Here is a 59288-nt window from a genome sequence, read left to right on the forward strand (position 1 = left end):
AGCACAATGTTGTTACAAGTTTTTATTTCTCTCTGTCCTTAAAAATGAGACGACGAGGCTGAACATCATCATCTGTACCTGACAGCTGCAGCTGGTGTCCACCCCCATCCCCCGCGCTCCTCTGCAGCACTGACCACAAAAATTCAAATCTAAACCAGTTCTTCCAAAAGGATCACTTACAAGCCCGAATGCACTCGAGTTGTGTTTCGTTAGCGAACACAAAGAACATATCATGGATGAAAATTAATGTGCCATGTGTCTGAGTTGAGATGCGACCTCGTCTCTGCTAGTAATGCACTGATAGGAAATTTTTGGGCCGATACGATATTAAGATCGCTGTTATGGCCGATAACCAATATTTGCCGATACCGATATACTGACATTAATGCTTCTAAAATCTGAAGATTTTGTATAGAATGAATCTTATTAAAGCTGAATTTACGTTATTTATGTACACACAACACACACATTTACGGTTCTGAGATGATTTCATTCACTGTTCACATGACTAAACAATCCCCCCCCCCCCGAAACAGGCAAACAAATGGAGATGAAATGGATAAAATATCGGTTGTTAATATCAAACTGGTTTTATTTATCGAACCAATACCGATATGTTAAAAAATGACATTGGCCGATACCGATATTGATGCAGATTGTCCATCTCTAGTCTCTTCTGTTGCTCAACTGGCCGGCCAGCTGACCGATGCACACACTCTCAAAGTCTTGTCGGCTCACTTGGATCGCAGCTGTAAGGTGACCAAATATGAACTTTGAGAGTATCCCGGTCTTGATGAGATTGTAATCTCTGCATTTTCATTTTGGTAAGTTACAGGTGGTGTATGGTTTTTTTATTGTTTCTTTCCTTTAACCATGACATGCATAACAACACATAAATAGGCTACACCCATACCAGTAGGCTTATGTGGACACACTGAAGCACAACATAACTTTATCTGCTGCAGTTCTTTGGGACAATTTTGATTGTCTTACTAGAAAAACCAGCCAATGACATCTATACCTCTAATCCAGGTGTTTACATCCGCTCACACCACAAACAAGGTAGCCAAAAATGTCCAATCATGCAGAACTGCAGCAGCAACAAGTTGTTGTCGGTGTATCAATCTTGGGTCTTTCATATGGATCCAAATCGTTTACAGTACAATGCAGATTTTGTCCACACGCTGGTCCTATTTAACATATTCCTGTATATTTTGTAATCCTTTCCGTGTTTTAACATGTTGTTTATTACATCCTTTTCTCCCAAATCTGCTTCTTCTACGCAATGTACTGTTTCCACGATTTGTTTACAGTCATGAGGCTGTCAACATGGCCACCATGTTGAGTATGCATTGTTTTGTTACATTGTTGTTTTGTTACATTATTTTTGTTGTTTCAACTGAAAGCTGTAAAAAAATTGCATTTTTGTCACAATTTTTCAAACAGAAAGTGTGGGTGGAGTCAGACAGAGGTAGACTTGGGGTGACCTGCTTTAAAAATATATATTTAAAAATTATCTTAATTTATTTCAAGTTTTAAAACCTTTACAAGTGGAAAAGCCTGGGAACCACAAGCGAAAAAGGGCCCGAGCCCCCACCGATTGAATATTAAAGCACGGGATGCATCAAAATAGCCTTTGTAAACTAGTTTGGGTACACTTGGTGTTATTTACACACAGAGTATTGCTAAAAACAGCCACGTTTGGTTTAAACTGGCTGCTTTTAATGATATCGGGTTACAATTGATGCCTTTATTTACAAGTGTGAACCATATTTACATGTCGATGGTGTGAACATTTAAATTAGCAGCCTGCGCCCCCGCCCCCGCCCCAAGGACCTCCAACGGCCGCTCTGATGGAGGTAGGAAGGGGAGGAGGGAAAACTTTTTTCTCCTTTGTTGTTCCAGGCGGAGAAAGAGATGGTAGCTTGCTGTGTTGAGGTTTTCCTGAGAGGTCTGTGAAACTTTAGCTGAATTTGACTCCCAAAGAGTGGGTTAAAACTAGCTAGCCTTCCGCCAGAGCTAGTTTGTAAAGATTTTCATAAAATAGGAAGAGAAACAAAACGATGCGGCTTTTGTCGGTTTAGAGGAGCTGGTGAGTTCATAAAGAGCCTTGGGATAAAGTTGAGGGGAAAACCGGGTTTTTTTTGGTACCCTACCTTCCGTTTCTTCCTCTCCTGACATTGTCAAGAAGTTCCCGCTGCTCATCGGTAAGTTTCTACACTCGGTAAACAGATTTGTTTCTTTATTTTGTTACTTCAGATGTCCACAAAAACGGGCCATCGTGTCTTAAAGCGAGGATTATTTATATTATTTACGCATGGAGACTTTATTATCTAGCCATTGCTTACTTGGTTAAATGATCCCATCCCACATATTGGCTGTTCGGAGCCAAACAGCTGGAGATGCTTGTAGGAACCAGGGACACGTCCAGGCTGCATATTACACCAGAGCGTCACCGTCCTTCAGCCCTAATGGCCCATGAAGACTTGACCCATTAGCAGCTAATGGCTAACTCTTGATAGTGTTGTTAAAACACTTGATTGAGGGAATTGACAAACTGCTCTACAAGTTTATTTCATTTTAAGTAACTCAGTTTTATTTAGCTTCCAAGTGATCAGGCGTTCCTGTAATTTTAAAGTTTTCTTGAGTTCTTTGGACTTTTTCCATTCTTTCTCACACTTTGACAGAAAATGAAGAAATTAAGCCAAAATAATCCCATCTACACTAGGACATCATCTGGGATATAACCTGATCACATATTAGGTAGGACAGGTTTTCTGCTGTCTGAGAATTCTCTTTTAATTAGTTTAAAGCAAAAATACAGTTTTCTGTGGTTAAAGTGTCATCATTAGGATCTCTTTAGGCTTCACTCAGGAAACAGGAAAAAAATGTCTTTTGTGACAAGCTGCTGGGTATGAGAGTGCTGTTTTTGCCCCTTGTTGACACAAACCCATGAGTTTAGGGGATTTAGTTATACCTGGACAATACATGGGTCTGTGTTAAACGTCTAAGCAAACAAAAGGAGGCTCCTAAATGAGTGGAACAGCAGCCTGAGTCCAAAGAAGAAAGTCTGACTCATTGGAGAAAAGTTGACTTGACGCTATGAACAACACTCTACATGGATGCATTTTCCTCGTGGATCGTGGCAGCTCCTGAGAAGGCCCTGTCTTGCGTTTGTGAGTGATAAAGAGGAGTGTCTCTTGTTTTGTGGTTTTAGCCTGCAGGCCTTGTCTTTACTGGGGTGCTTGCCCATGTAGAGCACTCCCTCCATGTATGACCTACTCTTGTCAGCCTGCACCAGATGGTTTAATCCTTTTGAAAAAGGCTAAGAGGAAACCCGTCCTTGCTGTAGGGAAATGAACAGAGAAGACAGGAAAACTGGCATGAAGAGCAGAGCTGTGTTGATTATCATTCTGCTTCGTTGAGGTAATTGTTACCGTAGATGTATGATAAACTACGCACCTCCCAGGGAATTTTGTGCATTTTCAAGTCACAGATGGTTTATTTGAACCCTAAAAAGAATCTGTGTGCAAAAAAAAAAAAAGTTCTGATTGCCACGTATAACAACGGTGAAAGTGAATCATTAGAGATTTCCATCTACCAGCTACTTCCATAGCAGGCACTTTAAACACTGGTCTGATGAGAGGGTTGTGAGCTGGCTGGGAGAAAAAGGAAAAACATGCATGATCTTTTCAGTTTGTGAGATCTCTGTAGGAGGTGCAATTACCACAGAGAATGGAATTCAACAAAGAGGGTTTGAAAATGGCTGCTAGAAATGACAGTTTGCATATTTGTGTCTGCATTGAGTAACTTGTGTTTAATCCCCGATTCTTCTTTGGCTATAATGTTTCCTCCATGTAAATAATCTGGTAAAATGCTGCTTGATTTAACTCTGCTCTTGTTACCATAAAAGTTTATTAAACTAAACATCTGGCTGTTTAGTTTCATGAAATTGCTTTAGCATGCTTACACATGAAGGAGGTGGTGTGTTGCCCGGGCAGCAGTTTGCATAAGTGGTGGTTAGATGTAGGTTCTCTGGTTCGACCTGCTCTTCATATAGCATCTCCTCAGAGCTTTACCAACATGCTCCAAGCGAACACACAGCCATCGTCTACCACGCGCTCCTCTGCAGTCACAGACCTTAATGGAGTGTTGTGGAGCTGCCCTGCCTTACCGATGTGCCTTACACACAACCCCCACACCACCCACACACACACACTGTGCACTCCACCCTCTACTTTTGAGTTACAACTTCTACTTCTTGCATATAATCTGTGGATGGAAATCTCTGCACTAATGAGCATGTGCAGTATGGCACACATGCATGCACCATTGGTGTGTGAATCTTTTCAAACGTTTTTCCTGTTGCTTTTTTTTTATTTTTTTTTCACATCCTTCTGAAGTCTGCAGTTGAAAGAACTCTATTGAAAACAATGAGATGTTGAGAAGACAAAAATAGTGATTGCCTTTCAAATATAGCCATGAATCGACATGGTTAGTGTGCAGTTAAATTGGAGAATAAGGAAGAGTTTTTTTATTCTTACTATTTAGCAAAAGATATATATTATACAATGTGATGTGTATGGTATGGAAGACTTCCTGTATCTTTCCCTTCAACAGCAGAGCTGTAGCAGTCTGTGCGAGAAGGTGGTCCTCTGTCTTTCTACTGTGTGATGGAGGGGTTGTTCGTCATTATCCATGATGGATAAAAATGTATTCAGCATCCTTATCTCCACCACGGTCTCCAAGGTGTCCAGTCTGAGAAAGAGTACTGAGCCAGCCTTCTTAATGATCTTATTAAGTCTTCGTGTCGCTGGTTATGATGCTACTTCCCCAACACACGATAGCAAATAAGATGGTGCTGGCAACAACAGACTGGTAAAAGGCATGGACAAATGATCTGCTGCAGTTCAAACTTCAGAAGCTTCAGAATGAGGAAGAAAGGTGATTTAAGTGACTTTGAACGTGTTGATGCCAGATTAGTTGGTCTGAGTGTTTCAGAAACTGCTGATTTTCTGCAAGTGTCACACACAACCATCTCTAGGGTTTACAGAGAATGGTCCGACAACGGGAAAACATCCAGTGGTTCTGTGGGCGAAAATGCCTTGTTGATGCCAGAGGTCAGAGGAGAATGGCTCCATGGGGCTCCACGGCATGCATACAACACTGCACCATAGTAGAAGTAGAAGTCGCTGTTGTTTACAACATTTTTTCACTGTGTCCTTGTCTTTTCTGACTGTGACAGCAATTAATAATATTTTGATCAAGGTGACTTTTATGGACCGAATCATAAAGATATCTGTACTTACGAACCTCCGCCACTACCAGCGTTTGCCAGTCTGCCAGGTTTTTCTGTGTAGGACCGTCCGCATGGTTAGAAAATTTCCTAGGTATGCAGTGTGGAAATTTTGGGCCGTGCGGAGGCCACACGGAGGGGCATGGTTGCCAAAATGAAATAATTTGGCCTTGCGGACGTGTCAAACCAACCTTAACTCAAATAACCACTCATTACTACTAAGGTATGCAGAAGAGCATCTCTGAACGCACAACACATCCTTGAGAAAGATGGGCTGCAGCGGCCATAGACCACACCGGGTTTCACTCCTGTCGGCTAAAAACAGAAAACTGAGTCTACAATTTACACAGGCTCAACAAAACTGGCCAATAGACGATTGGAAAACAGTTTTGACTGGTCTAATGAGTCTTGATTTCTGCTGCAACATTCGGATGATGGGGTCAGAATTTGGCATCAATAGCATGAAAGCATGGATCCATCCTGCCTTGTATCAACGGTTCAGGCAGGTGGTGGTGGTATAATGGTGTGGGGGACATTTTCTTGGCACGCATGCATGCATCATTGTTGCAATGCCACAGCCTACCTGAGCATTGTTGCTGACCATGTCCATCCCTTTATGATCACAGTGTACCCATCTTCTGATGGCTATCCAGCAGGGTAATGCTCCATGTCAGAAAGCTCGAATCATGTCAGACTGGTTTCTTGAACGTGACAATGAGATCAAGGTGTGCCCAATAAAGTGGCCAGTGAGTGTATATATGTATATACGTGTGTGTGTGTGTGAATTCAAGTGGCGAATTGTTTTATTCTTTCGTTTCATTGACTCTAATGGCATTGAATCCATTTTTATTCATAATTATTTTTAGATTTTTATTTATTTGTTAATTTTAAGAACTGGCGTTTTCAACAATGTCTTCAGTAAATCACTTAAAAACAGCTGTGATTATTATGTTTCATTACTATTTGTCTGTTTAGTTTTACAGCGGGGAATTGGAAGTTTATTTTGTGTTTGGAACACTTTAGTTTATATAAATATTTGTGGAAGGCCAAACACACTTAGAGATTTAAATATACATTATAACAGTCATGAGTGGAGTTAACATATTTATTCTTGTGTTTTTAGTTTTTGCTGCTTTAAAATAAGTGCACAGAAGAGGCGCTAGTAAACTAAAAGTGACAGTCGTTTTTATTTTTATTTTATTTTTGCTGAGCTAAAGCTACACATAATATCCCTTCTCAGTCACATAACTCAAAGGAATTACGTCTAGATTAGCTGGTAGAATTAATAAAGATTTCACATTGTATTTTGCATCCTCGTGCTTCGATTTTGGGCCAAACTTCTAATTTTAATGTAGCTATTTTCTAAATCTCTTTCAGACTCAGCCATCTGTTGTTCCTGGTCAGTGGTTGTCTTTTGATATCTACATTTTACTCCTTTTGCTTCAGCGTTGATAACCAAACACTTTGGTTCTGTTTTTACCTCTCACAAACACACGAGTCAGTTCCTGCTGAAATGTGATGTTCCACTTCCTCATCTGGTCCCGGGTTTCCTGCCATGGAGAGACAGGAAGCTCGGTATTGATACTTGACGTCCAGCTGCACGTGCTTTTATGTTACAAGAAGATGCCAATGGAGTTATGTGCATTTACACTTAATGCATTCATGTCTGATTTTATATCCCCACTGGGACCATTAAACTTTCTTCCCATGTTGTCAAGTAATGATCAGTCTGTCAACTGGACGAGGTAGGATATAAAGCTACAACTGTTGGACCCTTTGTGCTCCTTACATTCTTGGAAGTTTTTTTAAACAAGGTTGTCAAACAAGTCGTAACATAGCTGGTTTCTAACCTCTCAGCTGGTCTTAGCTGTCAAGTTAGCGGAGCACTCGTAGAATCCTCAGCTGTGATTACATGCACCCCCACCCCTTGATTAAACACACCCAAATTAGCTATGAGGGGAACTTTTCTCTGTTTCTCAGCTGCTGTGAACTCAGATCTGCTCTGATCAGCAAGGCCAAAACAGATGGAACAAACAAAGGAAAAATAAAGAACTTAAAGCAGTGTTGGTATTGGCTGATTTTTTAGGACATCAAGTGATTTGTACCAGCTTGTTGTTCCCTTCCTACTCCACAGACTTCAACATGTTAAGTTTTTACTGTGAAATATAAGAAGCAGAAGCAATGATGCACAGAATGGTGAATGCATGGCTGGAATTGGAAGATTTTAAAAATTGTTTTTATTTTTTATTCGTTTATTTTTTGTCATGAATGCATCATAAGAATTTGGTGTGCTAGAATAATTCATTTGAGTACAAAAGTTTCAATTCAAGACACAAGTTAGCTTGTGTGGTGTTGAGAGATGTAGTTGGAGAAAATGAAGTTCAGACAAAGTCCAGCGGTCTACTTAGCAGGATCTGATGAACTGTTACAATTAGATGTGTTCAAAAAAAGTTAGTCACATCAGACAGCTTTTTTAAAAAAATTTACTTTAAGCTAGAGCTTAAACATTGATCTCTGTGATTGTTGGGTTACAAATTTGACCAGTTTCATTTTTGACACCACTCTGCAGCCCTCTACTGGCTAAAAACCACACTAGATAGTTTTGCAGAATGGATATCTGCTATCCACTTGTTAGCTCTAATGCTAGCAGTTAGCATTTTCAGTTTGCTGATTGTCAATTAAAAGTACAAGAAGAAAAAAAGGAAGAAGTTAGCATTTTCTGTTAGCATCGTGGTGCAGCCTGGAAGTAAAAGTAAGGCGAGGCCTACACAAGTTTGAGGAAGCTAAAGGAGGCTACAGAATCACAGACTGATAGTGACCTGACTTTGTTGCAACTGGACTTCTAAGTAATATTTTTTGTCCAACAGTGTGGATCTTTTTACTTCGTGATTTATTTTAGTATTAGTTGGCTCATGCTAGTATCAGCTTGTTTTTGGCGCTAGCTACAGCAGGCTGCTGCAGGGTTGTTTACGACAGTTGTAATTCCACTTTCATCCATTAGGACGAAGGAGCAGAAAACTGCTCACTGTTACTTTAAGGTATTTATTCTTGCCATATGCTCAGATCTGTTATCGTTAGAGCGGTGATGAAGTAGGAGCACTAACTTCATCCTGTTTTAGAGAAAATGTACTAAACAGAAGTTAGTTGCAGAAAATTCATCATTTTGAGGTTTTGAGGGCTTCCCCGTCACTGATTATAAATAGCTGGCTCACACAAACTGGGGATGCAGCAATTCCTTGCAGCTTTTTCCCGGGCATCTTTATGTGATCATCTTTTTCATCTGCATGGTTTCCTCTGAGGGCCACTAGAGGTCACAGCATGGGCCCCACAGTCTTTGTTTTGCTCCATAATGGCTCTATTCTCCCTCTGCAGCATTGACTCACAAGCCTGCCTGACACAGGACACCACTGTGATGAAGGGAGGTAACGCGAGTCATGGGAGTGTACTGCTGCACACCACTAATGCAGAATTTATAGATCATTAAAACTGTTCCTTATGAATTAGAATCAGCAGTCAAACATGTGACCATTCATGTCTATTAAAGCTGTTTTATTCTGTAGTTTGTGGTAAAGTGACCACATCCAGGTTCCACAAAGGCTTTTATTTTGAAAACAAATATGCTACCAAGTCCGCAATGCGTTTGTTGGTATTAATACATCTGACAGGTGAGTTTATTGCTGTGCAGGAAGCTGGTAGGTTGAAGTTTTTACATGCAAACCAACCAGGTGTTCCAACTAGGGTGAAATTTATCAAAGCCACTAATTGGCTCAAATTAGTCAAGTCTTCATTTAGACCACATTACAAATTCACTATTTATTTAGATTAATTGAATTCTTGTCTTTTTTCCTACGACTAAAATAGTGATAACGAAGAAAAACTGATCAGAGCCCCAACCAAACCACACCCTTCAGGGTCACATGGACTTTGATTACACCCCAACGGTCATATTTACATCTGCTAGACATTTACAGACACACCCAGCTGTCATCTGTGTTCTTGTTTGAGCTGTGTATGGATTTTTTTCCCCCTCCAGCTGTTCCCTGTTTTCATGTTGGGACAGTTTGTACTGTCATTTCTCGTGCAATTACTCATCGCAGTTACTGTGTTTTATTTGCATTTCTGAAGCGAGTTATGAGCGTTTTATGTTCTGTTTGTCCTCCAGAGCAGAACGGAGACATTTCAGCTGTCTCCAGTAGAAAGTTTAAAGAAGACACGTGATTGAAGAAGAGACTAGAACTTTCCACTGGTCGTCTCATTGTTTCCAAGTAAAGTTCTCCCTGGACAGGACGCACAAATTATACAGTCCTGGAAGAAAATGTGAAACAGTTGTCACAGATGGGATTTAAAATCAAACTTCAGATTTAGGTCAAGACAACTTGAGTTAAGGAACGGGGAGATAAGATGAAGAGGGAAGCAGAGAGGTATTGGTCCTGAAAGAGCGGACTGACTGTTCCTGGCTGTTTGTGAAAACGTTGTAATCTGATCTCGGCTGTGGTGAGCTCATACAGGAGGCTTCCAGCAGCCTCAGACAGGAGTCCACCCATGTTCCTGTGGCCCTGCTGCAGCTTAAATATCATATAATCAGTCAGAGAGAGTGGACCCTGTATGTGCACACCCACACTCTCAGTATTTAACTTTTTAGGAGCTGATTCTTTTAAATGGTGAGGAAGAATCTAGAATGAAACCTACCGATTGGCTCATAAACTGGACATTTTTGCAGATCTCACATTTGTCCATCAACACTTTCTCTTCTCCTCCAGCCACAGATGGACTTGAGATAAAATCAGCTGAAGCTCTACCTTCACCCTGACCTCCAGCTGGTCCCAGAGCCCCAAGCATTCACCCAGAATGACCGACCCCACCGAGCTGAGCTCTGAGGGAGAGGGGACTCGGGTGGACATCTGCAGTTTGGAAATAGAGAGACAGTATGACATCATCCCTACTGTCATCTGCTCCATGTGTTGCCTGTTTGGCATCATCTACTGCTTCTTTGGTGAGGACCCCTCTCAGCTTCACGTGCCTCTTGAGTTTAAAGTCGTATAACTCTGTTATCCTCCTCTGCCGCCCCCTTCAGGTTACCGCTGCTTCAAAGCTGTCATGTTCCTGTCCGGTCTCATGTTCGGATCGGTCATCATCTTCCTGCTGTGCCACAAGCAGCACGTCCTGGACACCCAGCTGAGTGTGGAGGCCAGCGCGGGGATCAGCCTCGGTATCGGCCTCATGTGCGGGCTGGTCACCATGCTGGTGAGGAGCGTGGGCCTCTTCATGACGGGCCTGTTGCTGGGACTCTTACTGGCTCTCGCCGGCCTGCTGATCACTCACCAGTTCTACACGCCGACCAGTCTCTGGGTTCCTTTAGGCTCTCTGCTGGGAACGGGCATGCTGTTTGCCGTGCTGACTCTGCAGTGGCAAAAGATGTTCACCATGCTGTCCACGGCTGTGTTTGGGGCGGCCATCATGACTGTGTGTGCTGATTACTTTGTGGAGATGCTGGCTCTGGCCTCGTACGTGTACGACTGCCTGCGCCTCTCACTCGGCCCGGTGCTCTGCTGGTACAGCTGGGTCATTCTGGGAATCTGGCCAGCTCTTAGCCTCATTGGAGTTGTGATCCAGTGGAAACTCACGGATGACAGCTTCTCACACACCGAGGGTAAGGATGTAACGGTTTTATTCTCAGGTATTTCAACAATGTCAGAATCACACTGGGCTGTGACTTAGTAGTTGGAGACGCATAAAAAGCAAGAACATATATGGAATTTCAGTTGGAATCACACTGGATTGGTACTTCTCACACTTTGATGACAGGTTTTATATGCGGCTTGGTCCTGTGCATATGATGTTATTACAAAGAGCGCTATAGTGGGGGGCTGTGGGGTGGCAGAACACGGCAGGATTTGAAGTAGTTTTCTTGACATTTAGACAGCTCTCCTCTGATTGGCTAACAGCAACACAACCGTACCACTGACTTCGTTTGCTCTGTAACGTTCATGTTTTATCTCCACAAATAACACAAGCCTGGGCGAGTTCTGCTGTGTGGTGGTGTTGCTAATGCTAATGGTTAGCTTCTACTAGTCAAGACGTTCTCTACCGTTTCCTGGACACTAAACCAATAACAGACTTCCCCGTTGTGAGTCAAGTTGGGTGAGTCCATGAAGTGACAGTGCGGTTACATGCACACTGATCGACATCCAAGTCAATCCAGGTCAATCTTGTTGTAATAAGCTGGGAGTCTTTATCCTAGTTTACATGCGCATTAGAAAACCGGCCTCTCAAATAAAGTTTGTTCCACTCCGGTACAGTAGGTGGCACCATGCCCCTTTTCATGTCGGCCTTCTTCCGGCTAGCTTATAGCGACACAAGCGGTAAACAGCGGCTGGCGGGAGTGAAGCAGACGGAATTGAAACAGGATATGCACAACAACGCTGCAGCACAGCTTATTTGGTACGTACTCTACTGCAGTGTTTGCCCTAGAAATTTTTCCAGCCGGGGACCGTTCTGCTGCCGTGCGTTGACGGGGTAGTGGGAGGTGTTGAGCGGAGCAGACCATTACGCTGCTGTGCATCTCCCGTTGGGGGTGGAACCACATAGCCGTGGCGCAACACCACGCCTGAGCTTACGTAGGGGAAGCACTGTCCTGTTTTATGATGTTAGGTGTGTTGCTTAGTGACGATGGTCTCGTCAGGCTTTTCAAATCCTAGAGCTATTTTCTATCAGAAGCTAATGCAGGAGATAGGTGTAGGAGACTATTTTCATGTTCAGTCTGCATGAAAAACTCAGAGTGACCAATTATAATAAGAAATAATTAAAGAATGGTTTTTCAATGTTCAATTCAATTCAATTCAAGTTTATTTATATAGCACCAAATCTCAACAAGAGTCATCTCAAGGTACTTCACATAATAAACATTCCAGTCCAGGTCAGTTCATTAAGCCAATCAGTAAAAAGTTTCCTATATAAGGAACCCAGCAAATTGCATTGAGTCACTGACTAGTGTCAGAGACTACAGCAATCCTCATACTAAGCAAGCATGCAGCGACAGTGGAGAGGAAAACTCCCTTTTAACCGGAAGAAACCTCTAAAGGATCCTGGATCAGTATAAGCAGCCATCCACCATGACTCACTGGGGATCAAGAAGACAGAGCAGACACATGCACACACACACACACACACAACATATATACCAAGTAGGGCTGCACAATATATCGAAAAATTATCGTCATCGCGATAATAGGACGTGCGATAGGCCCATCGCAAAGCACGTCAAAAACGGCGATAAATTTTTGGTTCAAACATTTCCATCCGTGTCATACATCAGCTTTTTGTAAACCAGCTCTATTTTTTACGCGGAAGTATTATTTGACCAATCAAATGTAGCCCTTCTGATATGCGGCCAATCAGATGGGTCCATTCACGTAATACGCCCGCCCCCTACGTAGACCCTTACCCCAAAATTCCACTATCTCCGCTCCTCCCCGCTTTCGGCTGCCGCTCACTTCCCTTGTTCGTCATGCTGGCTCAGATTAACGAACGCACTTTGTGCTGAGGTTTCTGGAATCAGCGCTGCTTTCAAACGTCAACTGAGTCCGCTCGGTGTCGTTAAGCAGCTGATAGTAACCGGGCTGACTCCGACACGTGCCGGTGAACCAACCCACCTACCTCCATGGAGCCCCAGGCTCCGGTTAGCTTCCAGCTAAAAGGCTACAGCACTCTCCTCCCAGTCCCACCCTGCTAAAGAGGGCCTGGAAAAGTTCCCCCACACACATCAAAGTGATTTTTCATTTATGAGCTTTTATAACCTTGTTAATCAGGATAGTTGATTTGCTGCTGCACATAAACTGTCAGTCAGAAGCTCTGCTAGCCGGTTATCTTAAGAGGAGCTAGTTCAATTTGTTAGCTTGTTATCACAATCATAGTTGCAGTTTCATCATCTGAGCTGCTTTTTAAGATCTAGGTACACTTGTTCAATTTGGGGTTAAAAACAAACGTTTTCACATATTTTCCATGTAGTTTTTTTGCCAGTTCCTCTTCTGAAAGCATGGTAGACAATTGTTTTTCTCTTTCCCTCAGAAAATCTTAATATTCTCCTAGTTTGGCCCAGCACAGTTCACTTCCCAATTACAGCAACAGCCTTATAAAAATGTTATGTTGTAATGGAATTCATGCACTAGTTTTTGTTTGCTTTTAACCCAGAGCAGACATCACACGCCAAACGACATCAACACTGCATACTTTAGTATTCGTTCATTTATCGTGAGTAATATTGATATCGCAATATTAAGCACTGTTATCGAATATCGCAGGTTTTCCTAATATCGTGCAGCCCTAATACCAAGTAGTGTTTCTATGGTTACATTGTGATTTCTTAATAAATATTCTATTTGGTGAGAGAGAAACTTTATTGTAATTATTCTAGTGAATCTATAATTAAACGGGTAAACTAGTAGTAGCACATTCAATGTCAAAGAAAGTAAAATGTTATTATCAGGAGAGGAAGAATGTTTAAATGGTTAGCAACAGTGTTCAAGCTGATGGCCCCCTCCATGAGGCTACCACAGCTCAGCAGAACATCATTGTAGCTTCTTCTGGGGAGAAAAACAGAGAAAAAATAAAATTAACAGCTGAAATAACAGGAAATAATACAGTTAAAGAGCAAATTGTAGAAGAAAGTAGTTGAGTGTGTAAAGTGTTCAGTATGTCCTCCAGCAGTCTAAGCCTATAGCAGCATAACTACAGAGATAACTCTGGATAACCTTAAGCCTAATCTTAAAAGTAGACAAGGTGTCTGCCTCACAGACTACAGCTGGGAGTTGGTTCCATAAGAGAGGAGCCTGATAGCTAAAAGATCTGCCTCCCATCCTATTTTTAGATATTCTGGGAAACACCAGTAGACCTGCAGTCTGAGAGCAAAGGGCTCGGTTAGGAACATATGGAACAATCAGATCACTGATGTATGATGGAGCTTGATTATTAAGAGATTTATACGTGAGAAGGAGGATCTTAAAAGTGTTCCACACTTTTAAAGTTTAAGTCACCAAGCCTGTGATTGAAGGTGTTATTCATCCACATTGTGCAATCAGAGGATCCATTTATTCCTCCCAAACAGGGAATATGTGGAATAATTCAAGCAGCTGATCTGATTTAACACAAACCTGTAAAATAAGCTGCGCACATCTGTGTATGTGTATGTATATATATATATGTGTGTGTGTGTATATACATACATACATATATGTGTGTGTGTGTGTGTGTGTGTGTATATACTGTAAACACATTTGGCAAATAATGACCCAAATGCAGCACAGCTGATTGGATAATTCATCACAGACCAGATGGACATCGCCCAAAACTTCAACTGTTACATTTGGGTAATCAAACCGAGCGTTTTGCTTTAGGACATAAACGTTCGAAAACTCAGACACGCCTTTATCACACTTTTATGGCCGATTAGAATGTTCTCACAGCTCCAGCAGCAGCAGAAGGTAACATCAGGACATTACCTGGAACAAGCTTGAGTAATGATCTGATTTAAAGGATCTGGAGGTGATTTAATTATTGGATGAAGTGCAAAGATTGCTGTGACATAATCAGTGACAGATCATTAATCAGACTATCATCTGCATCACTGGAAAAGGGATATAAATCATAACACCATAAAAGTTATTAGGAATAAAATCACCATTTTAAAGGTGTGACATGTGACACAAGACCAGTGGAGCTTTAGCTTTGTTGCTGGAAGTGAAACTAAAAAGAATAGCCCTTTGTACAAGACACACCATGCCGGCAAATCGGCGTAATATTACCGCAATGGTATGTCCAGTGTTTCCCTTACATAGACGTAGCCGTGGCGGCCCGCCGCGGCTGAAATCCCAGCGCCACGCCTACAAGATCCCAAGTTTTATTGATTTTTTTTTTTTTTTTTTGTTGCCGTTTCCCGAAGAAGCAGCGGGAACTACTCTGTTGCTTGTGATCACAGCCGGCAGGCAACAAGGAGGAGGAGGCAGGGCAGGGTGGTTACAGCTAAGGATGAGCATACGGATAAAGCATTTTTGACGAATACGAGCATGAAACGAGTAAAACTCGTAAATATCTGTAATCGTGCTGAAGGAAAATCCTCATTGGGCAACTGACTGCCTTCACGCTCTGTGATTGGCCAGTCACATAGAGCGCCCGCCCTTCCCTACACACAAAACTCTGCTCAGTCTGTCCGGCACACACACACACACACACACACACACACACACACACACACACGCACGCACGCACGCACAGTAACGGATTTCTCTGTGCTTGCTTCACTGTTGCTCATGTTTCTTCAGTACTCCCTAGGTTTTCTTCAGCTCGCCTCATTTTCGGTTGAATATTTAAAGTTACTTTTTTCGTAACGTACGTGGTGCATTTGACAAGACCAAGCTGAAAACGGCTCATGCGTGCGTCTGTCACTGCCTCCGCTCCGGTCGTTTTTTTTAAATTATTATTATTATTATTTCAACTCTCTCTCCCTCTCTCTCTCACACACACACCTCAGTCAACATTGTTTTGTTGAACTGTGTGTGGGGAAAAAGGCCAACAACGTTAGGAAAAAATCTGTTTAATCAAATTAAAACAAAATGGTTCTAAATGATATGCAGTAGTTCCTACTGCACGAGTCCAGATGCATTAATTCATGCACTTAAATATTAATGTTCTGATTTTACTGAAAAACTTGTTCTGTAGTAGTTCCTTTACTATTGTGATCAAAAATATTTAATCTCAATTCTGAGGCTGCTCTGTAGTTTTCAAATAAACAATACACATAGCAACTTCTGATCCATCCATATCACTTTCAGATTTAAAATAATGTATTGATGTAAACCACACCCACTAATTTCCAAATAATAAGGTGCATTCATCTGTGTTTCTCCTTTGATCCACATTAGTGATATTTTCAGCACCAGAACAATGAAGCAAAGAAACAGATTCCTGCGTTTATGTTAGTAATTTTATTTATTAGATGCATCTGACCTGTTCTATTTTTCTCTGAAATGAGATCAAATCAGTGCTTCTATGGGTTGTCTCCTCTCTGCACTAGAAAATTGTACTTTATTATAATGTTCACCGTAATGCATCTTGATGTTCTTAACAAATAAATAAAATCAAAGATATTGGTCAATAATGCCAAATATGTACATTTGTGTTTCGGTCATTTTTATACTGGCTTAAAAATACTTCATTAAGTCTACTAAGCAGGGGTGTATGTAGAACGTGTTTAATAGGGCCAGCCCAATGATGATCTTGGACCAAAATAAAGGGGCCAGAAAGTCAAATGGGGGCAGAAGGAGATGTTTATCCAGACGCCAAGAAAAATTAAATGCCAAACCCCCCCTGCAAAGTGTGTCACTGAGAGTTTAAAACAAAAATTATTTTTGTGCAAATATTGATGTATTCACCTTTAATACTAGTTATTAAATTCAGCAGTTGCTGGATTGGTGCAGTTCAAAGTGGAGTGCGTCTAATAAAACAATATTAACATTAAGGTGAGACGTGTCATAACCCCCACCACCACCACCACAGCTGGAAAAATTCCTAGGGGAAACACTGATGTCTACAAACGCGCCATGCTGGCATGGCGTTGCGCGAATTTTGCGGCATTTGTTCAGTCTTGCTTGGTAGTAATATTGCGGTAATGGTCTGTCGAATGCACCCTGACGCAACAGAGGCAGATGTCATGATGGCATGGGGAGTTATTGCTGAGCTCCGGCTGGCAAATTTATTGAAAATGAAAGTAAACACAGGCAATAAGGTTTGCTTTTTGAACAAAATCAGCTGAGATGGCAAACTGGAGCGCCGCAGCGCTCCACGAGCCTCTCTGTTAGAGCTGAAGCTCAGATCACCAGAGACTGCACAGGGACTGATGGGGACAGACACCTTTAGGAGCTGCTTGTTAAAAAAAACTTAACGATCACGGCTTCAATCGGAATAAAAAGCAAGTTATGTCCAAGATAAACGGAAGTCTGCGGCAGCGCAGAGACCGCCGCCATTACCTAATCTTTTATAAAATTGCCACGATTGCTGCACATTACCACCACGGTCTGATCTTATAAACGACCTTTATCCTCCCCAGGGTGCTGCGGCAAATCCCGTCTTGCAAACGCTAAGGTCCTGTAAAACAGCTCTCAAGATCTGATCACTGATGGATGCAACATTGTTCAAATAGCTGTAGTCCTTTAAATTTACTGTAGAGTATGTTTTGGATGTAATCTAAGGAGCGGATTGGAAGTGTGGGTCTAGAATGGTCTGATGTTTACATTTTTCTGTTGAGATGGTCTGCATAGGAGCTCCTTTCTCCGTTAGGAACACTTGGAGTGGACAAAGAGTTTTCTCACCAGGCTTAGAGGAGCTCTGTTGGGTACAGGAGGGACTTTGTACTGGAGAGCTCGAGGGCTTGTGGAAAACAGCACAGAGATCTTTAGTGAGTGAAGTCCGTGGCGGTCTCTCATACGACGGCCATCCTCACTAAAGCGGGTGTAGGACAGCATCTCTAAACCGACCTAATGATTAGGAGCAGAGGTTGTGTTATTTCTCTGATTTATTATACTGATGCACTGAATAAAGAGATTTTTTCCGTCTAAGACTTTTGATCTTCCCTCCTCTCACAGTGGTGGTCAATCGGAGACAGAAGAGAGTCCAGCTGATGCGGATTCGAGAGAAGGACGCCAAGAAGCGACAGCAGGCAGGTGGGCAGGAAGGCATATATCGCCGTAAACCCACCCCAGTCAAACGTTACGCTGGGGATCTACTGGCACCGGTCAGTGTCAGCCAACACAATGTGTGCTGTAGTGACTTTGCGTTTTAAACACCAGTTCTGTCACACAGATGGAAGCAGAAAGCAGTAGAGATGTGTCTCTAGATGTTTGTTTAGTGGGTGAACAACATAAACGCTTGCACCTGACTCATCTCTTGTGTTCGTTTCAGAGCTACCTACAAAGTTTGCGCGACAGACAGACGGGAACAGGCACTTCCCTTAGCAGCCTCGGCGCCACCAGCCAAACCGTGATCGACTTGGACTACGACACCGGCTCCACGGTTCCACTCACAGCCACGACTCCTGTCGTCAGGGTGTGAGCCACTTCCTCCCCAACGTACAGCACCTTCTATAGAAGGATGTTTAAAGCGTCTTCCCAACGTAGACCAGAGAACCGATTTAACTTAGTTTTGCTGGAAATCCCATGTGGAGCGATAGCGCCCTCTGTGAATGCTGTTCTCCGCAGGGCAACGATGGGCGTTAAACTCCCGTTTGATGTAAAACCACTGCAAGGAAAACAGACACTCGTTTCCACTCATCATGTGTTAGATACACAGCAGCAAGTCCGAGCCTGAGAAACAGAAGCATATCTGTTTAACGTTAAGTACTGTACTTTAGTTGTTAGCCATTACCGTGGAGGGTCGTATTATCACTGATCTGAGGTCTGTGGTCACAGGAATTGAGAAAACCTTTAAAGCCACTATTTTAAACAGTGGCGGGAAGGTAAAATAATGCATGTGATATTAGGTTTGACTAAGTGAAGCAGAAATTAGATTTTTAAAGTCCTGTGTCAGTGGCACCACTTTAGACCATCTGTTTTTGTTTTTATTACGTAGCATTTGTTTCAGTACAATCAGTGAAGAGTTAAGACTGTGGAGTTTTTTTAAATATAATTTATGTAACAACAAAGTACCTGGTAGTTTTTTTTTATTATTTTAAAGCACAAAAGCTTGTTTGTCCTACATTTGTTCTAGATTACAGAATACTTTTTCATTTTGTTACCTGAATATGTAAATACCTGTTCATAGAATTGACCTGGAAGAGTGGATTTGTTTAATAAAAACAGTTTTAACTTATTGTTTGTGTCAGCTCTGTTTGTCTCCTCTGGTTCCTAGCAACTCGAGCAGCATTACCCAGAGGATTTTCATCAGCAATAAAGAGGTCATGGGGAGGATTTCCTACTCTGTGATTGGCTGGCGTTGCCATGGTGCTGCCAAAGTTTTTTTTTTTTTTTTTGCACACAGCGAAATGCATAACAGAGGGTTCTTTCTTCACTGTGAATGTTGGGGAAATGAGTTTTTATGTGAACAAATTTTCAGATAAAATCTGATTATTGTAATTTTTCTTTTTTTATCTTGCATATATTTAAAAAATGACATCTTCACTTAAAGTCAGGGTACAAAATCTAAAGTGACGAGATCTCTCACTATGATTCATAGTGTAAAAATTTTACATCTTCGAGTGTTGCAACACATGATCCAACACATGTCAAAGAAAAAATAAAACAAACACCTTGATTTCTGTCCAAGATCATACAGAAGCTTACATAATTCGCCAGTCTCCCCTCCAGCAACACAAATGTACAGTACAAAAGGTCAGCCTCATTAAAATCAGCCTGTGTGAAAACCAACGCAGTTTCACACTTATTCGCTCCCCTGGGACCAGTGACGATCCTCAATCACAGCTTGTCGTTGCCGCTGCAGAAGAGCTTGGTTGCTGCTGCCCCCTAGTGGATGTGCGCTAGCATCGCATCCAGCGCTCCTTCTTGCTCAGAGGGTATCCTCTGTCCACTCTCAGCATCTCATTCACTCGCCAGTACTCATCCCCCTTAAAGATGAAGATCTTGCCGTTGGTCCAGGTGAAGGCGGCGTCAGGAGAGGATGGGACTCCGGTGAAGAGCATGCTGAGGGGTTTGGGGTACAACCCTAAACGGTTGTAAGCCAGCTCATCGAACTGCCAGTACTCTGACCCCTGCACACAGAAAGGAAACGAGAGAGATTCTAACATTCCCCAGCCAAAGAGCAACTCTGCACCTTCACCTTTATGAAGACCAGCTTCTTGTTTTTCTGCAGGTACAGGGCCGCGTCCACGTCAGGGGGGATCCGTTTCACCTGTTTGGGGTAGCCGTAGTCGAGCATGAACCTTGTGTACCGCCACACTTTACTGCCTGTGACCACAAAAGTTCAAACATTCAATTTTCTGCTGCAGAACAAGAAATCCTGCAGAAGCTTAGCTCATGTTTACCTTTAAAGAAGTAGGTCTTGTTGGTTCTTTGAGAGTGGACGGCAGCGTTCAGGTTTCCAGGGAGTTCCCTCCACAGTCTGCTGATCTTTATAGGTGTGTTATGGCCCAGGTCAGAGATGGTCCAGAAATAATCGCCGCTGAAGGCAAAGGTCTTCTCCCATGGACCTGAACCAACAAATCATAGCATGATGCTCAAATGATAAACTTTATTTTAGAGGAAAAAACAATGATAAAAATGTGATCTTCGTGTTACCTGTAGTTGCTTCTGATTTGAGTTTGCTCAAAGGCAGTAACTCACCTAACATAATGGCATCCAGGACAGCCGTGCAGGGCTCAGGAACCCTATCAGCGCCAGCGCTGCTCTCTGTGGGAAACGGGTGCTCTGCATGTGTGGATGAGTCCAAGGTGCTGCGTTTTCCTTCAACAGTCAGAAACAAGACGACTGGTTCATGCTTTTCCCAGTCAGGTTTTGGAGCTTTACCTGGCTGAGGTGTTTCAGCATTTAGAGATGTCTATAGGTTGTGGTCATTTTGTTTTCAGGAGTTGTTCTACAGTCCCAAGGATCAAATAAAAATGTCAATATTCTTTTAAACCTCAACGTTTACATCATGTTACTGAGTAACATTTGATCCACTGCATGCCGTCAGTTCCAAACAGATTAAATGAAATATTAGCTGAGAAATCTTTTTGTTTTTGTGCAAATACTGAAGATGTGCAGAATTACAAACATTTCCCCCCTAAGAGGGACTTTTATATTCAATATCAAACAAAAATAACCTGAATTAATACAAAATGCTTTTCTCAAATGAGGATTTACTTTATTCATTCAACATGGCATGAACCATCCCAAGAACCCAAAAGCAGTCAACGTTAAGGTCAGAGGCTATGATTTTTTTTAAAGAGAGAAGTAAAAACTGCATTAGTTGGAGAGTTCTGACACCAAAGCCTCCACTGACCAAGAAGCACACAAAGGTCCATCTCACATTCCACATAATAATCCCCAAGGATTTTTTTTTATCATGAGATATTTTGTGAACTGATGAGACAACAGAGTCCCTTTTTGGACATGTGTCCTGTTACACAGCTGGTATATAAGAGAAACAGCATCATACCAACAGTCAAACATGGTGGTGGCAGTGTGGTGGTCTGGGATTAGATTGTAAAAATACTGTCTGACTAACCAAGACTGGTGTCTGAACCGGCTGTCCCCAACTCCAGTCCTCAAGGGATACCATCCCACTGGTTTTTTGTGTTTCCTGCTCCACCATATTCTCTCCTCACCACGTTTAACTCTGCACAGGCCTGTTGATTACTCGTTCGTTTCAGTCAGGTGTTTGGGAGCTAACATGCAGGATGGTAGCCCTCGAGGACCGGAGTTGGTTAACCCTGGTCTAAACCATCAATATCATGATGTGGAACGCTTCTGCTGAGCTCACTCACCGTATAGGGCCTGGATGCCGTTCACATCATCTGAGTGCAGCCTGAAGTTGGCACGGTAACCAGCATAAATTGGTGCCATCAGAGCGCTTTTGTACTGAGAGTGACCCAGACCCAGAGCGTGGCCTATTTCATGGGCGGCTACAATACGCAGATTGGTACCATAATACGACCCCTCAGTCCAAAACTCATCCTCATCAAAATGGACCAGACCAGACTCAGGTGGTTCAGCGTGGGCCAGAACCTGGCCTGCAGGAAGTATGGAAACACAAACCATTACACAGTCCAGCAGTTTAGAGGCCGGTGGGTAGTTTCAGTGAGTGTTTACAAAAAGAAAACGAACCACGGCCGTCGAAAGGGACAGAGCAGTAGCCATCTTTCTTATGGAAGGAGATTCGGATGTCTGGTCTGCCGTAGTCCACCTCTCTAAAAGTCAGAGCTGCCACGTCGCTCCAATACTGGAAAGCTGAGTGGATGGCTGACCGAACCTCGGACTTCAGCATGTCAGGTGTGTAGTTGTAGATACGATAGGTGAGGCTCTTTTTTCTCCAATGACCTGAGAGGACATATAAAGGTTTACAAGACAACAATCTGAGGTGTTAGCATGCAAACAACCGTCTTGCTCTTGGGGGTCTTCTTTCAGTTGTTGTGTTTTGAGTTAGTTCTTGTTTGGTTTTCTTTGGATTCATCATATTTGGAGTCAATTTTCCTTTGTTTTGTTGGATTTTGGCCAGGAGAGAGGTCCTGCCTCAAGTAGAAGAGTTTAGGTATCTCGGAGTCTTGTTCACGAGGGAGGGAAGAAGGGAGCGGGAGATCGACAGGCTAATAGAGGCAGCATCTGCAGTGATGTGGATGCTTAACCGGTCTTCCGTGGTGAAGAAGGAGCCAGAAGGCAAGGCTCTCGATTTACCGGTCGATCTACGTCCCAACTCTCACCTATGGCCATGAGCTTTGGGTAATGATCGCGGATATGAGCGGCTGGAAGTAGTTCCCTCCGGAGGGTAGTCTGCTCAGCCGTAGCGATGGGGTGAGGAGCTCGGACATTCGGGAGGAACTTGGAGTAGAGCCGTTGGTCCTTCTCATCGAGAGGAGCCAGCTAAGGAGGTTCGGGCATCTTGTTAGGATGCCGCCTGACGCCTTCCTGGGGTGGTGTTATGGGCGTGTCCGGCCAGCAAGAGGCCCCCGGTTCGACCCAGGACAAGATGGAGCGAGTACATTTCCAGTCTGGCCTGGGAACGCTTTGGGGTCCTGCCAGGTGAGCTGGTGGAGGTAACGGGGGTGAGGGATATCTCGGAGGCCCTACTTGAGATGCTGCCCCCGCCGATCCGGAACCGGATAAGCGGAGGAAAACGAACAAAGGATAGATGTCCTCAGTTGGAACTCCACTCACACACCTACCAATCTCCCAGTGTAAAAAGTCCCTCCTCCTGTTGGTTGCCAAGACTGCATTTTAGATTGTTCTTTCATCACTGCACGAAGATACAGAGACACTTTTTCTAAATCATCCTATTAGTGTTCTTTATATTTATGTTTTCTCGAGTTATTTATCTTTCCCAAAACTCTGGTTTGAGTTATTTAAAGGAACCTTCAGTTTGACACCTTCCTATAAATTTAAACAAAACCATTATGTTCATTTCCAGTCCAAATGTAGAATCAACATTATCCAGTTTACCACACATTAAGTCTCATTTCGGCTCAAACTGATGCCGTACCCTGCGATGTTGACATCTCGTGACTCACCCATCGTTCTGTACTTCTGGAATTTCTTGTTAAAGGGGTCCTCCAAACCACAGCGAGGCTGTCTCATCACACTCAGGGTCTCTTCTTCTAACTCTCCAGTAGGAGGCAAATCGTTCACCCTCTGGAAGACTCTGACAACATCGTGTGTGTCAAACAGCTGGATACTGATGAATAACTATTATAAAACTGACTTTTTTGTGATTTTCTTCCCATCACACACAAATCTAACATTTGTTCTATCAGATAAAAAGTTTCCATTTAAAAAAACTCTAAAAATGCGTTACCTGAGAGCTTCAATGACCTCTTCCAGGTTATAATGGTCCAGAGGATCGGCCGGATCACTCAGGTACCCATACTGCTTCAAATACGCCTGTGCATTGAACAAATCTCCTTTTTATATGAAATATTTCTGCTTTTTAAAAATAGTTCAAATATGTGTTGAAAACACACTTCTGGTTTTGATGAAAACACACTTCTGGTTTTGACCTTACCTTAGCTTCGTTTAACTCTGGCCAGTGTACCACAGCACAGAGGGCTCCGTGAAGGCCGAGGACCAGCAGCAGCAGCTCTAAATAGTCCATCATTAAAGTCTCGCCCACAGGTTCTGTCCCAGATACCCTCCACTGGTGCGGTGAAGTCTGAGACGCGCTCAGCAGACTCTCACAGCACACTCTTTGTTTCCTGGGCAGTCCAGAGGTTTTTTAACACGCCGGGGATGAGTCAGCCCCGCGGCTGTGATGATCCACCACTGAGGAATGGGAGCAGCCAGCTGACCTCAGCTGTTAAATCGTACATCTGCTCAGGGAGGATGTGGGACTCCTGCTTTACTCTGGACACTCTTAACTGGTTTATAGAGTCCAGTCATCAGTAGAGGAGCTTTGGTTCTGGTTTATTTCCTGGTGTTCATGCATTAGTTACATAAAATCTCTGTTATTCTTATGTTCTTTTCTCCATCAGAGAACAAATGTTTATCATCCTGAGGCCAAAAACTCTGAACTGTCTTTTTATCTTGATGTTGAGCAAGAGCAAATACTTTCCCTCATTTGTTTTTAAAGTATCCTTCAAAATGCCAGAGAGAATTATGAAAAGATCTCAAGAGCTTCAACTCACAGGAGAAAAGACATTCACCAGAAGAAAAGATCGTTCACGATTAAAGGACGAGTTGTTCTCAGGCAGCTTAAACATCAACATCATCCAGTCAGGCAGAACAAATGAACGTTCCTGACTAGTCCTGACATGCTTTCTAGGTTGAAGCTGTTTTAAGTAAAACACCTCCAGAAGGTGCAATGACAAGCCAGGAGACTTAACTCAAAGAAAACGATTTCCTCTTTTTCGTCATATGAGCTGATCAAATAAATAGGCTGATGGATCTGTGCATTTAGTTTGAGGGATATTTGATTATTGGAACGCTTCGATGTTAAGAAGTGGTCCTAGACCACCATCTGGTCCTTTGTGTCCTCAATAAGCCTCGGAGTCAGATTCAGATCCAGATGTGGAATTTCTTTTCCCTTTTAGAGCTCCAAAGGTTTAGAAAAGTCTCAACGAAATGAGAATAAATTAGGCAAGACACAACAATAACAATAATAATAGAAATAACAATTAACTCGTTTATGTATTTTGTCCAAGAAAACATTTAATAAATGATAAATTACCTGCACTTGTATAGCACCTTTCAGAGTCAGAGGACTCCAAAGCGCTTTACACTACAGTGTATTCATCCATTTACACACACATTCACACACTGATGGTGATGAGCTACGATGTAGCCACAGCTGCTCTGGGGCACGCTGACAGAGGCCTGGCGCGTTCAGTCCCTCTGACCACCACCAGTTAAGAGTTTTCCAGTCTGATGGCCACAGGCTGAGAGGATTTACTGTAGAGAAACTAGACAGTGTCTTTAAAAAATAACAGAAACCTGCATTTTATTAGTGAAACAAAAATCTACCATTTAGTTTTAAAAACAACTGTCTGTGTAGACATATCTAAAGACTAGTGAGATATTTAAGAACTTTGATGTTTATTGCCCAGTTGTGCTAACTGTACTACAAACATAAAAAATAAGTAATAAGACTTTGACAAAAAAAAAGTACCATAAAAGTAAAAAATAAAAGCTTTTAACGATTGTCAGCCATGTTTGTGCATCTTTTTCTTGTCATTGATCATAAATAAATGTAACTAATTATATTTAGTCAGGTGGTGGTCAAAAAGTTGTGATCTTTTCTCTGAGATGTTTTAGATATTTTTGGTCTGACTGAACTTATTTTTTAGTTGTGTCTAAAAATGACCCTCCAAAATAAAACACCCATCTAGTGTGTTATTTATACTCATCTGCTTGTTACGATTACCATGAAAGGTCTTCAAAATCCAGTCCAGGGAGGTGTGCTGTTGCTCATAACCCAACATGCTGATGTCTGAGAAAGCTCTATAATAGATGTTATAAAGTAGAAGCATTAAACAGCTAAGCTCGCTGGGAGTTAATAAAGCATCTTATGTTCATAAAAAACCAAACAAGAGCTCAAAAGTTTAGCTTTACTTCTAAATCAATACAAAAGCGACTCAGCAGTTATTAGCAACAAGCTAAATCATTAATATTTAATTTTCTCTCGATCATTTCAATAAAAAAATCACAGAATTCATCTCCTGTCTGCATATTTATTTCCATCTCATAGAAAGAACATTTGCAAACGTGCAAGTTTGAATTAAACAACCATCTGACTCATTTCATTAAAATATGCTTACTTAGCCATTAGCTTTGTGCTTCATGTGTTTGTCATCTTTTTGACGGTTTACTGGCAACAAACTCAGCAGGAGTGCATTATGGGACTGGGGTCATGCAGCTGAATCATTCTGCACAGAAAACCATCATGTTTTCTCTGAAGTGATGTCAAAGCCATCTTATCTGGTCACTTGTATTAAGGCACGTCACACAGACGTCATTAAAAAACGTATCTGCTCATCCACGTCTTCCCGAGTCACCCTGACGGAAATGTTTCTCTTTCCCGTCACACCAAACAGTTTACAGAACATCTGGACCAAATCCTCACCGGGCTTCAACGTATCGTCCATCGTGCAGATGAGACCTTTTGGTCAATATTTAAGATTTACAATGACAGGCGCACGCAGAACGTTGTTAACTTTAACCTCACTTGACGCCGAGCACGTTGTGCACTTCCATTTTACGTCCTTAAACACAATTTTGAGGAGGCGGTTTGAGTCATTCTTAAATCCTGTTTACCACATCTCCAGATGTTCAGAAAACAGTAATTAAGTGTTGTTGGGGGCTCGCTAAAGCAAAAAAGAACGGCATCTTCAGTCTTTCACACTGTAAACATACCATCTGGTTTATTTTGACAGTGTAAATAAAATAGCTCGCTAGCTGAGCATGTTTTATATGATCTCATGAAAAGTTAGATATTATTTCAATGTGTTCAGTTATGATCTTCGTGCCAGGACGCAGACATGGTGGAAAAATAAAATGCTGCCATTTTTGTGCAGACAGATGAAAGGATGACGGATGAGAGTTGAGGTGTGCAGCGCTGGCACGGGGGCCGCTTTCACACTGAAGCAGCAAAAGATTCAGCAGCGGAAAAGTTGAGACGTGATCCAATATTTACGGTAATTCAGAATGAAGTCGGTGTGTAAAAAGCTGGCAGAGATGAGGGATCAGGGTGACGGGTGCAGTTACCCCACATTACTGGGTATTTTATTCACCACTCCCCTCCTTATTCACCTGCAACTTTTAATCATTCGATTTTTTTATGTTAAATGAAAGTGAAATGTGGCACTAGACATCTCTAATGAGCTCCTAGTCTCTAGTCTCGTGTTTTAGTCACTAGAGGCTCCTCCACAAATGTGCAAAACATTCAGTAACTTATAAAAACAAATAAAAACATCTGTTTATTATTGCACCACCTGCATGATAGTGAGATTGAGATGAAGAACGTCATTGTTTCAGGGCCAGGGTGTTAAAATCAGTTTGTTAAATTAGTATTTAAAATTCTTCTTCTTATTCAAATCTATTAACTTAGAAAAATATATTTCTATAAAATGCAAAAATGCAGAGTGGGCAGAATCACGTCTTCACTTTGAACCAAGTGTGCGTTTGTCCAGCTGAATCCGTGGAATACTTCAGGGGTCAGGGATAAGCAGCAACCCAGATTTTTCCTCCATGTTGGTTCTGTTTTAGAGTTAAACGCTGACCCCGTGGCTCCGCCTAGTCCCGTCGGAGCCGGACGGTGACTCTGTGCCAGGCGTTACTCAGGAGGCCTCTCAGGTTCCAGATGGGAGGAACCGTGTCCGGCTGCACGTTGTAGCTGGAGTCAACAGCCTTGCATATAATCTCCAGCTCCTCGGCCTCAGGAGGAAGAGGAGCGGTTATCTCCCACAGCTTCCAGGCCCAAGCTCGGCCCGGTGGAGGCGAGGGCTCCGGAGCCTGTCCTTTATCTCCACTCCTCAGCTGGGCCACCTGCCACGTCTTTCCTCCGTCCAGAGAAACGTCCACCCGTATCACCTCCCTGCCCCCGCCGCTCCACGCATAGCCCGCCACAGTCAGCGTTTCGTCGCTGTGGTGGATCACGGCTCCGTCTGCCGGTACGGTGATGGCGGACTGAACAGGAAGCTCCTGGATGGCAGGAGCGGATTCGAAATCCACTTGGTTCCAGTCGGTCCCAGGAGCGAAGCCTTTGTAGTCTTGCTGCTGCCAGTGGCTGCTGCTCTCCTCGGCGCTGACCACAATCTTACCCAGCCACTTCACGTTCCGCGCGCCCACCACGCCCGGTACCACGACCCGGACCGGGTAGCCGTGGTCTCTGGGAATGTCCTCTCCATTCATCTCATAAGCCAGGAGCACATCCCCTTCCTCACCGATGGCCTTGTTCAGAGGAATTGAAGCGCCATAAGAAGTACCCGTCACATCTTTATCCAACCCTTCAAACTGGACGTGGCGAGCCCACTGGGCCACGCCTGGCTCAAAGCCAGCAGCTAGCAGCACGTCCCGGAGCCTGGCGCCACTCCACTTCGCATTACCGATGGCGGCCACGCCCCAGTTCAGACCTTTCACAGGCTTCACCTTGTTCATGTCACCACGGCGGTTGCCAGCACACTGCAGCGTCACAGTGACGGTGTGTTTGGGGAATTTAGTCTTCAAGTCTTCTAAAGACAGCGAGAGCACTCCTTGTGGTAGGCCCTCCACCTGGAGCCGATATGAAGCCTGATCCAGCTGAGGAACTGGAAGGTGGTTCCTCTTGAAGAAGAAAGCAGAGGGCGTGATGTAGCTGTCTGAGAGGATCTCAGGAGGCGGCTCGGCGTTGAAGGGCTTGAGGGTGTTGACCTGCAGCACGGGGTGGCGCTCAGGGTCGGAGGAGAAGGGATCAGATGGTTTGGAGGCCTGCTGCTTCTTCAGGTCCTCCTCACACAGCTCACCGACCTATGATTAAACACAAAAGTTTCATTTAACAGGAATAAAACCTTCGCATTTATTCAGCTAAACTTTGTTAAACCCAAAGAAATGCTACTGTGGATACTTCAGGCTGTAACGACTGACGGCTCATGAATGAAAACAGATTTTTTTCCACTACTGGTGTTTTGTGAAGGAGCCAGTCTGCAGCCTACAGATGTTCCTGTGTGTACCGTCCGTGTGCAGCAGACCTTTTCATACGAGTCTGTGGCGACCACGCTAAGGCAGACGGCGTGAGTGAGAAGTTCATTTCAGGAGAAATGAGACAGAAATGTGCTACGTTACAGCTGAAACACGATTCCTTTTAGTTTAGAGGATACTTGTGTTGCATCCTACAGCGATGATGAGTTGCACGCCAGTCCAAACACAGCTAAGTCTGTTTAATGTTCATCCATTTGTCTAAAGGAGCTTCCAGGTCTTGTGTATTTGTCACTAAAGTTTAGAGAAAGTCCAGACTAGAAGGACAAACAAACCGACCTGAAGTCAGAGCTGGTCGACACTGCGGGGATGTTTCTATAACAGCGTTGTATCGGGCAGTCTGACGGACTAAACCAGAATAATCTCTAGAGCTTTTCCACTCTTCATTTAGGTGTTTTCATCTAAGAGATCAAATAAAACCAGAGTCCAACCTTGTACTCAGAGAGGATTTCCAGCACATGTTCTTGGTCGTGTACAGCGTATAGAGCCCAAAAAGGCTCGAGGGCGCCACCTGCTGCCAGCAGGATTTTATTTCCACCAGGGTGCATGGCCACAAACTCTGTGATGTCATAGACACCTCCTTTATACGTGACCCAGACTCCGTCTTCCAGAGAGCGATGCTTTGTGACCTCATCCTGGCTGAAAACAGGAAGAAGGGAGCCCTTCTCTGTGATCGTCACGCTAACATCTGCTCGCTCAGCCTGGACAGAAAGAGACGACATCACTGTTAGCATCCATCAGAGGAGCTAAAGCAAAGCCACTCCTGCTGGGAAGTTACAACCAGCGTTTCCCAGATGGCTTTTAATTAACAAGCAGCAGCATCCTGCAAAGCAGATAAAGGGTCTTGTCATAAAGTAGCGTTGGGACAAATAAAGAATAAGGAAGTGTGTTTTTTAAATATGAAATGTGTTTCTAACCTTGTGTCGGTGCTGACTATAAACCAGTACAGCTCCTGTACCAGCTAGCAGCCCTGCCAGGATGTGTTTCCAGTTTGCACACTGGTACGAACTCTGGTCCTCAGAGCCGCTGCTGCAGAAACGAGCCGCACATGATGTCACAGCAGGGGCCACTTTAAGTCTGAAAAAGTAGTTGGACACCATAGATAAGCCATGGTGTGTTCATAAAATGTAACATAAGCACATAAAAACCAAAATCACACAAACTACTTAGAAAAGTCTCCATCGGTTTCTTACCTCCGAGTGCTGATGGGGCCACATCGAGTCAGGCTGCAACAGCGTCTGAGGAGCAGCATCTCACTGACGTTCTGGGAAGAGATCATCCAGTTCATTCAATGAAGAAGGAAAATAGCACAAAAAGCACATTTTAACTGTGTATGGCACAAGATGAAAGCAGATATAAATTAGAAATCTAAAACACATTATGAACTTCATGAATTAGCACCAGAAAAACATTGAAATCCTAAAAATGTCTCCGGAGTTTACATCAAACACACACTTCTCTGATTTTTACACGTGTAGATGAACCAGAATTAGCAAATGCCAATCAACTACATAAAAGTAAATGTATATCGCTGCTCAAGACACTAACTGACAGTAAACCTGTTTGCAATACCTAGATATGCAATAGTTAACCTCCTACTAAACTGGCCAATCAGCTGTAACTTGAATCTGAACAAGAGCGAATCAGCTGAGGGGGAGTCGACAGGCTCCAGATGAGTCCGATCATTCTCAGACACAAACAGGTCGTCCAACTGAATAAAAATCCGTAATTAAAGTCATCTAATGAGTGTTTGCCTGTGATGACCTGATATAGAGACACAGTATGAGCGAGTAATGCTCCCCAGAAATAAATATTACTGTTTTGTTTAGGAACAGAATAAAACCGCTGCAGAAGCAAACTCATTAAAGCTTTAAAAATAAATATTTAAAAACTCCCATCTCCTCATAAGTGACAGGTTGCTTTAAAAAGAGTAGCTCTGCTTTATCAGTCAATTACAACCATCTTATCACTGTCTACAGAAGCTGTTCAGATTAGACAGTGCTATCTCGCTCAGGCAACATGTCCGTCTGCTGATGAACTACACTTTTATTACTTTTATTTAGTCTCCATCTAACCAGGAAGGTCTCGCTGAGACACTACGACGCTTCTCCTGAGGAGATCTGCTCAAGGTGGAGGCCTAAACAATCCATGAACAGACTTATGCCAACACTTAATAAGCAATATCCAGCTTTAAAGACCAAGTTCACTGAGAATTTCTTTACTTTATTTTTTAATGTATAATCAATCACTCTCCGTTTTTCATGCAGGCTAAACATAAAATTAGTCTTCTACCCTTATTTCTCATCCACTTTGACTCGTGACGGGGAAGGCTGTTGTTGATTTAGCATTCAGGACAAGGCAGAGAACAGCTATGCTAGTAGAAGCTAAACGTTAGCATTAGCAGCTCCACAACATGGCAGAACTCCTCCAGGCTTGTGTTAATAGTGGAGATAAAAGATTAACATTGTACAGCAAACAGTTAGTGGTATAGTCTGTGGAGGGTGGTGACCTTTGACCTTTGTGCGTGCATGACTTTCACAGTTTTATTTATATCAAACCATTGCTGTGGAAACATCCCATTATTTGCTTCAAAGTGTTGTGTGTTTAAAAGTAGAATCAACAATGCTAAGGCCTGATTAACATCAGATCACTGCTCTGCCCAGAGTTTGACTCCCGGATGTGTTTGTGTTAGTATGAAACTATTTCTGGGAAGTGAGCCCTGCTAAAGTTTACCATGAAAGGGATTGTTATGTTCTGTTTTCCTAAGTAACCAGCTGTGTTACGTCATTCCATCAATGTCTTGGTCAGAGTGACCTAAGTAAAAGCCAAGTATACCCCAAGCTTATTGATCTGCTTCTGCAGATCATTCATTCCAACAGCAGTTAGCCTTTATAAACACATTATGATGTCCTGAGTAACTCATTGTATCATAGTCATTATTTATCGTCTACAAGTCATGTTGCTGTTAGCCAATCAGAGTCGAGATGTCAGAATATCAGGAAATAGGATTACAAAACCTGCCGTGTGCTGCTCCCCTCTCCTCTGACTAACTTCTACTTCCTGAAACAGGAGTGCCAGAGCTTCTTTCCCCAGAGATCAACTCACAAGGGACCACTGCAAATGTGTTGGGGAAAAAAACGAGTGAACTTGGTCTTTAAACATTTTTTTTTCCAGTAAGCCATCTCTGATGATTTGCATGTTCTAGTGACTGGTAATAAAAGAGTAGATACAACTGACGCTGAGAAGGCAGAAAAAAGGTGTGTTGCTCATCAACTGAGAATCAAGTAATCCAGTTCAGCACATGATTAGAGTCACTCCACTTGTTACGATTCAGTTCACTGAACTCCACTCCCAGCTCTCTCTGGTCCACATCAGGTCAGCTGACCTATTAAAGAATAAATCCATGATCTCTATAAAAACAACCTCATGCTGTCAGATGAGTAGCCATGTGGAGGATTTTACTAGATAAAATTACGTTCAGATTGAGCAGCTCACACTGCTGCTATAAACTTGGGTAAAGTAGAACGAAGAAACTCGAATTAATCTAACATTTAGATATTTCATTTAGATTAAATATCTATACAAAAATCCTCAGAATATCTTATTTAGAACATAATCTGAACAAAGTCTGGGAAAGTGTTTTTCTGTTACATTTCTGGCTCTGACACAAACATGTAAAATTAGTGTGAAGACGCTGGGTGGGTGTAACACAGAGACAGCTCACTCTAAGGAGTGAATGTTTTAGAAAACACATCCTCATAAACCAAAGACAGGAAGTAAAACTACATGAGCAGATGGTCTGAGGCTGTTGCTAAACTGCCTGGATAATGATTTAAAAAAAACACAATCGGAATATGCTCATTCCTATAATTGACATTTTATTATATTTGTACATTGGACCAAAATCCTCTTTATACACTGTAAATTGCAAAATATCTAAAACACAATTGAGTAACTGGGTTCTGCAAACTGAGAAACTCAGTGATGCATTATTTGTCTTATGTGACTCTTTTACAGCTGAATCTAAAAATGTTTTTTTCCTAAAGATGATCTTTTATTCCTTGTACTCTAAAAATACTTAAAACTGTAACACCAAAATGAAATGTATAAATATGTCATGTTTTGCAGTTTGTTCCTTTTTTTTTACGTGTTAAATCAAAGTTTTTGGTTATCTCGCTTAATCTCTCGGTTAATCCATAGAGTGACATTTGGTTTTTATTTTCATTCTTCTAATAAAACACGATGTGTAACAATAAAAACGTGAATGATTAAAGACCACAAGCTGCTACAATGATTTCTAGCTAGCTTTCTGTGACCCTGGTGTGAACCACTGAGTAAGCAGGAGGAAATACCAAAGGGATTATTATATTCACTTTTATACTAACCACAAAAAGACACGTTTAAACCAGACAATTGATGTTTGAGGAGTTTACTGAACAAATGGAAGCTAGCTAGCATCGTTTATTCAGAGAGAACATCTCTGAGGCTAACGTTGCTAACATTGAATTCTTCCGCTTCATTCAACCAAACACGCGCGTTCACAAACACAACATGACAACCTGAATATTTGTTCAAATTAATTTCTCCGCACAAGAATACTCACTTTTGGTGTGTCAGTCGCAGGTTTCTGCTTGTACTCTGATGCTTTCCACAAACGAGACCGACTTGACCACGTCTCTTCCAGAAGCGTTGAGTCTTTACGTAAACAACCGGCACGAACTCTGCTCGAAACCAACACGGCTGATCTCAGAGCAGCTGAACCACAAAGTGACGCTGGCGTTGCTATTGGCACCGCTGCTCTACGAGCAGTTTTAGTGAAAGAAGTACAGCTCAGCTAGCTATAGGCTATCAATAGTTCTGACAACCTTGTGAAGCAAAAGCTTACTGTATCAGTACAACTGATCTCAGTGCAGTTAAAACGAACGGCAGAAGCTGGAGCTACCAGCGTCGCTGGTCTCTGAGCAGTCATGACAAGTCTCCCTATGAGAAGCTGTCCAAAGTAATGAAACCAGTCTGAACGAGTTGTTTTACTGAAAGAGCAAGTCACCCCCAAATCAGCTATTTTTTTCTGATAAACTATATAAATGCGTGTCTAATCGTGCTGCAGACACGTGTAGTCAATAGTTTAGCACTTTAGTGCATTTTAGTTAAAACTTAAATTTTCTGCCTGAAACTGGCAGTGTTGTGCCATTGTCAGGTAAAAATTCTGCACGGCATTTGAATTTAAATCTGCCACCGCTATTGGCTAAGAGGTATGCTATGATGTAAACTGGTACATTATGATGTCACAATGTTGTGAGTGTGTGTATTTGTTAGTGGCTCCACCCTCTTGGTCTGCTAGGCAACAGCATTTGTTGCATTTTTCAAACAGGAAGTGGGAGTTGAGTAAGAATCTGGCAGGGGGTGACTTGCTCTTTAAATGAATATTTTTATCATTTGAGGTTTTTTTTTTTTTTTTTTTTTGCATTTTTAAAAATAGCGAAGTTGTTAAATTTGTTTAAAGTATTTTAACATTCAGATAAAGACTAATGTAAATAGCACATGGAAGGGAGTTAAGATGCGGAAGGAGTCATTTCTATTGGGAGCTGATCTGCCAAAATAATTCATTATGAAGATGATAACATGTGCAATGTGAAAAATACCACAGCTTCGAATTCGTCAGTACCAATTGTATTAATGAATTTGAAATTAAATTTGACTTTAGCATCCAAACCTTTGTTTATGTTTGAATAAAACACACCGTGGTGGTCATGCATCTATTGCTGCTGCGTTTAAGTAGGATGAGGGCTGATACATAATTTTATTTTACAAACTCCACCTTCTTGACGTGCATCCACATGCCCTGGTGTATAAATGGAGCAGATTCTTTTACTTCTAGGAACTTTTCTTCTCTGACTATTCCTAGAAGCAGCAGCCATCCAGGTTAAACATAACATTATGATGATGCAAATCCCAATTTTACTGTCATCATTTATGTTGATCCAACACATCAAAATTCATAATGAAACATCATAAAAGTTCACAAATAACCAGAGTGCAGCTCCTGCTGCAGAACTTGTGTTTCCTGTCTTTATTGTTTAACACTGAGCCTTTTCCAAGTTTGATAAATACAGGAAAAACAATGACGACAGTCGATTCACTGCACCGTGCTCTGATTTATTGTCAGTGGATAAACACTATTGTTTGAACAATAAAAAGCTGTAAATGAATATGTGGGCTCCAGCACTTTTATTATTTTACTTTAGAAGTTACTGTAGAAGTTTTCTGTCTTTCAGCTTAGATGCATCCGATGCAGCAGCACACAGGCAGAGACAAAGAGGACACTGAAACTGCAAAAAGTGTAGGTGATGATCTTTATGCTCAATGTGGTTTTAAGCAATCTTCCATTTCTTTAAATCTACTGTATGCACAACTAAGAGAAAGATAACATAAATGGAACATGCTGGTGAAGGTTCTCAGTCATCCAGGTTATGGTAATCCAAAAGGGTTCAAATGAAGGCAACTGGATTTCTTTAGTTTGTTGAAGACATTTCGCTTCTCATCCGAGGAGACTTGACATAGCTTCTCGGATGAGAAACAAAAGATCTTCAAGAAACCAAATAAGTCCAGTTGCCTTCATTTGAACCCTTTAGGATAAATAGAGCATTTTAATGTGAAAACAAGTGAAACATCAGTATTATCTCAAAATGTGGATCATCTAAGCAAAACAAAACGCACTGAGCCCTTCAGCAGAGCTGATGTTGAGCCATGAAGACGACACCAAAATAAAGGTACTCTAATCTTATTTACTATTTTTGACAGTTTGTCCTCAGCAGTTTCACAGCAAACAGGCTACACTTATGGAAGCCTGTTGATACTTAAAAAAAAAAGTCTATGCTGTAAGCTTTTGACGTGATTGCACCCAAAATATAACTGTAGCAAATCTGTCATATTAATACAGTAAACATCCATCCATCTATTTTATTCCGCTTATCCGGAGTTGGGTCACGGAGGCAGCAGCCTAAGCAGAGAGGCCAAAACCTTTCTCTCCCCAGCCACTTGGGTCAGCTCTTCTGAGGGAATCCTAAGGTGTTTCCTGGCCAGCTGAGAGACATAGTCCCTCCAGCGTGCTCTGGGTCTTCCTTTAGGTCTTCTCTCGGTTGGGCGTGCCTGGAAAACGTCACCAGGGAGGCATCCAGGAGGCGCCACCTCAACTGGCTCATCTCGATGTGGAGAAGCAGCGGATCTACTCTGAGCCCCTCCAGGATGACTGAGCTTGTCACCCTATTTCTAAGGGAGAGCCCAGACACCTTGCAGAGAGAACTCATTTTTGTCTGCTTGCATCTGCAATCTCAGTCTTTCTGTCACTACCCAAGGCTCATGACCACAGGTGAGGGTAGGAACGTAGATCGACCTGTAAATCGAGAGCTTTGCCTTCCAGCTCAGCTCCCTCTTCACCACCACAGACCAGTACAACACCCGCATCACTGCAGACGCAGCACCAATCCGCCTGTCGATCTCACGCTCCATCTCTCCCTCACTCGTGAACAAGACCCTGAGAAACTTAAACTCCACCATTTTACAGTAAATGAATAGATGTAATAAATATTCTTATTGTTAAATGATACACCCGTGCAACGTCACTCCTAAACAAGGACTGAAGTTGTTTGAAGGCAAATAAAAACCCCTATGTGTGATCAGGAAGCATCACATCTTATCTACAATCATTTTACAACAATCTACAATAGCAGGCTAACGTTTTAAAACTTGAGCCATCCTGTCCAGATGTTTGCAGCAGGAATGAATTCATTTAGGGTAATTAGACCAATTCATGTCAAGCACAGTAGAAGTTATGCTCTAAACATCCAATAGAGTGTGTGTTTGTGTGTGTGTGTGTGTGTGTGTGTGTCAGCAACTTTCCTGCTGAGTACAAGATTACATCTGACTTGGAGTTAAAGATTTTTTCATTAGAGTTGTTGACAGATGACATTCCAGCTGCTGATCGCTGGAACACCGACACCGTTGCAGACGGTGGTCTTTTCTAATCCTGTTGTTCATTCAAACATCTCACAGACAAAACTGTTGCCTTAACATTCAGATTAAAGACATCAGGCAAGAACACAATACTTAAAGGAGTACAGCATACACGTGGAGTTTATTAAGGTTTATTGTGCAGTTTATGTGGAAAATGTAGACTAATGGCAAATAAGCAGATTTTTATCAATAATCTATAATAATGATAATCATGAATCACTATGATTGATTTAAGAGAATTAAAGAAAAGAAAAATTGTTGATGTCGTTTACAAGAGGTATGGATCTGTAAGTCTTATCAGTTTGGGGCTGAAAATAAAAATGAACCAGACACGCCCACTTTATAATGACAATTTTTTTAGTTAGGAGCGTTTAATTAGGCATTTTGTAATGTAACTTTAATAGCGTGCAGCTTTTGTTTGACCTGTTAGTGTAAATGACTCAGCAGGGATGTTGGTCTCTGCTAACACAGTTGTAGGACTTCTCTGCTCTGGATTGTCAAAGTAACACGACGCCATCGCACAACGTTTAGAAATAGGTTTAACCTTTGAGAACAAACGTTAGGCCCTTTTAATCGGCCTCTCCGACGACTACAGCTGTGGCCAAATGTTTAAAAGAAAACACAAACTCCTTACAGAAAGACTGAAAACAAAACTTTGTGATGATGAATCCCAGCTGTTGAGTCAGCTGGATGCACAACTTGTCTTAATCAGTCATTAAACAGATTTACTTATTATCTAGAATTACCTGCAGAATCATTTCACCTGTTAAGTGAAAAAATGTGTTGCAGAAAACAAAATGGGAGTTTTACGACTTCAGACAAAATATTTCATTTATGCAACATGAATTATAAGCGTTGAGTCATGGACAACTAGCAGAAAGTGTTCTGTACCCCAAGAATTAATTCTTAAATGGCTGACTTCACATAAATTAATCTGGAACAAGTCAGAACAACAAGTCCTTCATGTCAAACCTACTGAGACTTATTAATAGATTATTGTGCAATCTACCCTTGAAAGACTTTTTTCCAGGAACGCTGGATTTTTGTGCACCAGAACTTACGGCCACTTAACTGAAGCAGATAATGTACAAACGTCATGTTAATGGTGCAAAAACTGCAGACACACCTGGATTTTCTGAGTACAAGTTTATTATTTTAAAAAGGCTTGATGAGAAAATTAAATACAACTTTGTGAAAAACTGAAAACACGTGGCTCTAGCATCAGTGTCTACATAGGAAAGGACTTATTGTTAAACCACATCAACTCTGTTTCCATTCGGCTCCAGGGTTTAGCTACAGGCTGTTCAGGTCCAGTTCTGTAGTCGCGGTTCTACACAGCCGGCCGGTTCCCCAGCTGGATCGCCAGCGCTCACTGCTGCGTCATCTTAGCGGCTTCAGCTTTGATCAGCGAGATGAGGTCCAGGTTTATTAGGAACACGAAACGAAGACCTGCGATCTAAAGAGACAGAGAGGAAATGTTGTGGAACTTTTCTCACCTGGTTGTTCATCTTAAAACATAAACATACCTCCACCACTGAGTTGTTGTTTAGCTTCCACTTGTTGCCCGACAGGACCGGTCTGCCATCGATGTAGATGGGCCGCTGGCCCTCGTTAGCGATGAAGAAATCTCCGTTATTCTTCAGCTTAATTACTCCTGCAAAAGCAACACGTCACACTACATGAAGTCATGATGAACCCTTCATCTGTAACATTTCAAAATCACAGCCACAATCTCACAAATACCCAGTTGTTGTTGTTGTATGATTTATTTATTTCTAACCCTTTCATCTTAAAGGGACTTTAAGTTTTAAATTTTTATGCGATTGCCCCCTCAGGCCAAAAGCGTAACGGCAGCTTCAATAGTAGGCTCGTGCACGAGGTGCGCATGCTGTACGTGCACACTCCTTAATGAAAATAACAGCTGAGACAGTCCCGTGTGTGTGTGTGTGTGTGTGTGTGTGTGTGTGTGTGGTGTGTGTGTGTGTGTGTGTGTGTGTGTGTGTGTGTGTGTGTGTGTGTGTGTGTGGGGCCCAGAGGACAGGAGAACGTGCAGCTAATTAATTAAATAATTTGGTTCTGTACCTTTCTCTTCAGCACAGCCGACTAAGGTTTATGATGGATCAGTCCTCCTGCATGCTCAGATCATTCCCTTCCCTTGCTTGAAAAATTGTTCCAAAATGAAAGTTGAACCCACATCTTTTTTATCTGCGAATTCAATGCCGTTCGGCGAGTCTCAAATAAAAATTTGGGCATCTTACTGTAAAAAAATATACCATTAATGTAAAAAAGAAACTCTAAATGAACTATGTTCACATCCAGAATTGAACTCAGGTCTTCTGCATGGGAGTCAGACACCTTACAAGGTGAGCTACACTCTAGTAACATTCACAGTATCTGTAACTTTTATATCCTTGATGACAGATGAAACAACGTCAAACCAAAGAACGATTTGCAGCAAAAATGGCTGTTTTGTTGCTAATTTGCAGGAAATATCTAGAAGAAAGTTCTACAGAAAGTAGCTAAGGGTCCTCAGAAATGTAGCTAGGTTTGTCACTAGGCGTTAGGAACAGCGACAAAGTCACTGAGTTGGCACTACCTCTCTCTCTGCTACGGATAGCAAATGCTACGGGCGATGCCTGAGCGTGAACGCACATGAAGCAGCCTGCTCGACCCGAGCAACTCTCTTTTTCTGTGATTTTACAGAAAAAGGCAATCACAGTAAAAATGCCAGGGCTCATTCTACAGGACATTGCAGGAGAATATATGAAGAAGAAGTTTATTATTTCTATACATGTTTTGGCTGTAAAACTTCCTTAATGCCCCTTTAAGAAAATGTTATAGGTTTAGTTCATTAGTAAGTCCAGCAGGTGTCAGTGTGCTGACAGTTAAACTCCTGAGTTATCCTTTTGAGACATCAGCTTTTACACAGCGCCCCCCTCTGGCAGCTTCATGCTAAGTTACTCGTTTGTTTCTGCAGCAGAACTCATCGTCTTTTTCCAGACTCAAAAATCAAAACTGTTTTACGTTTTAAAAACATCACAACTGTTCTTCATGTAAATGATCTTCATTTAAGAGTAAATAGACTCTGGAACTGCTGAGCTGATGAACCTTCATGGACACTTTATTTCTACTTTCTGACTATTAAACTGTTTTTGTTGTTTTGTGATACTGGTATTATCAGCATAATCTGTATAATCTGCATCTCACTACCAGTGCTGGGAGTAACGGCGTTAAAGTATAACAGCGCTGCTGACAGCGTTCTCTGTTGTCTTTATGTCTAACTCTTATTTTTAGCTTGTATTTTTCTATCTTACCTGTTTTTCTTTGACGTGAAGCTAACTATGTGTCTGTTGCTGCTGCCTCTTGTTCAGATCGTCGTTGTAAATGAGAATGAGTTCTCAACTGACTCATCTGGATAAAGGCTAAATTAAAGCTGTATAATTTACATTTCGGTACAGTTAGTTTTTTATTGGTTTAATGCATTTTTAAAAGCTTCTTTTTATCTTAGCATGTATTTTTTTTGCCTAAATGGTTTTTTGGAGTCCTGTGTTGGCAGAAAAAGTGAAAATTTCCTCACTGAGCTCATGACATAAAGCTTTGAATCTTGAATATTACAAAAAAAGAAAAACACTTATTTGTTGCTTGTTTTTTTAATCTTGTTTTTTTTTCTGTAACCAACACTAAATCATAAATGTTCTGATAGTCACCTTGTTTTCTGGATATTTTCCAGGCAGGCCCTTCTAGCGACAAATCTACATCAATCTGTTTGTCTTTTGTTGCTCTCCCCAAAGTAATCTGTATGCAACACAGAAACTATCAGTAAGAAAACACAGTTTACGTTGAATTTATTTCACCCCTGTCCACATTTTCTCCTCACCTCTCTTGATCTCATGAGGTAGCGGACCATTCTTCCTCGTAATGCCGCCAGTGTCTGATTGTCAAAGTCAGGCATGCTCATCCCTGATGGCAAAGAAACAGGAAATCAAAAATAGATCTTCCACAAATAAAAAAGGCAGATAGGCCATTTGACTGTTCTGCATGAGAGCCAGTCTACCCGTGATATTGTCCACCAGAACCTGCCAGCGAGGCAACTCCTGCTCTAGCTGTCTGATCTCCTTCTTCTGGTGGCGATCTGAAATCATCAGCTCTGAGAAGAGACGGCAGAGAGACTGGAATTAGTCTGCTAATCTAATCCCAGTCTGCAGTCTGACAGACAGCCAAATGAGAATATTTGATCAAAGTCAGAAATCCTGATAACTTAATAATGAAGTCATTCTCCTGTCTAGGTGAAGAGATGCACTAAAGATACATTTTCTAAAATTGTTTAAAAAAATAAAAGTCCTTGAATGAACTAAGAGTTACGACTGGAATCACACGGAAGGCCACGGGGTTTTCCTGCACTTCTGTAGAAAGACCAGCAAGTCTGAATAAGGGAGGAATTATTATTTATTTTTATTATATATTTATTATTTCAGGCTTAACTTTTAACAAACAAGAGGACAGTGTCAGAGACAGTAGTAGTTTAGGTGTGTTAACACTCACCGTGCTCCAGCACCTCGTCTCTATTCTCCCTGTGTGAGGAGACAGAAAGCTGCTCGATCACTTGGGACAAAAATGATCTGACCTCTTGAAAACAGAAAAAAAATAAAATAAAAATAAAGATTCTCACTTTAACTTTGCATCATCAACCATCTGCTCAGCATCAGAGAAGTTGAGGACTTGGTCACCTTTAGGGAGGGGCTGTACTGCAAAACACAACCAGTAAACAACACACAGTTTATTTATGGTTTACTTGAGCATTCTTCCACATAGCTGATTTCTTGGTCTAATAATAGCATTAACATCACTTAGGATTGTTTTAATGACCATTTAAATCCCAACTGTGTACATGAAAGCTCCTGGGTTTTAGTGGACTCTAGCTGAGGTGTGTGTGTCTGAACTTACCACTCTGATCATCCAGCAGGTAGTACTGCTTAAGCAGCTGCCAGTGAACCATCAGGCTCTTAGGCGTGCGAGAGGGGTGAAAGACACTCGGATGTTTGCTTAGAAGCTCCTGGAATATGTCCAGTTTGGGCTGACTGGCCTGTTTAGAAAGAAAAAGCAATCCCATTATGTGCCAAAAACAGCAAACTACAAGAGGCTGTAAAGGGTTTGTGTTGATTCATTTACCAACAGCATCTTCATTATTAGAGCACTAGCAAGTTCTTAAATATATTTAATAAAAAAAAAAGGTTTAAGGTTACTTACTGAACCAATCTTTGCCAGCAGTGTCTGTTCAGCCTGACTGAAGAGCGCTTTACTCTGAATTGCTGCAATTGCTTCAGGATGAAGCTGCCGCATAGCCTGCCATGCTAGCCTACTCACAACAAAAACAAAAACGAGCTTAACTAACAGGAAACTGTAGAAATGAGAGAAAACAGAAGACAGGCTTGAGGACGGTCTCTTACTTAGAGATGACGGGGTCATACAGCAGAGCGTACCACCTCTCTTTAATCTCCCGCAAACTGAAGCGGCAGCTGAACTTGACACCGAGATGAACAGCAGTTAGATCAGTAGTCTAAAAGCAAAGAAAACACACACACACACACACACACACACACACACACACACACACACACACACACACACACACACACACACACACACACACACACACACAGATTGAAGGGGTTTGTCCTGATGGATCTGACAGTGAAGCGAACGTCTGTTTTGTTGAACTGCTCACCTGTAACACAGCATTAATCAGCAGTAAATCATCTGTGGGTTTCCATCGTCCCAAGTCTTTAGTGATATGCATCGGCTGCTTGCTTTTCTTCACTCTTTTAGGCATGGGTGCAGAGTTTAATACCATTGTCAAGGGAGGGGTGAGAGCGCCTCCTGATTTTGACACCTAACAGGAAAAAAATAAAAATAAAACAAACATCAGTAATTGATACAAGCATCCCATGCAGGTTCATTAGGGGTGTGACATCTTTGATACCTCACAGGGACCTACGATTCAATTATTAAACAATTATCATAATTTTTGATGGATGTTTTCACTGTTTAGAATTTTTTTCTCACGCCACAGCTTTTTCATACTTCCAAATTAATTCAGCATTGATTGATTCAAGTTACCAAGTTACTAGATTATTCATGTGAGCCTGGACATATACCCTAAATACTTTTGAATGAAATCTACAGGATGAATTTTGAAAAAGAAAAACAGGCAGTCAGTTTCGCTTTTATACACAGAATCAGCTGAAATGGCAAACTGGAGCGATGCAGAGATCTGGGAGCTTCTGGATGTAGATCTGAAGCTCAGATCAACAGTTCAAGGGAAATGTGAAGAAGAGACTCCTTTTGGAGTGGCTCATGAAAAAATGTAAGGAGCGTTGCTTCAATTGGCATAAAAACAAGTTATGTTCAAGCTAAAGGGGAGTCTGTGATGGTGAGGAGACAATCCCCACACCCACTTTGTACCACCATCGCGTAATCTTTGTGAAACCACATGATTGTGCCACAGGCGGACCACTACTAAACAACAAAGGCTTCATGGTGCTGCTTCAGCTTTGCAGCAAAGTAACGCTGCAGTTTTATGAAAAAGGCTGGAGTTGCAGACAACAATGGAAATGTCTAAGGTGCTGTCGCATGTTGGTAGTGTTGCATTTTATTTTAGTTTTACACAATTTTCCTGACGAGTAAATCTCAAGCTAAGTGGCTGAAGCTGAGAAACATGCTTACACCATTGCTGTTTGTTTTTTTTCCCCCCTTAAGTGTCTGGATAGCACTCGCAACTTTTATGTTCCTGCCACGCTTCACAGCTGTTTTTCAGCATTTATTTATTTATAGCGATGCATTGATTAAATGGTGAATCAGCACACTCCTCAGGTTTATCACATCATTTGTCTTCAGCTCTTCTAAGAGTGAATAGCGTTGAAGGGTTTCAGACCTTTTTCTTCTCAACAGATGAAGGTTCACTGCCCGAATAGTGAATCGGCTCTATGACGGTAGGACCTTTGACTCTACTGGACGACTTCACCAGACTGCTCTCCACAAGCTCATCATCAAATTTCTTCCTCTTTATTGACCTTATTGGGTAGACATATGCACAGGTACGCTTTAATACAAAAGTATCATTGCAACAATATTTGAGTCTGTTCCCAATCAATGAAATTATAAAAATGGTTCAAAATACAAACCTGGATGAACTTCTTCGTTTGGGAACACCACTTCCAAAAGCTTGTGTTGCTGTCCTTTTAATGTCTTTTACACAGAGTGACTCTTCATCCTCTGACCGGCTCTGACCACCTGCAACTCCCATTGATGCACCAATCACAGGGTCACCCGCCTGCATCTCTTCATTCACTACAGAAAATGCAAGAAATGAGCTAAAACCGTTTTAGATGGGACTTAAAACACTGTCATACAGCTCCAGCTTAATATAAGGGAGCCATACATTTAAATATAAGTGGGTGTGTCCAAACGTTAGGGTCATACCATTTGCTGATTTACTTTGATAACATTTATAGGTTGATAAAACGATATATTTTAAAGTGGTTTTACATTTGCTGTGAAGCCGAGTCTGTGCTCTCTATTAATTACTCACACAAGTAAAAACAAAACAAAACAAACAAATACATTTAAACGGAATCCACTGCGACTAAGATGGTTTGGGTGAAGAGACATATTTGAAGTCAAGACGGTTCAGACTTTAGTGAAACTTGTCTGATATAAAATGTATCAAACATTTTAATACGAATCACGGTGTACCCACATTTTGTACATCTTTATCAGTTGTACGTGTAGACTAGTAAACAAACTGTGCGGCACTTTTGTTTACATGAGTTAGCGTAGGGCCTCTCTCGTTTTCTTCAGCTATCAAATATTAGTCAACATAAACATTATTATCCGTTGAGATGGGGTTGGCACAAACAAAATCACGAGGTACAATCAAATAAATCATAAAATTACGTCAAAGCAAGAAAAAGTTGTTATATGATGCCGTTAGCAAAGTTAGCATCTCCTACAACAAATAGCATTAATTTACACGAAAACACAGCTAGCATTGCTAACTCACCTTTCACTACTTGTATCCTACTACTAGAAACGTCGATAACTTCGTTTATATGTTCCTTTCTTGCTTGTATAGGGAGGGTTTTTTCTTACATCGGCTACATGTTTAGCATGAACATTCCACCTTGTTAGCGTTAGCCGCTATGTTGCTCAACCCTGGCTTTAAAAACAGACGTAATGCACTCTCTCGCCCTCTAGTGGACTGGAGCGGTACAGGCTGTTGCGGTACCCTCCATCTGATTGATATATTTTTTAAATACAAATATTCCTTCAATTTTAAATTACATTTTTAATTAGAATACAAATTTAACACATGGTATTACAACAAGTGCAAACAAATATTCAATTGATCTGAAAATGAATCTCAACAGCTATTTAAAAATTCTGAAAAAAAAATCTAAATGACTGTTTTGACACTTAAATGATAAACTGCATATTTGTTACATATAATTTAATTGTTTCTTTGTAAAATGAGCCACAGAGAACTCCATTTCTTGTATTTACAAGCACCTTAAATGTCACTCACAGTATAAACGATGTCATCATTCTTATAGTTTTGTACTGGGGTTTCATCACCACCTATCCACAGCTGCATTCCTCTGCCTAAAATTAAGATTGCAAATATCTGAACTAGTTTTCCTATAATTCAATTCAATTCAAGTTTATTTATATAGCGCCAAATCACGACAAGAGTCGTCTCAAGGCACTTCACATAATAAACATTCCAATTCACAGTTCATTAAGCCAATCAGAAATAATAAAGTATACACATATCTATAAAATAACCATTATTAGCGATGGTGTTACTTTACTATTAAAATAACAAACATTCAAAATATCTTTGCTGATTTGTTGGATGTTTGTTTCCTATTGTGGAATATGTCTATTTTAGGAACAATGACAGAAACATGAATCACCTTTATCCTGCTTTAGATTTAGATTGTGCTCAGAATGAATGCAAGTTCCTTTTTTCATGAGCTTTGTATGGCGTTCATGTCTAAATAAGAGTGAGACACACTCGTCTTCAGGGGTCTTTCATTCAGTCCACAGCAGAAAGCTGGTGAAAACCACAGCGTCCAACTTGGTCACATTATACAAGAGGCCTGGCATCATTGTGCTTCCTGTTAATGCTAATAGTCATAAATAATCTGTATCAAACTTCAGGCAATAAGAAACTGGTTTGATCGGCTTAAGAACTAATCTGTAACACCACATCAGAGTTTAAGAGGACAACTTTTCCTAAGCAAGGCAAAATGTATTTACAGTAACAGCTTCAGGTTGTGCTACATGAAAATAAATACATGTTTACATTTTTACATCTTTAAGAAAGCGCAGCATCACCAACAGTAACTTCAACATTAAAAACAGAAAAAGAAAACAAATGCAGATGAACTCTTGGTTGAATAGAAAACAAAATAAGAGCGTACCGGTGTGTGGAAATTCAGTAGCACCATGTCATCCTGCACAGGTACGTTCACAAGAGCTGCCTTTTAGAAAAAGTACTTTTAGTAGGATTTTCTCCCCCGTTTGCACCTGTTAGCATGTTTAAATCTCCACAGCTTTCCAGAATGAGAAACAGCATTTCCCATGCACCAGTTTGAGGCTTTTTCTTAAGATGAGTGCATATACGAACATGCTCTTTGAATCTGACAGTAACTTTATGATGATGCATGTTTAAAAAGTGCAAAATAATTCACCTGCTTTAAACACAGCTGTGTTGTTGCAGATTCAAGAAAATAACAGGTTCTGGTTGGACTCATGGTGGCTAAAGTGGGAACGGCGATCACTTGTTTGATCTGTGGTCACACCTCGCCAAGGAAAGACCTCCATGAGCTTCGTCTTCTCTCCCACGTAGGCCCCTGGCGCTCTGAGCTGCAGGTGAGGAAGGCTCTGTGTTTCGGTGTCAAAGGTTGAAGACCCGCTCCAACACGAACCGCCGCGTGGAGCAACCTCCTGGTCCCTGTGATAACGAATCCTGCTAGCTCTCTCCCATTCCCGTGTATGTGGGTTAGGGGTGATGGCGGTGGAGGAGGAGGATGAGGGGGGAGGACGACTCATGTTTACTAATGTAAAAAAAAAGGTAGAGCAGGTCATTGCTCAATGAACTGGAGGCTAATGGCATTTTCTGGAACTAGAAGTGTCCGTGTCTTGGGCTTCACTGAAACTCCCTCAGGATCAGGCTTTACATTGAACTCTATCAGGATCTACGGAGACCAGAAAGTAAACAGATTAGGACTGTAAACAAATAAACAAAGACACAAGTGCTGGCCAGGAAAATCCCTGGATTACATAATCCAATTAATTCATCAGGAGCTGGAATCCATAACAACTTAAAACTCCCTCTTCGTCTCTCATCGCATGAACTCTTCTTTTGAGTACGAATTGCTTTTATGACTAACTTCTGGTCTGTGACTAAAAATGACCACATAGAAGTATAACTGCCCAGTTTTCAGCCTTCGTAGGCGGGACAAGTACGACCCAACTCACCCGAGAGAGAGCAAGGTAGAGCTCCAGCTCTGCGATGCGGCGCCCGATGCAGCTACGCTTTCCCACGCCGAAGGGAATGGAGGCGTACGGGTGGTGAGACCGGTCCTTGTTGAACCAGCGATAGGGATAGAAGTCGTTTGGATTCGAGAAAACTGCAGGATCCCGGGACGTTGCAAACTGACACAAGGTGATCAAAGTCTGGGGGGCAGATTTTTTTTTTCTATTAGAGCTTAGCAAAATTCAAAACAGATCCACCGATGTTCGTCTGGTGAGAGGACTCACATTTTTAGGAATGAGGTAGCCTCCAACCTGGATGTCTTTATCAGGAACGACTCTTGCGTTAGCAGGAATGACGGGATATAACCTGGAACACACAAAAAACAAAAATAAATAAATAAAGGTTAAGTTGTCTGTGAAGGTTCTCAGTCATCCAGGTCATTGTAGTCTAAGGAGCTTGAAAGAAAAGCGTCCGTTTAAGTTGCTTGAAGACGTTTCACCTCTCATCCGAGAGGCTTCTTCAGTTCTAAGTTCAAATGGTGGAGAGTCCCAGATTTAAACCCAGTGGGAGTTTCCCCCCGAAGAGGGAACAAAAGACCCCCTGATGATCTTCTACATAAACACATGAGCCAAGGTGTGAGGGTGGGTGTGGGTCCTATTCAGCAAGAGTTTCGGGTGAGCTCATTGTGAAGTCTGGCCCCACCCTATCATGTGAATTCATGTGAAAAGGTTAAGTTCAATTTGGAGATCCTAAAAGGGGCTTGGATAAGAAAAACCTTGAGACTTACCTGAGAACCTCTTTGACCGTGTTCTTAAGGAGAGGCATGCAGGCCACATCTGCAGCTTCAGGTACCCTCCGACCCCCCAGTACAGTCAGAACCTCCTCTCTGACCGCAGCTTGGACCTCCGGGTGACGGGACAGCTCATATAAAGACCAGGACAAGGTGCTGGAAATCTGAGATGAAACAACTTTTTTTTTTGTTTCTGCTTGGACAAAAAACTAAATCAAGTGAAGAATTTTGACATGAAGAAGTGGGTCTTACTGTGTCAACTCCGGCGAGAAGCAGCTCGGTCACGTTGCTGTAGACGGTCTTCATGGGCATTCCCGTCTGAGAGAGGAAGTAGGTGAGGTATCGACCCTCCACCTTCTCTCCTCTGGCGACCTTCTGGGCTTCTTCCGCCAGGCGCTGGTCGATGTGACCTTTAGCTGCACACACGAGGAGATGAGAGGCAATCATGAGCAAAGATGCTGCAGATTCAGTCAAGCTGACACACAACAGGAAGTCTTAACCCCTCTGAAACCAGATCATGCCACTCGGGCATTAACTCTGACATCCAGGACTCCGTGCTCATGTCAGGGCTGATGATCTTGCAGCATGTGAGGGTTAAAGACTTTAACCTCCGGCTTTCTGATTTAAGGTGATTATTTTAAACATGTTTGATGACTCAGATCGGCGTTAAGTCCGCCGAGCTGGGAGGAAACCACCAGCAGCCAAAAAGAGGCGAGGAAGAAACGCTCCGACTAAATGTTGGTTTCTGTTTTCATGTTGGAACTTAAACTCAAACCTGCTATCCTTTCAACCCTTCCTGTTTGCATCAAACTATTTTGATGAACGGTTTTAATTCAGCCTACCAAAATCAAACATGTAGTCCCAGCACTGACAAAAGGTGTTCCAGGGTTTGGGGAACAGCTGGTGCATCCAGCTGGGCATGACCATGGTGAGAAGGGTCATCACGAACATGGTGTTAATGGACTGGATGAAACGCTCCGTCTCCTTGGGAACAACCGCATCCAAGCAACCGATTCTGGAATCAAACAGCACCGACGAAATACCTGCCGGAAACCGACCAGACAGAGTCACGTTAATGTGGGTCAGAACATTCCATGAAAATAGGATTGACAAAGTGGTGATATTCCATAGTTTTCCTGTGTGCAGCTGGCTCTAATCTTACCCTCCAAGCCGAAGCGATAGAACTCGCTGGCGACGTCGGTGACCAGGCCCTGAGAGTTTCTGCGTAGGCGAAGCTTGGTGATCAGGTCAGTGACAACACTGTTCAGGGTTTTGTCGTAAACCTCCACTGCCTTCGGCCGCAGCATGTGCTTCCCCAGGAGACTTCTCACCGCCTGCCACTCTTTGCCCTCGCTGTGAGGATGCAGAGTCTTTCAGAACCATCTCAACCCAACTATTCTGACACATTCAGGATGAGGCAATGCACCCCTGTGATACGGGCCAATATCTTTATTACTCACGATGTCAAGAGTCCACAGTGGTATCCCCTGAGCTTCCTGTAGTCCTTCCAGGAGGAGATGTTGGAGCGCATGGGATGCTGGCCCTCCTGCCTCAGGACCTGCTCTATGAGCGCTGGATCGGCCACGTGGACAGTCAGGATGGGGCCAAAGCTCGCCTTCCACATGGGACCATATCGGTGGAGTCCATCCACCTAGGACATGAGAAAAGATGTTTTGTTATTATTTACAACAACCAACAAATAATAATTAGCCCTGCAGACTGTTGGACGGCTGATATGTTAGGAAGCTGTAGGAGGATGTCTGCAGGCTCTTGCAAAAAACGAACCAAAAAGTTATGGTATGCAGTAAAGAAAAAGAAAAAAAGCAGGGCTGGCTGTGGATGGTGACAAATGAAGACTGGAGTGTTGCGCGCGCACGCGTACACGCGCGCACACAGAAAATATTCACGAAGTCATTCTTTACTCTTCATTAGAAGCTTTCCCAGTATTTATCTAAGCCTCTGGAGGCACCAAATACAACCGTTTACACAAATCAGAACAAAAACAGTTTAGCGTAATCGTGCCAACTCGTGCACTTCGCACCTTTCCCCGCTAATCTTCCTCACCTGTAACTCGTGCAGACGAGTCAGACCCTTCTTTGCAAACAAGTCCCAGACGAAGCTGGAGACCGTGGGTCCGGGCATGTCGTCCAGCGTCCTGACCGCCTGTCGGCTGCAGCCCGGCGGACTGACCGCTGCTGCGCCCTCGGACCACCTCTCCATCCACTTCACCAGCGGGAAGGCGTTGCGGACGGACACTCGGAGAGCTTGCTGCAACATCCTTTTCACTTTCATGGAGCGGTGGCTGCACACAGATACGTCGGACGGCGATGCTCATTTTGTTTTCCCAGCTGGAGGCCGTATTTATAACGAGCAAACTGCTCCCCGAACCCGCGGGGAAAAGGCTGTAAATTCTCCAAAGTTTGGGCCAATCACGCGCGCAAAAGACGCGCGGGTCCCGCCCCCAGCTACAAAAGCGAGAACCCGGCGTGGAAGGTGTGTCCAATCAGAGGTCTGAGCCGGGACCACGCCAGAAACAGAACACGTGGAAGGAACTGGATAAATAATGCATAACTCCTGTAATCGCTGGGCCTTATCGCTGCCCCAGCGCGGGGGGTGGGGGTGGGGTGGGGCGGTGGTGGTGGGGGTGGGTGCTCGATCCCTATGTTCCTGTAAACTGATGCATTTCAGGAGACCCCCTCCAAGGTCAGCGGTTGTATTGTTTTTTTATTTTCTTTAATCTATCCAGGTAAACAGTTTGAGGAGCACTTCTCGTTTTCAAACATGACCTGGCAACCAGGCTGCATGTGAGTAAAGCAGACAATGCATCCAAAATAAAACAAAGTACAAACATTTACATTAAGAGCTAAATATGAAGTAAAGGTAAGAGAGCTTACATGTGCATTTTCAGTACTGTCAGCTGGAGCAACAGTCAACTATTGCATTTTGGATGGTCTGCTTAAATTTGGGGAATGGGATCAAGGATGTGAGTTTGAGGGTGATCAGGTCTCTAAAACAGTGAAATCAGGCAAAAAAAAAAAACACTCTTCGACCATGCAGGTGATAATGGAAAAGTGTCACATTATTGCACAAAAGCAGTTTTCACCGATGCTTTAAGCCATTCCTGCTGTTTCCTTACTTAACCTTATGTGAACTGGAATTTGTCCCGAGCACTGTGTGTGGGTGTGTATGTGTGTGTGTGTGTGTGTGTGTGTGTGTGTGTGTGTGTGTGTGTGTGTGTGTGTGTGTGTGTGTGTGTGTGTGTGTGTGTGTGTGTGTGTGGAGTATGAAGTTCCAGTCAGTTACGTCTGATTCTTGTCATTGTACCCCGATAACCTTAGATCAGCCACTTTCAGAGGAACAAAGATGACTTGATGACCAACGCTGGGACTGGGAACCAGTTTAGATTGCAGGGCTTGCTGACATAATCATTCTGTAATTTGATCCTGAGAGTGTAAAAGTCAAAAAAAGATGACTCCTGTTGCTGGGGGTCTTCACCCTTCACTTCAGGGATCCAAAAGGCTTCAGCTGCACCATGGCTGACTGCTTTTCAGCAGCACTCATGGATCATCGTACACTGAAATAATAAAGTCTTTCAGTACATGCACACACCACCTTTTGGATTTTGTGTGGTGCAATAAATCAAGAAAATAAACTACATGAGAAAATGTTTTATGATGGACTGTGTGTGAAACTTTCCAACCACATTGCACGTTTTTCTTTGAGTTTTGGGGCAGCAATGTTAGAAAAGTTCGATTCAGGAAAAGTCAGAAGCAGAAATTCCTTCTCCTTATCTTATCTGCTTTGAAACTTAAATCGACCATTCAGGAATTTTGATGCTGGATTTTGCAGAAAGGCTGTAAGTGATTCATCTCTAACATATTTTTAATGAACACAGATTAAAGAAGTAAAGATCTGACAGAATTGACATGCTAACAGCTAGTTAAAACCAGAAAAAACACGGAGATTACTGCTATTTTAAAACAGCATGAATCAATCACAGTGGTGTTTTATAAACATCTACAAAGCCGAACCGTTCCTATTTATGTGGCACCAGCAGCGGCTAGCACTAGCGCTTCCTGTTTAGCTTGGATATCTTCTGGCCTTAGTGTCTAATAAATATTTTAGGTTTTTTATAACAGTCAACTTTGCATAGACTAACATATTTTTTAGTTAACTGTTTTGGGAAATAAGTTAATCCCAGGGACACCAGGGTGGATAGGAAGTGATGAGCAGACAGATTCTCTTACAGGGCGGGATCATGCTGGTGGGCGGGGCCCAGAAGTGGAGCGCATATCAGAGGAAGCTTGTGGGTGACGTGCAACACTTGTGCCTCAAGATTTTGTGGCACAATTAAAAAACGATCACGGGTGTTTGTTTAAATTTTTTATTTTAAAACTTACAGTGTTGTAAATCATTTTGAACATTTTTTTACCTTAACTTGTTGATAGGTGGCAGTAGTCCATTTTTGTCCTTGTCCCTCTGTTAGCATATCAGTCCATTCAGAACTCATCTCTATTTGTCCAAACTGAGGTTGTTCAAAGAGCTATTTATAGCAGACCCAATTTTATTGATCTTCTCATGATAACAACAAAAAACACTTCAAAAGGTCCAAACTATCACTTAAGCAGCATTTTATCAGCTAAAACTGCACACACACACACACACACACACACACACACACACACACACACACACACACACACACACACACACACACACACACACACACACACACACACACACACACACACACACACACACACACACACACACACACACACACACACACACAATAAAGCTTCAATAATAAAGCAGCCTACTTTCTATTCCTGCTGCAACCTGATTTATTTCTTTAAGTCTTTATTTTTGTCCAACAGGTGAATGAATGCTATAAAAGCAAATTTAAACATAAACTTCTCATTTATTCCATGTAGACAACAGGGATTACTGCTAATGGGATTATTCCTAAACAATGGATCATTACAAACAATGGCCAGTCTGAAGGGAGGCTTTTCAGATGAAATTTGTATGTTTCCAGTCACTTTTCACTTTGTCCTGAGCTTGATCTTTGCGATGCTGTGAACTGTCAAATATAACACCGGAAAAAAGAGACGAGGAAAGGAACTAATCAGCTGCAAAAGAAATAACTCCAGAGACGAGTTACGCCAGGGCGCTTTGCTGTACTTTACAGATGTTCAGAAATGAACACCAGCCTTTAAAATGAGCCTTGTTAGATATTTATGTGCACTAATGATGTGCATCAGTGTTTCCTCCGTGTTATTTTTGCAAAATAACTCTGAGATACAAAATTTGTGGTTGAATAAATGCTTTTAACTCAACGCCAGGTCACATGTTAGCAGCACAATAACGCTGCAAACATAAAGAAATAGATATAAACCTGCAATGCCTGGAAGAGGAAGAATTACGAGTTAATATCTCGGGACAAGGCTGGCAGACCTCTAAAGGTCATTCTAAAAGGTAACATATATAAATGTAGGTATAATGACTCACAATAACAGTAAACTACATTTATGAGACTGTCGTGAAACAAAGGTTGACTGAAACTGGTCAGAAAAGAAGAGAACCTGCAATTAATGAATGAAAAAAAGCTGCAGCTGCACAAAAAGCATGACATGTGAATATCACAGACCACAGCAACGGGATCATGAACTCCACAGCTGTGATTGTGAACTGCAGCATTGACAAAAAGGTAAGCAAAGCACTTGGCTTCATCTCCCTCTGTATCGAACGAGGTTTCCAAGAAATAAAAGGATAAGGTCGGAAATCCATTCATGTCTGACCTCACCGTGTCCAGTGTCTGCTCTGCTGCTTTCAGGGGCTGCAGACACATTGATAGAGGATGCAGAACGTGCTGCACAGATCACTCCTGTGGTGTCCGAAACCACATTGACCCTGAGAGGAGCGTGTGAACCTGAAAAATGCTAGATGTGCACGCAGAGCTATCTCAGACTATGAGAGATAAAGTGTGACCTCTGAAATCTTTTGTGCATAAACAAGTTTTTCAGACAAGGTTGCAGGGGCCTTGATTGGTTCTGGTCTTGCACAATTTAACTGCAAACAAATCAAACAAAAAAGTTGATTTCTAGATATTTTTCAAGTAAAATAATATAAAATTTGAATTGTAGTGATTTTTTTCCCCACCATAAATTAAAATAACCTCACATTTTCTTTGATATAAGTAATCAGGGGGATATTATTGATGATGAGGAACACAATCGTGTGGACGAATGTGGTCTTTGTGCCGCTGGCGTGGCTGTTGTGATCCAGGGTGTGGCGGGGTTAGCTTCAGCGGTACCTCCCTTCACCGTGCTGGCTCTGAGCCCAGAAGAGAGCCTGTCAATACTCTCAGACTGTGAAAGTTCTTGTCTGCATGTCTGAACGCCAAGAGAAGAGTGTCTTTATGCACACATAGATGGTGCATTTGTGTGTGCATGAATCACCGTTTGTCACGTTTCCCTCATACAGCTGGTTCTTCTGAATGGTGCATTTTCCGGGTGGGGCGGGGACGTGGAGGGTGGTTCTCCGCTTGCACCTCTCCTGCAGTTATTATAGTGTTTGGCTTGCCGTATATTTAAAAAGACATGGCTATTATTAGCTTCATCACATGACAATAGCATCAATCCTAGAATTATGTTCCTGGACACATCTTATCGTCATTGTTGTGTTCATGGACACACACACACACACACACACACACACACACACACACACACACACACACACACACACACACACACACACGCCTTAATAGGAGTGTTTCCAGTCTTAAAGAGCAACACACTTTGGGGGGGTGGAATAATAATAACACTCCTCCAGACCCCCTTCCCCAGGCGTGCACTAGAAGTTAGGAACTCCCTTTTTTGTTCCCAGAACTCAACTCCTCTCCTCTCCTCTCCTCTCCTTTCCTCTCCTCTCCTCTCCTCTCCTCTCCTCTCCTCTCCTCTCCTCTCCTCTCCTCTCCTCTCCTCTCCTCTCCTCTCCTCTCCTTTCCTCTCCTCTCCTCTCCTCTCCTCTGAGGTGTCCCTTGGTGCTGATGTCCTCAGGCATCTGGAGCAGAAATATCACATGCTGACAGATAAATACTTCACCCCCTCACTTCCTTACGACCAGATGAGGTCCTGGTGAGAAGAAGAAGAAGAAACACACACAGCTTAAAACTTTGAGACAAGAGTCAGTTTGGGATAAATACTTTACTTTGGTTCAACTTCAAATCTCTAAAATGAAATTTGTAGTATTTGGCTTGTTTGTCACAAAGTTTTTTCAGCAAGTAAAAAAAAAAGATTTAAATGTTTAACTTTGAAGGGACATGGAGAAATCTCCCTTTTGGTAATCTGGTGACAAAATACCTTCAAAATACACAAAAAGTACTGAAACCTTTTCTGTTTCTATCATAAATAATATTTTTCAGCTGTTTTAAACAGAAGACAGTCGAGACCACTGCTGCTGTCTGAAAGCTGCTCCACAACAGGTCATGCAAGGTCATTTTATTAACTTCTGCATGTTTTCACTTTCTTACTTCATAAAGAATTGACCCCTGGATGCACCGCAGATGCTGGTGATAAAAGAAACACCAATCTTTCATTGAGTCTGAAACATCTGCATTAACTCCTGAGCGACCGCCCACGTTGGTCCAGGCTGGTTTGGGTTAGCTTTTAGCTTATCAGTCCCATCAGGAAGCTATGATTAAGATGGTGCTTTTGTTTAACTTCTACATGGAAACACTTCAATCTATAATATAGAATAATTATATAGAGTGTTTTATTTGGAAAGTTTATATCATGCCAGAAGCTTTTTTAAATAACTAAAATTTAAAAATGAATTTAGCACATCAGCCGTCAGATTTTTCTGTACATTACTTTCAGCTAAAAACAAACATTTGGGTTTATAAAACTTTTAATATGCCATTTGCTATTTGTTGACGTTCTTGGCTCTGGATGTTTCATAATGAACGCTGATGAAGGTAGTTATCCAGGACATGGTTGTCCTGGTAACAGCTGACTCTCAAAGGGCCGGTAGGGAACAGATCTGGTCTGAGTTGGGTCGTTATTGAACCCATCTTGTTCCAGTTGTTTCCTGACTGTTTCTGCTGCTGGAAACGGCTGAAGAAAGATAAATCTTTTACATTGACACCACTTGTTTCAAGCACAATGTCAAGTTGGCTCCCAGTGTTCTCCAGTATCAGCGATTGTTGCCAACATCCACGTGGAGAGTCAGAGCATTGAACTCTTACAAGGCCATTGATGTGTGGATATGTGTTTAAGGCTTCATCAGACACATCAGCTCTGTGGACAAGAGCATCAAGATCACTTGGGGGGACGTACACAAGCACACTGCAGCACAAAGTCAACAGGATGGAGCATCTTAACAGGAATCCACAGGAGCACAAACTCTGTTATCATCAGAACTCTACTTCGCCAGGCTGAGAAGATGTCCACAAAGACTGACAACAAACAAAAGGAACAGTAACATATCCAACTGGGCCTTCGTCAGACGGACAGACATCTGGAAAAGACTCCACGGTAGTAAATGAAGAAGACAAAGACTGCAGGGGCAAAAGCAATGTCTTCCCATACATGGTAGGGGGTCTGGGAGAAACTGAGAAGAGTCTTCTCCAAAAACAACAATCTGGTAAACTTTAAACCTAACACCACCCTCAGACAGAAACGTTCATCTAAAGGACAAGAAGGATGATGTGTTGGACAGGGACACACACACACACACACACACACACACACACACACACACACACACACACACACACACACACACACACACACACACACACACACACACACATTGCTTCAACCCCCAATTCCAGGTATCGAACAGATTATTGATGTTTCCCCGAACTTTTATCACCCCGCTGTTAGAAAGCACCAGGAATCTGTTTTAACTGATGCCAGCGATGCAACGTTTCCTGGTACATCAGAATCCCAAAGACGTCCAATCACGTACTAATTGGCAAACTCTCCTGGCCTGGAGCAGCACACACAATCACCCTTTTTAAAGGTTTAGCTTCTTTTTAAATCCTTCAGTCTTAACACTTCAGCTGTGTCCTCTTGGTTTAGACGCTGCACTTCAAAACCGTTACGCTGAGTTGAGCTTTTGCAAATTCTTTTAACAGCTTCTCAAAAACAGGCAGGACATGATGATGGCGACTGAAAACAGGACAATAAAATGCCTGGATGAAGATTTTTTTTAATGACGTGTGGGAATCCACAAAGACTGTGTGGACTGAAAAGAAAGCGCTTCCATGTTTTAGATATAAAACAAGTGTTTAAGGTGTGATAAAAGAGCATCTGTTAGATTAAGAGCACATCTGGACACCAGATGTGTCCAACATTAGAAAAAGATTTTTCCCTAACAGCAAATGATGCACGTCCACCACAGCGAGAGCAGATGTGAGGAAAAATAATCTCCCTGTAAGTAACTCTTACGACGCACTAACGTCTTATAGAGATTTAGACATTTCTGCGTGCCTGAGGTCTAAAGTTGCTGAGACGCTGACCCTTGTGTCTTTGTGTGATGCTCAGCTGTGTCTCTTTTCATTGTTAACAGATGTGGTGAAACATCTGCAGCTATTTATGCAAATAAGCTTCCTGGACTTTTTAAAATAAAAAAATAATTAAAAGCATACATCACTAAAAGAGTCTCCCTGAGCACTTTTAACCTACAAGTTTATTCTGAAAGTATTTTCTCTATCGTGCTCAGCTGTCCTCCATGCTTGGTGACGTCTAAGTATTGGTGGTGCGGGTGCGCTGCTGTGCGCTCCAGACCTGCGTTTAAGTCCCGCCTCCCCAGTTCGATTAAACAGCAACAGGCAGCTTTCTCTGCACAGTTTGTGCAAGATCCAAACTAGAAACGGGAGACTGTCAAAATTGCGGGACATGGGTGTCAATTTGCGAGACGTGAGAAAAGTGATGAAAATGCGGGACATCTGGTCACCCTTGTTGAGTAGGCTCTAATCGGAAAAGGAGCATTCAATTACAAATGGAGTTCCTCAGAGGTCCATCCTCGGTCCCTGTTTCGTTTGTCATATAGTCTTTGAGGTACATTTAAAAAGAAAACCATGTTCTTACTACTTCTATGCACATATCTGTGACTCAAAAAACTCAAACTTTCATTTTCTTAAACTCTTTTCCACAGTAGGGTTGCAGAGGGGCTAAAGCCTATTTTATACTTCTCCGTCAGCAAGTTTACACCCACATGCTCATGTATTGATGGAGACATTTTACTTTCATACTTCCCCCTTTGCTGCTGATGGAAATAGTTCAAAATATGATTACCCACAAAACTCTGGACAAACCAAACCAAATACATTTGGTTCTAGGCAGCGTTTCAGTCCTGAAGGATATAAATGCTAGTACTCTGAACAAAATCTGTTTAAATCAGGTACAACTGTAATTTCTTTTAACATTCGCACGGAAACACACTTCAAAGTAACCAAAACATCTCTATGTTTTTCATGTTATTTCAGTCTTCTACCATCCATGCTGCATATAGCTTTAGGTTAGTCTTTGTGTTGTTGTCTGCTGCTGGTACAAAATGTCCAAAATGCAGCTGTTCGTCTTATAAAAGGAGCGAGGAAGCGAGATCTGGCTTCTCTCCATGGGCTTCCTGTTTGTTACAGGACATATTTTAAGATTTAATGGATAGTTTACAAGGCTGTAAATGGTGGAGCCTCAGTTTATTTAAAAGAACATTTACATAATCATCTCCAACATGAGAACTCTGGTAAAACTAAAAAAATAAAATAAAATCAGATGTTCCTAG

The 59288-nt window shown here is 42.2% G+C and overlaps 5 protein-coding genes across 8 annotated transcripts; 1 reads left to right on the forward strand and 4 right to left on the reverse strand.

Moving 5' to 3' along the window:
- The first annotated feature begins 1974 nt into the window (after positions 1 to 1974).
- LOC107385657 (transmembrane protein 198) lies at positions 1975 to 18616 on the forward strand. 2 transcript variants are annotated; one of them, XM_015959698.3, is made up of 5 exons: positions 1975 to 2207; positions 10057 to 10289; positions 10371 to 10946; positions 17932 to 18080; positions 18248 to 18616. In XM_015959698.3, exons 2-5 carry the CDS (start codon positions 10145 to 10147, stop codon positions 18395 to 18397), a joined length of 1020 nt encoding a protein of 339 aa, XP_015815184.1. In that variant the 5' UTR covers positions 1975 to 2207; positions 10057 to 10144; the 3' UTR covers positions 18398 to 18616. The 2 variants fall into 2 exon arrangements, with proteins under 2 accessions (XP_015815184.1, XP_015815186.1); XM_015959700.3 differs by having other exon boundaries at positions 17932 to 18009; positions 18248 to 18525.
- A 791-nt stretch (positions 18617 to 19407) lies between these two features.
- mmp19 (matrix metallopeptidase 19) lies at positions 19408 to 24310 on the reverse strand. Its single transcript, XM_015959697.3, has 9 exons — positions 23990 to 24310; positions 23783 to 23868; positions 23499 to 23629; positions 22102 to 22314; positions 21762 to 22007; positions 20620 to 20739; positions 20322 to 20486; positions 20117 to 20244; positions 19408 to 20048 (listed from the first exon to the last, which is right to left on the reverse strand). Exons 1-9 carry the CDS (start codon positions 24080 to 24082, stop codon positions 19818 to 19820), a joined length of 1413 nt encoding a protein of 470 aa, XP_015815183.1. The 5' UTR covers positions 24083 to 24310; the 3' UTR covers positions 19408 to 19817.
- Positions 24311 to 27489: 3179 nt separating this feature from the next.
- suox (sulfite oxidase) lies at positions 27490 to 33943 on the reverse strand. 2 transcript variants are annotated; one of them, XM_015959696.3, is made up of 5 exons: positions 33755 to 33943; positions 30345 to 30415; positions 30069 to 30228; positions 29583 to 29852; positions 27490 to 28923 (listed from the first exon to the last, which is right to left on the reverse strand). In XM_015959696.3, the coding sequence occupies exons 2-5, from the start codon at positions 30401 to 30403 to the stop codon at positions 27712 to 27714; spliced, it is 1701 nt and encodes a 566-aa protein (XP_015815182.3). In that variant the 5' UTR covers positions 30404 to 30415; positions 33755 to 33943; the 3' UTR covers positions 27490 to 27711. The 2 variants fall into 2 exon arrangements, with proteins under 2 accessions (XP_015815182.3, XP_015815180.3); XM_015959694.3 differs by lacking the exon at positions 33755 to 33943 and adding an exon at positions 30607 to 30724.
- Positions 33944 to 38295: 4352 nt separating this feature from the next.
- mcrs1 (microspherule protein 1) lies at positions 38296 to 47056 on the reverse strand. Of its 2 annotated transcripts, none has more exons than XM_054749646.2 (14): positions 46917 to 47056; positions 44346 to 44511; positions 44096 to 44234; positions 42890 to 43054; positions 42612 to 42721; positions 42412 to 42520; positions 42109 to 42247; positions 41834 to 41909; positions 41707 to 41735; positions 41219 to 41311; positions 41042 to 41124; positions 40872 to 40959; positions 38691 to 38818; positions 38296 to 38620 (listed from the first exon to the last, which is right to left on the reverse strand). In XM_054749646.2, the coding sequence occupies exons 2-14, from the start codon at positions 44498 to 44500 to the stop codon at positions 38534 to 38536; spliced, it is 1401 nt and encodes a 466-aa protein (XP_054605621.2). In that variant the 5' UTR covers positions 44501 to 44511; positions 46917 to 47056; the 3' UTR covers positions 38296 to 38533. The 2 variants fall into 2 exon arrangements, with proteins under 2 accessions (XP_054605621.2, XP_015815179.3); XM_015959693.3 differs by lacking the exon at positions 46917 to 47056 and adding an exon at positions 45224 to 45367.
- cyp27b1 (cytochrome P450, family 27, subfamily B, polypeptide 1) lies at positions 45489 to 50862 on the reverse strand. Its single transcript, XM_015959692.3, has 9 exons — positions 50559 to 50862; positions 49955 to 50145; positions 49657 to 49847; positions 49337 to 49537; positions 48747 to 48910; positions 48492 to 48658; positions 47989 to 48070; positions 47707 to 47904; positions 45489 to 47423 (listed from the first exon to the last, which is right to left on the reverse strand). Exons 1-9 carry the CDS (start codon positions 50784 to 50786, stop codon positions 47310 to 47312), a joined length of 1536 nt encoding a protein of 511 aa, XP_015815178.3. The 5' UTR covers positions 50787 to 50862; the 3' UTR covers positions 45489 to 47309.
- Positions 50863 to 59288: the final 8426 nt, after the last annotated feature.

Source organism: Nothobranchius furzeri, chromosome 3 (genome assembly GCF_043380555.1).
Source record: "Nothobranchius furzeri strain GRZ-AD chromosome 3, NfurGRZ-RIMD1, whole genome shotgun sequence".
In the NCBI taxonomy this organism is placed as follows: domain Eukaryota; kingdom Metazoa; phylum Chordata; class Actinopteri; order Cyprinodontiformes; family Nothobranchiidae; genus Nothobranchius; species Nothobranchius furzeri.

What these genes read in the sequence shown, in the direction of transcription:
- LOC107385657 (XM_015959698.3), top strand. Translation starts at nt 10,145, where the DNA reads ATGACCGACCCCACCGAGCTGAGCTCTGAGGGAGAGGGGACTCGGGTG. An exon ending in CATCATCTACTGCTTCTTTG is followed by an intron (nt 10,290 to 10,370) that starts GTGAGGACCCCT and finishes CGCCCCCTTCAG; the next exon opens with GTTACCGCTGCTTCAAAGCT. An exon ending in CTGGGGATCTACTGGCACCG is followed by an intron (nt 18,081 to 18,247) that starts GTCAGTGTCAGC and finishes TGTTCGTTTCAG; the next exon opens with AGCTACCTACAAAGTTTGCG.
- mmp19 (XM_015959697.3), bottom strand. Translation starts at nt 24,082, where the DNA reads ATGATGGACTATTTAGAGCTGCTGCTGCTGGTCCTCGGCCTTCACGGA. An exon ending in CAGAGTTAAACGAAGCTAAG is followed by an intron (nt 23,869 to 23,989) that starts GTAAGGTCAAAA and finishes TTCAATGCACAG; the next exon opens with GCGTATTTGAAGCAGTATGG. An exon ending in CGGCATCCAGGCCCTATACG is followed by an intron (nt 20,740 to 21,761) that starts GTGAGTGAGCTC and finishes TGACTGTTGAAG; the next exon opens with GAAAACGCAGCACCTTGGAC.
- suox (XM_015959696.3), bottom strand. Translation starts at nt 30,403, where the DNA reads ATGCTGCTCCTCAGACGCTGTTGCAGCCTGACTCGATGTGGCCCCATC. An exon ending in GGCCCCATCAGCACTCGGAG is followed by an intron (nt 30,229 to 30,344) that starts GTAAGAAACCGA and finishes CTACTTTTTCAG; the next exon opens with ACTTAAAGTGGCCCCTGCTG. An exon ending in ATAGTCAGCACCGACACAAG is followed by an intron (nt 29,853 to 30,068) that starts GTTAGAAACACA and finishes CTTTCTGTCCAG; the next exon opens with GCTGAGCGAGCAGATGTTAG.
- mcrs1 (XM_054749646.2), bottom strand. Translation starts at nt 44,500, where the DNA reads ATGCAGGCGGGTGACCCTGTGATTGGTGCATCAATGGGAGTTGCAGGT. An exon ending in CATCTGTTGAGAAGAAAAAG is followed by an intron (nt 43,055 to 44,095) that starts GTCTGAAACCCT and finishes TTTTCCTGTTAG; the next exon opens with GTGTCAAAATCAGGAGGCGC. An exon ending in TGCTGGCAAAGATTGGTTCA is followed by an intron (nt 42,248 to 42,411) that starts GTAAGTAACCTT and finishes CTTTCTAAACAG; the next exon opens with GCCAGTCAGCCCAAACTGGA.
- cyp27b1 (XM_015959692.3), bottom strand. Translation starts at nt 50,786, where the DNA reads ATGAAAGTGAAAAGGATGTTGCAGCAAGCTCTCCGAGTGTCCGTCCGC. An exon ending in CTATCGCTTCGGCTTGGAGG is followed by an intron (nt 49,538 to 49,656) that starts GTAAGATTAGAG and finishes GGTTTCCGGCAG; the next exon opens with GTATTTCGTCGGTGCTGTTT. An exon ending in GGACTACATGTTTGATTTTG is followed by an intron (nt 48,911 to 49,336) that starts GTAGGCTGAATT and finishes TCGTGTGTGCAG; the next exon opens with CTAAAGGTCACATCGACCAG.